Below are 72,089 nucleotides of genomic sequence, written 5' to 3' on the forward strand. Positions count from 1 at the left end.
AGTTTTCTCTCTCCTTCTCTTTGTTAGTGTGGCTAATGGTTTATCAATTTTGTTTATTTTTTTCAAAGAACCAACTTTTTATTTTGTCATTTTTTTGATCGTTTCTTTTGTTTCAATTTCATTGATTTCGGTTCTGATTTTAACTTTACTACTTTTGATGTTGATCTGTTCTTTTTCTAGGGCTTTGAGCTGAAACGTTAGGTTGTTTATTTGTTGACTTTTTCTTCTTTTATTGAATGTGCTCCATGCAATAAATTTTCCTCTTAGTACTGCTTTCATAGTGTCCCAGAGATTTTGAATATGTTGTATCTTTGTTCTCATTTACCTCTAAGAATTTTTTTATTTCCCCTTTGATTCTGTTATCCATGCATCATTCAATAGCATATTTTTTAATCTCTAGGTGTTAGAGTAGTTTCTGTTTTTTATTTTGTCATTGATTTCTAATTTCATTCCATTATGATCTGATAGAATACAAGGTAGTATCTCTATCTTTTTGTTTTTGCTAAGAGTAACTTTGTGGCATAACATATGATCTATTTTAGAGAAGGATCCATGTGCTGCTGAGAAGAAAGTGTATTCGCTCATTGATGGATGGAATATTCTATATATATCTGTTATGTCTAAGTTATTGATTGTGTTATTGAGATCCATGGTTTCTTTGTTCAATTTTTGTTTGGAAGATCTGTCCAGTGATGAGAGAAGTATGTTAAAGTCACCTAGTATTATTGTGTTGTGGTCTATTTGGTTTCTGGAATTGAGAAGGATTTGTTTAATGTACATGGATGAGCCATTGTTTGGGGCATAAATATTTATGATTGTTATGTCTTGATGATTTATGCTTCCCTTAAGCAGTATGAAATGTTCTTCTTTATCCCTTCTATCAAATTTTGGCTTGAAGTCTGCTTCATCTGATATGAGGATGGATACCTCCACTTTCTTACTGAGTCCATGTGCATGGTATGTTTTTTCCCATCCTTGCACCTTTAGTGTGTGGGTATCTTTTTCTATGAGATGAGTCTCTTGAAGGTTCTTTCTTTTTAATGCAATATGCCAGTCTATGTATTTTGATTGATGATTTCAGATAATTAACATTCAGGGTTATTATTGAGATATGATTTGTATTCCTGGTCATTTTGGCTTATTTTTGGTTTTCATCTTGACTTGGTTTTTCCTTTATTCGGCTATTCCTTTATGGTAGTTCCTCCCTATGCTGATTTACATCATTGTTTTTCATTTCTTCCTCATGGAATAGTTTGCTGAGAAAGTTCTATAGTGCTGGCTTTCTGTTTGTAATTCTTTTAGCTTTTGTTTATCATGGAAGGATTTTATTTCATTGTCAAATCTGAAGGTAAGTTTTGCTGGGTATACAATTCTTGATTGGCATTCATTTACTTTCAGAGCTTAAAAAATGTTATTCCAGTATCTTCTTGCTTTTAGGGTCTGGGTTGAGAAATCTGCTGATATCCTTATTGGGTGCCTCCTGAATGTAATTTAATTTTTTTTCTCTTACAGCCTTTAAAATTCTACTTATGTATGTTAGGTATTTTCATTATAACATGCCTTGGTGTAGATCTATTGTCTTTTGTACATATGGTATTCCGTATTTGATTTTCCATTTCATTCTTCACATTTGGGAAATTTTCTGACATTATTTCATTTAATAGATTGTTCATTCCTTTGGTTTGTTTCTCTGTGCCTTCCTCAATCCCAATAATTCTTAAATTTCATCTTTTCATGATATCCAATAATTCTTGGAGGTTCCATTTATGATTTCTTACCATCTTCTCTATTTGGTCAACTTTGTTTTCAAGTTTAAATATTTTTTCTTCAATGTCTGAGGTTCTGTCTTCTAGGTGTTCTAGTCTATTGGTTATGCTTTCCATTCAGTTTTTAATTTGGTTTATTGTTTCCTTCATTTCAAGGATTTCTGTTTTTTTTTTTTTCAGAATCTCTAACTCTTCATTGAAATGATCTTTTGCTTCCTGCCTTTGCTCTTTTAACTGTTGATTGGTGTGATCATTCAGTGCCTGCATTTGCTCTCTTATCTCATCTTTTGCTTCTCTGATCATTTTGATTATGTATATTCTGAACTCCTTTTCTGACATTTCTTCTGCCATGCTGTCATTGGATTTTATTGATGTTGCATCTCGGTTTGTTTGGGACACTTTCTTCCTTTTTTTTCTCATATTGTTCATGTATCTTCCCCTCTAAGAGTGCAAATCTGAGTTATTGCAGTTTCCCCCCTATAGACTTAGAGTGCCCTGCAGGTTTCCAATACCTCACCTTGAAGTGAGAGATCAATATTAGCAGCACACCATACAAACAATATGTATCCTTAACTCAAATAGTCCCTTTTAAGATATTAACCATATTGTCTTAATAAACAGAGATTATGAGTTCAATTATTATCTACAGTTTATCTAATAGATTTAGAATAAGGTCCACGGTTTGTAATAGTGGACAAAGAGGATGGGGAAGGGTGTAGGATATAACATCAATGAGATAAGAAGTGTGTCTATAGAGGTACTATGTCATAGGACTAATGAAAGTGGAATTAAAAGAAATTGGTTGTTAGCACAAGAAAAGGGAGAGAAAGTTTCCAATGATACAGATAGATAAGAGGAAAATAGAGAGGATGAGAAAAATAATAAATAAAAGTAGAAATAATAGTAGATATAATAGGAGTAATCATAATATTAATACTAATTTTAAAAATCTACAATAAAACTCTACAGTACTGTTCAAACCTCCTAGTCTTCAGTAGCCTGATATCTGTGAGGAACTTGATAATGCAGTGACCCTAGAAGTGTGCTGTCTCTCTAAGGATGGTGGCCTCCAGGTGGGATATAATCCCTGCAAGTGGGCAGAGGAGCCTCCATGTGTTAACAGATGGTCAACTGCAGCTCAGGTGCTAGACCGCCGGCTGGGTTGGGCTGGTCTGGTCCTGGTTCTCTAGGCTGGAACTCCCGGCTGCGGAAATCTTGCTCAGTGGTGTTTGGCTGGGCCTGAGTCACTCTTTATGATATATTTTGAAATCAGATAGTGTTATGACTTGAAAAAGAATGCAATTCTGTTATTTGTGACAACATGCATGAATCTTGAGGACATTATGTTTTATGAAATTAGACAGGCACAGAAACACAAATAATGCATGAGCTTATTCATTTAGGGAACCTAAAAGGTAGATCTATGGAAGCACAGAGTAGAATTGTGGTTACCAGATGCTGGGAAGGGTGTAGGGATGAAGGGATAAGAGAGAGTGGTCAGTGGACCAAAATTGCAGTTGTGTTTTACTGCACATCAGGATGACTACAGTTAACAGTATTATATTGCAAGGTAATTAGAAGAGAGGTTTTTGAATGTCCTCACCACAAAGAAATGATAAATGTTTGAGATGATGGAGATGTTACATACCATGATTTGATTATTACGCAATATATATCTATATAGGAACAGCATATGGTATCCCATATATATGTATGATTGTTAAAGAGTTGGTTAAAAATGAAATAAAACCAGCATTGGGGAATAGCTCAGTGGAGGAGCAGTGCTTAGCAGCCATGAGGCACTGGGTTCTATCCCTAGCCCCATAAAATAAAACAAAACCAACAAACTAGAAGCAACAAAAAATAAAGGGTGCCTTATGGTGCAAAAGTAAAAATAGAAGTAATTACTTCTATTTATTTAAATCCATGGAAATGTTGTCCTGGGTTAATGGAAGTTTTTTTTTTTTTTTAACTAAAACCACATTTTGTTTTCTGAAAATCCTAAGAGTGGCAAAGGTACTGAAGGAAGACGCACAAGTCATACCATCTTTGCAGGAAGTCAGCTCTCAGAGAGGAAGTACAGAGTCAGAAAAATCCCCAACTTTCTACACAAAGCAAAGGATCAAGCACAGAAAGAACAGTCCCAGGAGGAAAGTTGGAAGAGAATGGTAAGAAGTGAAGACTGAATTCATAGAGATCAGACTTTTAAAATGAAAACACCAATGACAGCAATGAAGGCTAATTTTGGGGATAAAAGACTGAAAATAGACATGTATCCTTGGAGAACAGAATGGAGAAACTTAGGAAAAATTTAGAAGTCAGATAGGTTTGAAGTAGTCACAAGTCATGTCATGTCTCTCCTGGATATTAGTAAACAGTGTATTCTCCTTCCCCCAACCCCCCGCCGACCTATCTGGCAAGAGTTTTATCAATTTTATTGATTTTCTCAATGAACCAACTTTTGAATTTGATTTTATCTATTTTTTTCCAGTTCCTTGATTACTATTCTGATCTTTACTACTTTTTTTTCTCTTGCTTATTTTAGGATTTGTTTTGTCCTTTTACTTAAAATTACTTAAACTGAAAGTTGAAGTTTAGATGTGAAAATTTTATTTATTTATTTATGTATTTATTTGGTCTAATTTGGGCATTGAGTGCTGTCAATTTCCCTCAAATGCCACTTCAGGTGAAATATACAGTTTGAATTCCTATCTTAGAAAATAAGCCCAAATCCACAAATTTTGATATTTTAGCCTTTTACACTTATTTATATTTAGTTAATTCAAAATGCTTTTCAGATTTCCTTTTTGATATCTTCCTTTATCCATGGATTTTTTTTTATGAATACACTACTTCATTTCCAAATATTTAGGAATTTTCCAGATATTTATGTTATTTATTTTTAGTTTGATTATAGTTTGAGAACATAGATTCAAGTCATCTATTGTTTGAGACCTGATTTCAAATATGATCTGTCTTGATAAATGTTATGATGTTCTTAAATACAATGTGTTATTATATAATGCTCTATAAATGTCAGGTCAAGTCAGCTTTACTGTTTTTCTAATTGTTCCACAATTATTGAAAGAGGAATGTTTAGATCTCTGAGTATAGGCACATTTCTTCTGTTGCAAAGTTCATTTTTAGCGGAAAAACATGATTGAAAGGCAAGATCAATTTGACATTAGAAATGTTAATAAACTATCTATTTTAATTTTTTCATTTTACATCTACCCTGATATATATACACACTCATGAGTGTACATGTGTATGCGTGTGTGTGTGTGTGTGTGTGTGTGTGTGTGTGTGTGTTTGCATGTGTGTTTACCTTTACTTTTACTTTTATCCTTGTGGCTTTCAGATAATATTTCACAGAAATGTGTCAGTGCCTATTTTCACACTGAGATAAAAATGCATGTAATTGGATTGGCTAAAATTGTCCAATAGTTTATGAATCCATATCAATTATTTTTGGCAAACTGGATGTCATGCAAACCATTTGCTTTATCTGGTCAAGGGGTAGTTTGAAAGCTGGCTGACATGGTGATAAAATTTCTGTTATGCAATTGACATATCATCTAAAAATGTAATTGCATTGAATAATGCTGTTTAAAATAATCTTTCTAATGTTCTTTTCACTTTAAAATCATCTTTCTAAAGTTCTTTTTACTGAAAAATCATGAATACATTTGCATTTACCTAGTTCCCATTATATATAAGTATATAGAAGAAATTCATGGAATGTTTTGTCTCAGATTAAAATGTACTATTTATAATATCACCTCTCTAGCTATTGAGGTATTGGTTATGGTGATGAAAAAGAGAATGCTCCCCTCACCTTTTAATTAAAGGAATGTAGGAGTTGGGGAGAGAGAGAGAGAGAGAGAGAGGAGCGGGGAGGGAGAGATCTCTACCTCTCTAGTTTTTAGTGAGTTCTTTGACTGGATCTAGGAATGAATTAATATAAGAGCTATTTAACAAGACAAAAACACAGGTTTTACTGATTTTACATATAGGAGACTCTTCAAGAGAGAGTGAAGTCTGCAGTAATAACCAAAGCAAAATACTTTTATACTTTTTTAGACAAAGAATAATAAACTATGAAGAGGTGACAAAACAGGCAGATATCTGGACTAGGAGAGTAAATTCTTTTGATCTTACCAGGAGCTATATGAAGAGGGGATGTAGAAGCTAGTGGAAGGATTACTTCCCAGAGTTTGTTTATTCAGGTTCATTGTGGCCCCATTACTGGTCTTCAGTGACACAGCTGTATTCTAGCCTTGGAAATGTGAAAAGTAGCCCTCTCAGGAGAATCTTTATGACTTGCTTCATTTAAGGGAAGACAGGCCAAATGGCCCTTTCTGAAGTCAGTTTCTCAAGTGATTTTAGCTTCAAATAATTCATATACCAATTTATCATATTATGATGTGGCATGTTTTATCTCCTTCAGAAACATGTTTTTTCTAAATAACTTACACAGAAACATGCAGGCATCTGGAGAGCATTGTGTTCAGTGAAATCAACCAGGTACAGAAAGGTAAATATCACATGATCTCACTCATATGGAAAGTTGTTCTCATAGATGGTCGGAGTAAAATCATGGTTATGAGAGGTTGAGAGGAAAAGGGAGAGGTTGACCAATGGGTACAATGTAGTTAGATGAAATAAATTCTGGCATTTTATGGCACAGTAGGGTAAAAATAATTAATAATAATGTATCATATGTCTCAAGGTAGCTAGAAGAGAGGATTTTGAATGTCCTTACCGTAAAGAAATGATAAAAGTTTAAGATGATGGACTTGCAAATTACCCCAATTTCTTCATTACCCAATGTATATATGAATCAAAGTATCACATCAACTCCCCTAAATATTTTCAATTATAATGTGTCAATAAGAAATAGGGATAACTCCCAAAAGAAACCTTGTACACTTCAGCTATCACTTCTCTTTCCCCTTGGTCCCTATTCAGTGATGTTTTTAAGAGTCAAAAATCAAAAACAATTTATGTACCTATTAAGTTAAAGTCTGGTTAAAAAATATGAAAACAGAGTTTTTCAAGATGGCGGACTAGACGGCGGCTGCATTTCATGTTGCTCCAGGACGCAGGATTCAAAAGAGGAGATAGTGAGAGACTTGGGACCAACTCAAAGCCACTGGGTGAGTCTCTCCTGTTGGGGAGGCGTCCCAGATGGGGCGGTAGCCCCGGAACCCAGGGAAATTTGTGAAGTAGAGTTGCTCGGCGAGACGCCCGTCCCCCGCTGAAGCGGTAAACACGGACAACTGGGATCATCATAGAGGAGGTGGCTCAGCACAGCGCTTGGACTTGGAGCAACCACTGGGCCTCTGGGCGGCTGCCTGAGGAGGAGCTGTGTGGCAAGCTGTTTAGACTCAGAACGACCGCTTCTGAACACAGGGGGATTGCCCGGATGAAGAGGAGGAGCGTGGCGGGTCACTTGGTCTAGGAGTGACTGCATCAGAGCTACAGGCGGTTGCCAGAGAAGGAGCTGCGTGGCGAGGTGTTTGGACTCAGAGTAACTGCTTCTGAACACCGGGGGGTTGCCCGGAGGAAGAGGAGAAGCGCAGCGGGTCGCTTGGTCTAGGAGTGACTGCATCAGAGCCACAGGCGGTTGCCAGAGGAGGAGGCGAGTGGTGAGTTGTTTGGACTCAAAGTGACTGCTCCTGAACACCGGTGGCCTGCCTGGAGGAGGAGCGCGGTGGGCCAGTTGGTCTCCGAGCAACTGCTCCTGAACACCTGGGGGGCTACCCCGAGGAGGAGGAGGAACAGGGCGGGTCACTTGGACTCGGAGTGACTGCCTAGGGCTACAGGCGGTTGGCGGGAGGAGGACACTCGAAGTGAGTTGCTTGGACTCCTAGTGACTGCGTCAGAACACTGGGCGGCTGTCCGGAGGAAGAGGTTTGTGGTGGGTCTCTGGGTCTTGGAGCTATTGTATGGGGCTCCAGGTGGCAGCTCAGAGGAGGGGCCCCATAGCCAGGCGATTAGGTGCAGAGCAGGGTCCCAGGACCGGCTTCTTGGTGGAAGAGCCCCACAGAGACACGCCTAGGGGCGGAGCGAAGTTTCCAGGACTGCGGGCAGATTCTCTGAGGAGAGGCAGCCTAAGGAGACTCGTCTGCGAAGGGTGAGGCTCCCAGGCCCAGGAGGTAGGTCCGGGCCCCTGGGAATGTTGCAGAGGAAGACAGCCCAGCCCAGATGGTAGTTGTAGATTGAGGAGAACCTCTAGGAGGGGAACTGACCAGGGAGACCTCCCCACCGGGTGAGTCTTCCCTGCCGGGTGAGGTTTTCCCACAAGGATGGTAAAACCACAGACACAGGCTCAAACAGGCCTTACCTCAGCCTGCAGCCTAGTTCCCCTTTGGATGACCATTGGTCAACAAGTGGAAGCACCTCTGCCCACTATCAGGTAATATACCCCACCTGAGGGTCACCAACCCTAGAGAGGCAGCTTCCTTGTGGAGCACTGCATTATCAACTTCCTCCAAGACTGCAGGCTACCGAAGGATAAGAAGGGATATACTAGCAATCTTCAGGGACATTATAAGTCAATAGAGAAAATCTGCAATATCTTAATGACCCACTGATTCCTGAACCATATGAGAAAACAAGGGAAGAAAATGCCCCAAACAAATCTAGATGTTACATCAATAAAATTCAATGACAGCATGGCAGAAGAAATGACAGAAAGGGAGTTCAGAATGTACATAATTAAAATGATCAGGGAAGCAAACAATAAGATGAAAGAGCAAATGCAGGCATTGAATGATGAGATGAAAGAGCAAATGCAGGCATTGAATGATAGCACCAATCAACAGTTAAAAGAGCAAATACAGGAAGCAAAAGATCATTTCAATAAAGAGTTAGAGATATTGAAAAAAAACCAAACAGAAATCCTTGAAATGAAGGAAACAATGAACCAAATTAAGAACTCCATAGAAAGCATAACCAATAGGATAGAACACCTGGAAGACAGAACCTCAGATATTGAAGAAAAAATATTTAACCTTGAAAACAAAGTTGAACAAACAGAGAAGATGGTAAGAAATCATGAACAGAATCTCCAAGAACTATGGGATATCATGAAAAGGCCAAATTTAAGAATTATTGGGATTGAGGAAGGCTTAGAGAAACAAACCAAAGGAATGAACAACCTATTCACTGAGATAATTTCAGAAAATTTCCCAAATCTGAAGAATGAAATGGAAAATCAAGTTCAAGAGGCTTATAGGACTCCAGATACACAAAATTACAACAGACCCACACCAAGGCACATTATAATGAAAATACCTAACATACAAAATAAAGACAGAATTTTAAAGGCCGCGAGGGAAAAGAATCAAATTACATTCAGGGGGAAAACAATAAGAATATCAGAAGATTTTTCAATCAAGACCCTAAAAGCTAAAAGGGCCTGGAACAACATTTTTCAAGCTCTGAAAGAAAATGGATGCCAACCAAGAATCTTATACCCAGCAAAACTTACCTTCAAATTTAACGATGAAATAAAATCATTCCATGATAAACAAAAGCTAAAAGAATTTACAAAAAGAAAGCCAGCATTACAGAACATTCTCAGCAAAATATTCCATGAGGAAGAGATAAAAAATAAAGAAGCAAATCAACAAAGGGAGGAATTATCCTAAAGGAACTGTCAAATAAAGGAGGAACCAAGGTGTGTCAAAAATGAATAAATAAATAAAATTTAAAAATGAACCAAATGACCGGTAATACAAATCATATCTCAATAATAACCCTGAATGTTAACGGCCTGAATTCATCAATCAAAAGACATAGACTGGCAGATTGGATTAAAAAGAAAGATCCAACAATATGTTGCCTGCAAGAGACACACCTCATAGAAAGAGATACCCATAGACTAAAGGTGAAAGGATGGGGGAAAACATACCATGCACATGGACTCAGCAAAGAAGCTGGAGTATCCATCCTCATTTCAGATAATGTGGACTTCAAGCCAAAGTTAGTCAGAAGGGATAAAGAAGGACATTTCATACTGCTTAAGGGAAGCATAAATCAGCAAGATATAACAATCATAAACATTTATGCCCCAAACAGTGGCTCATCCATGTATGTCAAACAAATCCTTCTCAATTTTAGAAACCAAATAGACCATAACACAATAATACTAGGTGATTTTAACACACCTCTCACACCACTGGACAGATCTTCCAAACAAAAATTGAACAAAGAAATCTTAGATCTCAATAACACAATCAATAATTTGAACTTAACAGACATTTATAGAATATACCATCCAACCAAGAGCGAATATACTTTCTTCTCAGCAGCACATGGATCCTTCTCTAAAATAGACCATATATTATGCCACAAAAATAATGTTAGCAAATACAAGAAGATAGAGACAGTACCTTGTATTCTATCAGATCATAATGGATTGAAGTTAGAAATAAATGAAAGAGTAAAAAAACAGAAACTACTCCAACACCTGGAGATTAAACAATATGGTATTATATGATGAATGGATAACAGAAGATATTAGGAAGGAAATTAAAAAATTCTTAGAGGTAAATGAGAACAAAAAACATCATATCAAAATCTCTGGGACACTATAAAAGCAGTACTTAGAGGAAAATTTATTTCATGGAGCGCATTTAATAAAAGAAGTAAAACTCAAAAAATAAATGACCTAACACTACAGCTCAAAGCCCTAGAAAAAGAAGAACAGAGCAACACCAAAAGTAGAAGACAGGAAATAGTTAAATTCAGAGCTGAAATCAACGAAATTGAAACAAAAGAAATAATACAAAAAATTGACAAAATAAATAGTTGGTTCTTTGAAAAAATAAACAAAATTGATAAACCTTTAGCCACACTAACAAAGAGAAGATGAGAGAAAACCCAAATCACTGAAATTCGGAATGAACAAGGAAATATCACAACAGACACGACTGAAATACAAAACATAATTAGAAGCTATTTTGAAAATCTATACTCCAACAAAATAGAAAATTTCGAAGACATCAACAGGTTTCTAGAGACATATGAATTGCCTAAACTGAACCAGGAGGACATACACAATTTAAATAGACCAATTTCAAGTAATGAAATAGAAGAAGTCATCAAAGCCTACCAACAAAGAAAAGTCCAGGACCAGATGGGTTCTCAGCCGAGTTCTACAAAACCTTTAAGGAAGAGCTCATTCCAATACTTCTCAAAGTATTCCATAAAATAGAAGAGGAGGGAACCCTCCCAACGTCATTCTATGAAGCCAATATGATACCTAAACCAGACAGAGACACATTGAGGAAAGAAAATTTCAGACCAATATCCTTAATGAACATCGACGCAAAAATTCTAAACAAAATATTAGCAAATCGCATACAAAAACATATTAAAAAGATAGTGCACCATGATCAAGTGGGTTTCATCCCAGGGATGCAAGGTTGGTTCAACATCAGGAAATCAATAAATGTAATTCACCATATCAATAGACTTAAAGTCAAGAATCACATGATTATTTCAATAGATGCAGAAAAAGCATTTGATAAAATACAGCATCCCTTCATGCTCAAAACACTAGAAAAAATAGTGATAGTGGGAATATTCCTTAACATTGTAAAGGCCATCTATGCTAAGCCCATGGCTAATATCATTCTAAATGGTGAAAAACTGAAAGCATTCCCCCTAAAAACTGGAACAAGGCAAGGATGCCCTCTTTCACCACTTCTTTTCAATATCGTCCTTGAAACTCTAGCCAGAGCAATTAGACAGACCAAAGAAATTAAAGGGATACGAATAGGAAAAGAAGAACTCAAACTATTCCTATTTGCTGATGATATGATTATATACTTAGAGGAACCCAGAAATTCCACCAGAAAACTTTTAGATCTCATAAGTGAATTCAGTAAAGTAGCGGGATATAAGATCAATGCACATAAATCTTAGGCATTTTTATACATAAGTGATGAATCTTCAGAAAGAGAAATTAGGAAAACTACCCCATTCACAATAGCATCGAAAAAAATAAAATTCTTCAAATCAATCTCACAAAAGAGGTGAAAGACCTCTACAATGAGAACTACAGAACACTAAAGAAAGAAATTCAAGAAAACCTTAGAAGATGGAAAGATCTCCCATGTTCTTGGATAGGCAGAATTAATATTGTCAAAATGGCCATACTACCTAAAGTGCTATACAGATTCAATGCAATTCCAATTAAAATCCCAATGATGTACCTTACAGAAATAGAGCAAGCAATTATGAAATTCATCTGGAAGAATAAAAAAACCCAGAATAGCTAAAGCAATCCTTGGCAGAAAGAGTGAAGCAGGGGGTATCACAATACCTGATCTTCAACTCTACTACAAAGCAATAGTAACAAAAAAGGCATGGTATTGGTACCAAAATAGATAGGTGGATCAATGGTACAGAATAGAGGACACGGACACAAACCCAAATAAATACAATTTTCTCGTACTAGACAAAGGGGCCAAAAATATGCAATGGAAATAAGATAGCCTCTTCCACAAATGGTGCTGGGAGAATTGGAAATCCATATGCAACAGAATGAAACTAAAACCATATCTCTCACCATGCACGAAACTAAACTCAAAATGGATTAAGGATCTCGGAATCAGACCAGAGACCCTGCATCTTATAGAAGAAAAAGTAGGTCCAGAGCTTCAACATGTCGGCTTAGGACCAGACTTCCTCAACAGGACTCCCATAGCACAAGAAATAAAAGCAAGAATTAATAACAATTATATATGAGCAATAAAACGATAGACTATTTAATAGTATTTAGTAAAAAAGATCTTGTCTTTTTATTCTCATATAATTAAACACATCAGTATTTGAGGGAATAACTCTGAAAGAAATATCTATAATCTGAAAGAAAAGCAAAGCATGAGAAATTAAGTCTTCTATGATGCTAAATATATCTTAATTCATTTTATGAGATGATAGAGACTTTGCTGGCTAAAGTGTTCTTAGATCATTTAGAAGTACAGAATGCTTGAAATACCTTATCTGGACAGTGTATTTTATGCATACAGTGTCCCTACATTTCCATCATCCTCCGTAATTCCAGCTGAAAGGCAGGAAGGCAATGCTAGTTTCCTGAGCTCATTGTTGTCATTGAAAAGTTCATTCTGAATATACAACTTTGTTTTAATGAAATCTCTGTGGTGAATTCAGCAAGTAAATCTGATAGAAGAAAACCAAAGGTATGAAACATATTTTCAATAAATGTAGTTAAAAGTCAAATAATTTCTTCTTACCTATAAACTTATGAGTGACAGTATTTATCAGTTATATATAGATAATGAAATGATAGTCTTTTGTTTTAAAGACTTGTCTGTTCATTTTCATGTAATTAAATCAAACATATCAGTATTTGTGGGAATAACTCTAAAAGAAATATTGTGTGTAACATACCTCATTTTGCCAAATAGTAACTTAAAGGTACTACCCCGAACTTCAAAGTTTATATTTCAGTTAGACTTGTTAACAGTGTGTTTATTGCTTAAATGATATAATTAATAATAATTTCCATATGCTTATAAAATAAATTTTGAGGGGCTGGGGTTGTGTCTCAGTGGTAGTGTTCTCACCTAGCAAGTGTGATGCATTGGGTTTGATCCTCAGCACCACATAAAAATAAATAAATAAAATAAAGGTGTTGTGTCCATCTACAACTAAATATAAACAAATAAATGAATAAACAAATAAATACACATTTTGACATAATGTGAATAAATATTTGGGAATCTCAAAGCATCCCTTTCCCCTGTAGAGTCCTGAATGATTTGAGCAAGGAAGCAATGGGTCACCATGTGGAGCCAAGATACCGCTGTCACAGAGAGAGCTCAACTAGATAGCCACGTGGGCCTGTTGACCCTGTCCATCAGAATTAGCTGGTCTAATCCACATTGTCTGTAAAGCTGGTCAAGACAGCACCCCCACAATCCACTGCCCATCTGTCAGGAATTCAGATGAAGCAGGAACTTGGATTTGTGTTGGTAACTTACTTTAAAGAGAAAGAAGGGCAGTTGAGCCCACCATGTCCAATTTTTCTCCCCCAATTCAATACTGAGGTAAATTATCCACCCCTAAAGAGGAATTATGCTGAGAGGAAGTCATTCTGGGTGGAAATTAGAATATAATTTCTAAACTTCCTAAATGGCACTAGCATGGAAAAGTAGCATGTACAAAAGAGATGTCTAAAAGGACAGATAAAGGTTAAATCTAGATTAATTTACAGATTAAATGGCCCTGGTTCTTGGATAATTAAATTACTAAAACAAAACACTGAATTGTGAGACTACACAGCAAAAGAAACTTCCTTAAAAGTTACTTCAATTAAAAAAGGGATGAAATCATAGTGCTTACAAGTGTATGCACACGTGGGTGACACAATCACTGGGAAAGGGGAAGAACAGAAGTCCTAATTAGAATAAGATATATTTCATGTTCATTATAATATTGATATTATATCATAATGGATTCCATTGTCAGGTATACTAAAAGGAACAAGAACAATAAACATACAATTATTATAATGGTTTGAAAAGTGAATTTAGTTTTGTTATGAAAGGATTATGATTGGATGGTGTGCTGGGGTAGCTGTTGGAGGTCTTTTCTTCAATTCTCACAAAGCGGGTCCTTATTAACTAACCAGTCTTACCTTCCTATCTAAAACAGGAATTATTTATTACTTATTTCTACCTCAGCCCTTTCTTTTCTTTAGAATACCCATGACAGATCCTTAATCCATTTTGAGTTGAGTTTTGTGCAGGGTGAGAGATAGGGGTTTAATTTCATTTTAATTTCATTTCATATGGATTTCCAGTTTTCCCAGCAACATTTGTTGAAGAGGTTATCTTTTCTCCATTGTATGTTTTTGGTACCGTTGTCTAGTTCTGAGACCCTTCACCAAATAGAAGGAAAAGTTGGCCCAAATCTTCATCACGTTGGTTTAGGACCAGACTTCCTTACCAAGACCCCCATAGCACAAGAAATAAAAGCAATAACCAATAAATGAGATAGATTCAAACTAAAAAAAACTTTTTCTCAGCAAAGGAAAGAATCAATAATGTGAAAAGGGAACCTACAGAGTGGGAGAAAATCTGTTCCACACACACCTCAGACAGAGCACTAGTCTCCAAAATTTATGAAGAACTTAAAAAAACTTTACACCAAAAATACAAAGAACCTAATCAATAAATGGGCTAAGGAACTGGGCAGACACTTCACAGAAGAAGATATACAGGTGATCAATAGATATATGAAAAAGTGCTCATCATTCCTAGTAATTAGAGAAATGCAAATTAAAACCGCTCTCAGATTTCATCTAACTCCTATTAGAATGGCTATTATAAAGAACACAAGCAATAATAAATATTGGCATGGATATGGGGAAAAAGGCACACTCATTCATTGCTGCAAATTGGTGCAGCCACTCTGCGAAGTAGTATGGAGTTTCCTCAGAAAACTTGAAATGGACCCACCATTTGACCCAGCTATCCCACTCCTTAGTTTATACCCAAAGGACTTAAAATCAGCATACTACAGTGATGCAGCCACATCAATGTTCATAGCAGCTCAATTCACAATAGCTAGATTGTAGAACCAAGTTAGATGCCCTTCAGTTGATGAATCGATAAAGATACACAATGGAATATTACTCAGTCATAAAGAAGAATAAAATTATGATATTTGCAGGTAAATGGATGAAGTTGGAAAATATGATGCTAAGTGAATAGACCAAGCTCAAAACACCAAAGGCCAAATATTTTCTCTGATAAGTGGATGATGATGTATAACAAGGCGGGGGCAGGTGCCAGGGGAAGAGAAGAATGAAGGAACTTTGGATGGTGTAGAGGAAAATGGGGTGGAAAGGGGTAGAGAAGGAAAGATAGTGGACTGGGACAGACATTATTACCCTATGTACATGTACAATTACATGAATGGTATGAAGCTACATTGTGTACAACCACAGAAATGAAAAGTTGTACCCCATTTGTGTACAATGAATCAAAATGCAGTCTGTACAAATAAAAAAAAGAATACCCATTATAAATTTTAATTCTATTTTAGATGTCTGTTTTGCTTTTTGTCACTCTTGTTCTATAGAATATATACACCATAAAGACAGATTGCAACTGTGTCACTAATGTCTGTCACAGAGTCAGACACAATTGAGTCAACAAGTGACTGACACTCAGAACCTTCAGAACTCATGACTGCAAAGTCCTTGTCTCTAACTACTATATGAGCTGCTCTCTGTAGCTCCATCTATGGTCACCCCTTGCACCACTGCTTGGACTCATAATTCTAACATAGGCAACTTGCTATTTTTATTGGTCAATTGGCCTTTTCTTTTAATGTCCTCTACTTTTCTTTCATCTGGGTATTGCTACTATTGATGAATATTTGGTGTAGGCACCACTTTTTCCAGAACTTTTTCTAGATGTTTCTCTTTCTCCAGGTTAGATTAGGAATTACCTGTCTTTCATGTTTCCAGAATATCTTAAAGATAGTCTTACACTGTACTTGCCATGATTTTATGTGTCCACTTCTCTCTTTGCACTGAATAAATGTTTGTTGAAAGCAAATAAAGAGGTCAATTGCTCAGGACCAACCAATTGATAGAATTGTTTAAAACTATTGATAAAATTGTTTAATACTTGAAAATCTTTCAGAGAGAAAACTAGATTCATAGAAAGAGTAAACTATAGAGGGATCCCTATCATCAGGACTACTGTCATTTATCTGACCTAAAATGGATTCAGTTTTTTATGATTGGGCTCATTAGTCATTTTAGTCCTTATAGATAAGTGTGTTCCAGATGAGTCTCTTTACATCAAAGAAGAATAAGAAAATAAGAAAAACAATCTCTGTTTAACTTTTGATGATGACTGATAGCAGCAGTTAGGATACTTTTGACTGAAAAACATAGAAAGAGAACTGCAACTCAGCCCAGGTTAAAATAGAGTTATTTGTATTTAAATAAAAGTGACTCAGGGAGGATCCAAGATGGCAGACTAGAGGGTGACTGCATCTCCAGGGTCCAGAACCCAGGATTCAAGAAGGGGAGGCAATGAGGGATTTGGACTAACATAGAGCCCCGGGGTGAGTCTCTTCCACTGGGTGAAGCTCGGCCTGGGCAGCAGACCTGGACACGGGCAGCTTCTTGGAACAGGGCAAGGCACCTAGAGTCTTCCCCAGGCAGACCTGCTCCCTCCAGCGGTGGGCTCCTTACACAGCCAGCTTCTCGAAGCAGGCTGCCCAGTGGGAAACTTTCTGTGCAGAGCCAGCTCCGGGCCCAGGACCCAGTGGCAGGCCCTGGCCCACAGGTGGCTTCTGGGACCAGGGCAGGGAAGCCAGAGACTTCCCCAAGCAGCCCTGCTCCCTCCTGTGGCAGGCTCCTTTCACAGCCAGCTTCTTGGAGCAGGCCCCCCAGTGAGAGCCTTTGTGCAGAGAGCCAGCCCCTAGCCCTGGAACCAGTAGCGGGCTAGGAGCAGCTTTCTTCAGAAGCACTGCATTATCAAGTTGCTCCAAGACTTCAGGCTACTGAAGGCTGGGAGATGATATATTGGAAATCTGCAGGGACACTATAAGCCAAAGAGGAAATCTGCAATATCTCAGAGTCACACTGACATCTGAGCAATATGAGAAAAAAGGGAAGAATATGTCCCAAACAAACCTAGATACTATATCAATAAAACCCAATGACAGCACAGCAGAAGAAATGTCAGAAAGGGAGTTCAGAATGTATGTAATTAAAACAATCAGGGAAGCAAACAAGGAGATGAAAGAGCAAATGCAGGCATTAAAAGATCACACCAATCAACAATTAAAAGAGCAAATATGGAAAGCAAGAGATCATTTCAATAAAGAGTTAGAGATACTGAAAAAAAAAAAAAAAAAGAAATCCTTGAAATGAAGGAAACAATAAACCAAGTTAAAAACTCCACAGAAAGCATAACCAATAGGATAGAACACCTGGAAGACAGAACCTCAGACATTGAGGAAAAAATATTTAATCTTGAAAACAAAGTTGACCAAACAGAGAAGATGCTAAGAAATCATGAACAGAATCTACAAGAATTATGGGATATGATGAAAAGGCCAAATTTGAGAATTATCGAGATAGAGGAAGGCACAGAAAAACAAACCAAAGGAATGAACAATCTAGTCAATGAAATAACATCAGAATATTTCCCAAATCTGAAGAATGAAATGGAAAACCAGATACAAGAGGCTTATAGGACTCCAAATATACAAAATTACAACAGACCCACACCAAGGCATATTATTATGAAAATATCTAACATACAAAATAAAGACAGAATTTTAAAGGCCGCGAGAGAAAAGAATCAAATTACATTCAGGGGGAAACCAATAAGAATATCAGCAGATTTTGAAATACACACCCTAAAAGCTAGAAGGGCCTGGAACAACATTTACCAAACCGTGAAAGAAAACAGATGCCAACCAAGAATCTTATACCCAGCAAAACTTACTTCAGATTTGACTACGAAATAAAATCATTCCATGATAAACAAAAGCTAAAAGATTTACAAAAAGAAAGCTGGCATTACAGAACATTCTCAGCAAAATATTCCATGAGGAAGAGATGAAAAACAATGATGCAAATCAGCAACGGGAAGAACTAGCCTAAAGGAATAGTCAAATAAAGGAGAAACCAAATCATGTCAAAAAACAAAAATGAGTCAAATGACTGGGAATACAAATCATATCACAATAATAACCCTGAATGTTAATGGCCTGAACTCATCAATCAAAAGACATAGACTGACAGATTGGATTAAAAAGAAAAATCCAACGATATGCTGCCTGCAAGAGACACACCTCATAGAAAGAGATACCCATAGACTACAGGATTAGAAAAAACATACCATGCACATGGACACAGCAAAAAAGCTGGAGTATCCATCCTCATTTCAGATAATGTGGATTTCAAGCCAAACTAGTCAGGATGGATAAAGAAGGACATTATATATTCCTTAAGGAAAGCATAAATCAGCAAGACATAACAATCATAAATATCTATGCCCCAAACAGTGGCTCATCCATGTACGTCAAACAAATCCTTCTCAATTCCAGAAATCAAATAGACCACAACACAAAAATACTAGGCGAATTTAATGTACCTCTCTCACCACTGGATAGATCTTCTAAACAAAAATTGAATAAAGAAAACAATAACAATAACACAATCAGCAATTTAGACTTCACGTACATATATAGAATATACCATCCAACAAAGAACAAATACACTTTCTTCTCAGCAGCACATGGATCCTTCTCTAAAATAGACCATATTTTATGCACAAAGCTACTGTTAGCAAATACAAGAAGATAGAGATACTGCCTTGTACTCTATCAGATCATAATGGATTGAAATTAGAAATAAATGACAGAATAAAAAACAGAAACTTCTCCAACACCTGGAGATTAAATAATATGCTATTATATGATGATGGATAACAGAAGACATCAGGAGGGAAATAAAAAAATTCTTAGAAGTAAACGAGAACAAAGACACATCATATCAAAATCTCTGGGACACTATGAAAACAGTACTTAGAGGAAGATATATTTCATGCAGTGCATTCAACAAAAGAAGAAAAAATCAGCAAATAAACGACTAACTCTACAGCTCAAAGTCCTAGAAAAAGAAGAACAGACCAATACCAAAAGTAGTAGAAGACAGGACATAGTTAAAATCAGAGCCAAAATCAACGAAATCGAAACAAAAGAAATAATCGAAAAAATTAACAAAATAAATAGTTGGTTCTTTGAAAAAATAAACAAAATTGATAAACCCTTAACCACACTAACAAAGAGAAAGAGAGTGAAAATTCAAATTACTAAAATTCGAAATGAACAAGGAAATATCACAACAGACAAGTGTGAAATACAAAACATAATTAGAAACTATTTTGAAAATCTATATTCCAACAAAACAGGAAACCTCGAAGACATCAACAAGTTTCCAGAGACATATGAATTACCTAAACTGAACAAGGAGGACATACACAACTTAAATAAATCAATTTCAAGCAATGAAATAGAAGAGGTCATCAAAAGCCTACCAATAAAGAAAAGTCTGGGACCAGATGGGTTCTTAGCTGAGTTCTACAAAACTTTAAAGAAGAGCTCATTCCAATACTCCTCAAAGTAGTCCATGAAATAGAAGAGGAGGGAACCCTCTCAAACTCATTCTATGAAGCCAATATCACCCTGACACCTAAACTATACAGAGACACATCAAAGAAAGAAAATTTCAGACCAATATCTTTAATGAACATTGATGCAAACATTCTCAACAAAATTTTAACAAATCGCATCCAAAAATATATTAAAAAGATAGTGCACCACGATCAAGTGGGTTTTATCCCAGGGATGCAAGGTTGGTTCAACATCTGGAAATCAATAAATGTCATTCACCATATCAACAGACTTAAACTTAAGAATCACATGATTATTTCAATAGATGCAGAAAAAGCATTCGATAAAATACAGCATCCCTTCATGCTCAAAACACTAGAAAAAATAGTGATAGTGGGAATATTCCTTAACATTGTAAAGGCCATCTATGCTAAGCCCATGGCCAGTATCATTCTAAATGGTTAAAAACTGAAAGCATTCCCCCTAATAACTGGAACAAGGCAGGGATGCCCTCTTTCACCACCTTCTATTCAATATCGTCCTTGAAACTCTAGTGAGAGCAATTAGACAAACCAAATTAATTAAAGGGATATGAATAGGAAAAGAAGAACTCAAACTATCCCTGTTCACTGATGACATGATTATATATTTAGAGGAACCCAGAAATTCCACCAGGAAACTTTTGGTACTCATAAGTGAATTCAGTAAAGTAGCAGGTTACAAGATCAATGCTCAAAAATCCAATGCATTTTTATACATAAGTGATGAATCTTCAAAAAGAGAAGTTAGGAAAACTACCCCATTCACAATAGCATCAAAAAAAATGAAATTCTTGGGAATCAATCTCACAAAAGAGGTAAAAGACCTCTACAATGAGAACTACAGAACACTAAAGAAAGAAATTAAAGAAAACCTTAGAAGATGGAAAGATCTCCCATGTTCTTGGATAGGCAGATTTAATATTGTCAAAATGGTCATACTACCAAAAGTCCTATACAGATTCAATGCAATTCCAATTAAAATCCCAATGACGTATCTTACAGAAATAGAGCAAGCAATTATGAAATTCATCTGGAAGAATAAGAAACCCAGAATAGCTAAAGCAATCCTCAGCAGAAAGAGCAAAGCAGGGGGTATCACAATACCAGATCTTCAACTCTACTACAAAGCAATAGTAACAAAAACGGCATGGTATTGGTACCAAAATAGACAGGTAGATCAATGGTACAGAATAGAGGACACGGACACAAACCCAAATAAATACAATTTTCTCATACTAGACAAAGGGGTCAAAAATATGCAATGGACAAAAGATAGCCTCTTCAACAAATGGTGCTGGGAAAACTGGAAATCCATATGCAACAGAATGAAATTAAACCTCTATCTCTCACCCTGCACAAAACTCAACTCAAAATGCATCAAGGACCTTGGAATCAGACCAGAGACCCTGCATCTTATAGAAGAAAAAGTAGGTCCAATTCTTCAACATGTCAGCTTAGGATCAGACTTCCTTAACAGGACTCCCATAGCACAAGAAATAAAAGCAAGAATCAAAAACTGGGATAGATCCAAACTAAAAAACTTTCTCTCAGCAAAGGAAACTATCAGTAATGTGAAGTGAGAGCCTACAGAGTGGGAGAAAATCTTTGCCACTCATACTACAGATAGAGCGCTAATTTCCAGGATATATAAAGAACTCAAAAAGCTCTACACCAAGAATACAAATAATGCAATCAACAAAAGGGCTAAGGAAATGAACAGACACTTCACAGAAGAAAATCTACAAGCAATCAACAGATATATGAAAAAATGTTCAACATTTCTAGTAATAAGAGAAATGCAAATCAAAACTACCCTAAGATTCCATCTCACCCCAATTAGAATGGCGATTATCAAGAACACAAGCAACAATAGGTGTTGGCGAGGATGTGGGGAAAAAGGTACACTCATACATTGCTGGTGGGGTTGCAAATTAGTACAGCCACTCTGGAAAGCAGTATGAAAATTCCTCAGAAAGCTTGGAATGGAACACCATTTGACCCAGCTATCCCACTCCTTGGCCTATACCCAAAGGACTTAAGATCAGCAGACTACAGAGATTCAGCCACATCAATGTTCATAGCTGCTCAATTCACCATAGCCAGATTGTGGAACCAACCTAGATGTCCTTCAATTGATGAATGGATAAAGAAACTGTGGCATATATATACAGTGGAATATTACTCAGCCATAAGGAATGATAAAATTATGGCATTTGCAGGCAAGTGGTTGAAATTTGAGAATATCATGCTAAGTGATATAAGACAATCTCAAAAAACCAATGGACGAATGAATTCGCTGATAAGAGAGGGGTTAGCATTAAGGTTAGGGTTAGGTTTAGGGTTAGAGTTAGGGAGGGGGGCAAGAATGGAGGAAGGAAGGACTGTATAGAGGAAAAACAGGAGTGGGTGTGGTGGGGGAGAAGGGGGAAACTGGCAAAATTAATCATACAACACTGCCCTGTGTAAATTTATGATTACACTAATGGTATGCCTTTATTCCATGTACAGAGAACCAAAATGTATCCCATTTGTTTACAATAAAAATAAAAAAAAAATTAAAAAAAATTTTTTAAAAAGTGAGTCAAAGGTAAGGTAATCTGCAGGCTTTTCTGAAGACGTTATCATAAAGGAATCAGGTTCTTGCATTTCCCAGCATCTCTTCTTTTTTCTTTCTTTCTTTCTTTTTTTGCAAGGGTGGGGCATGCTGGGGATCAAGTCAAGGGCCTCGAGTGTGCCTGGGGGTGATCCACCATGGGACACATCCTAGTCTGGTCTACACCTTTTCTAAGTCAGGTAGACCAACTTCCCTCAGGGCTGCAGGATGACTTCCTGAATCGCTGGAAAAATTTTAAAGCATGTCATCATTTCTTCTGAACCTTCTTTTTTTAAGGTGAAAGGATTCATTCCTGAAGCCCCTCACAGACTTCCCCACATGTCCTTAGTCAGCATTGGGTGACTTGTTTATTTCTAAACCACTCAGGGGCAAGGAGAATGGAGTTCCACCATTAGATCTATCCTCATCATTGTGGATGAAAAGGATCAGAGGAATTGAATACTGAGATGAGTGCATAAATAAAAGCCATTGCATTAAAATACAAAAATACATACAAAACAGTAAACTAATAAATCAAAATGAAGTTGCTGGCTAGTTTACAATATAAAAGAAACCCAGACAAGCCAATGTGGGACAGTGTGACGATTACCTGAATCACGGCAGTTACTGTATTTTCCCCCAACTCTAACACACCTACAGAAGAAGGTGGGGATTCACAAAAGGTAAACCATATTCAGCTACCTGGCCCTGAGTCATTGCGCATTCCCAAATTAGGATGAATTCACTTTGGCCAGTTTTTATATAGTTTTTCTTTAAACACCAGTTCTAGACTAAGACTGAAAGATAAATAAAAAGTCTATGCTTAGAAGGGTTTTCATTTAAGACTGTGGGTGAAAGATACATTATGAATAGTATTGATTTTTTTGCCCTGTCAAGTGACATGAAAGTGTAACCTAGATTCATCTTCTCCTCTCATTTGTCATAAATCTCTGACATGCCGATACTTTGTATTTGAATGCTTTGTGCACATTAGCAATATTGTAAAATCATACTGTATTGTGACAAGGCACTAAATTTATTTCAGAGAGGGTCCATTTTCGAACCATATGCCCTATGAATAATAAAGAAGATATCGATTCCAATGACATTATTACAACATTTATAATTTAGTTGAAGCATGACTTTTTTCATTTGAAATTGGAGAAAGCATTGTTAAAGAAAAAAGCAGCACTTTAGTTAGCTTTCTTTGTATTGTGATGATGTTCTCTGTAATAATGTGGAATTGTGTGTGTGTGTGTGTGTGTGTGTGTGTGTATCATACTGAGTTCAGAAATAGGGATATACTCTACAGCATGTCTTTTGACTATTTAATTCTCAGTAACAAAATTAGGTGCAAAGCATATATATTAAAACTCAGATAAAAATGATTATGTATTACTTTTCACCCTTGGAAAGACATACTATCACAAAGGACAGCGAAGGATCACAGTACAAATAAAATCAGGAGACTTGTTTAAAGAATCTGATCTATTTAAATGAAATGGAAAAGTGGTTTAAGGCAGCTGCTTATACCTAATTGAATTTATTTGAAGCTCTAAGTCGCTGTGATAGTTTGACCACAGGACCGCATGTATGAATAGCTAGCTGAGTCACTAAATTATCTTTGAAAATCTTTATAATGTATGATGTACCTTATATTTTCAATTGTACTGAAATTGCTCATACAAATACAAGTCTGTTTTCCATGTTGAACTATTTGCTATTATTTCATCAAATTGGACCAAGATGGTCTTCAAACTCAAACATGCCATGCCCTGTTTTCATTAACTATATATCTACATCTATCTATACCTATATCTTTCTATATATATTCAAAGGAAAAATATTCTCATTGCATGGTTTTTCCAATAGATGGGTGTCTATTATAATGGTTTAGATATGAGGTGTTCCCCAAAAGCCTATATACAAGATGATACAAGAACATTCAGAGGCAAGATGATTAGATTATGAGTTCTGTAACTTAACATCCATTTGAGTTAACTGGGTGGTAACTGTAGGCAGTTAAGGTGTGGCTGGAGGAGGTACCTTTGGGGAATATATTTTGTCTCTGGTGAGTGGGACTCTCTCTGCTTCCTGGTTGCCATGTCCTGAGCTGCTTTCCTCTGCCACGCCCTTCCACCTGGATGGTTTCTCTCATCTTGGACCCAGAGCAATGGAGTTGACCAATCTTGGATCGAACCTGTGAAACCATGAGCCAAAATAGACTTTTCCTTTTCTCAGCTGTTCTTGTCAAGTATTTTGGTCACAGTGATGCAAAGCTGACTCAGCAGTGTCTGTTCCCTAATCATTCTTTCTTCCATCCTGCTGCCTACTGCACAGATGAGAAACTGGAGTGTGAGCTATTGTATTGGTCCAGGAGAACAAGAGCCACACCAGGGAAGGGCAAAATTAGGGGCTGGAGTTAGGACCCCCACAAACCCCAGACTGCATTCCTTAGGCTATATTTAAGTAAGAAAACAGTAGATATTGTTTTGAGACTGTTTATACCTTGAAAATCTGCATGACTGTATCTTATTTAAGGTAATATTTGCATATTTTGGCATATACAAGGAACAATTTAAATTGATTTTACAAATGAATGAATATTTTGCTTGTATTGTGAGAACAAAATTGATTTAGAGGATTAAGTGGCTCATTCTTCAGGTACAGTAGACATGAAAATCTCAAACTTACCAATCACCATATTAAACTAAAACTGCTAAGAAGTTAACCTATCATAAGATTTTTGTGATAGTTTACATTATAATTTTCCATTATTCTTTATCTCCTTCTCCACTCTTGTTGACAGAGGTTTGGCAATGTGACTTATTCAGGTCCAAGAAATCAGAGTAGGAGTGAAATACATCTTTTTGAATAGAAGCTTTAAGAGCCATAGTGTAACATTGCTTTTTTCTTTTCCTATGCTATGAATATTTGACAATCCGGATCTAGGGATACAGAAGAGTTCTATAGAGAATCCAATGACCCATAGCCAACATGAATTGTGAGCAAGAAATAAGACTGTTTTTTGGTGAGCCACTGGTAATTTCAGGTATTCTGTTATTGCAGAAATAACCTAGTGCAGTAATTCTCAAAATGTGGTCCCAAGACCAGTGACATCACTGATAGAAATAAACATTCTTGAATGTTGGACAGACTTTCTGAACAAGAAACTATTTAGGAATAGTAATAGTTTCTGTAAGTGATGCTGAGGCATGTCAAAGTTTGAAAACTGTTAATCTAGTGGAAATGAATTTGTGTGGTTTCCAGGTGAATGATATAACAGCTTTAATGTGCTGATAACTCCAAAACTACTAACCAGTTCTGGATAATTGATGGGGATTCAAGTTTTAATTATTTAGGAAATGAAGCTCCATTTCTTAAATAAAATATTATATTATTAAATAGGAAAAGGAGAGAGGTAAAGAAAATTCCATACTGATTAAATAAAGCATGAATAAATAGAATTCAGCTGGACATTGCCTAGGCACAATGGAGGCAGTACCAGAAGGAAAAACATGGCTGGACATCCCAAATTATATTTCATAGATCATCATGTTAATAATAAAATAAGAAACCTGTATGATTCTCTCCATAGATGCAGACAAAAAATGATCAAAAGTAAAAATTTCCTTATTTCACAAAAGAAACTTAAAAAAACAGGACCAGGTAAATACTTTAAAAATAAGACAAAAACAAGGTCTCTCAAGTTCAAACCCAGCATAATGCACATATTTCAGAGAATTTATTTCCCTACTCAAATCAGTAAGCAAAAGTTACACTTTTTATAGATACAGATTTTTGAAACATTTTGGTCAAAAATATGAAATTATAAAAACCTGACTTCTTTACTTTCTCAGTAGTTTAAAATAAATTCCAGATATACTGAAGATTTAAACATCAAAAATTAACCATAGAAAAAAACAGGCATGATTTTTGAATCAGAGTACATGTCAAAACTGGGAATTGGGGCTGATAGCTCAATGGTGAACTATTTGCCTAGTATTTATGAAGCCCTGAATTCAATCACCAGTGACAAACAAACAAATAAACATTTGGAAATCATAAAGGAAAAGTTAGCAAATTTGAATATATAACATAACAAATGAAAACTTTTGCACTAATTTTAATAAAATCAAAAAGAACAATAAATAATTTGATTTTAATAAAATCAAATGACACATTAGAATAATAATTTTGTATTCCAGGTGACATTGTAAGTGCTAATTGTCGGGGTTCCCGGGACCCCCAGCCTTGGGCACGGTCATGATGGCGCCTGGCACTGAGCCAAAAGCGGCCAGCTATACAGTAAACAACCAGCGAATTCCAATGATTGGCTAGTTAACGATGTGATTAGAGCATGCCCCCCTCGTGTACCTATTCTATGCCTGCAGCTGTCCGCGCGTTTACCTCGTGTGCTCTCCCCTGGTTGGTTGAAGTGTATATAAGTCTGGTGGGTGGGGAGTAAGGGCGGAAGCTGGGAGTAAGAAGAAGCTGAGAGAAGAAGAAGCTGAGAGTAGGAGAAGAAGCGAGGAAGAAGAGTGCGAGCGAGGACGTGAGCCGAGCGGGAGAAGCGGAGCGGCCGAAGTAGGCGTGAGCCGAGCGGGAGGAGCGGAGCGACCGGAGCAGGCGAGAGTTAAGCAGAGGGAAAGAGAGCGAGAGAAAGAAAAGAGAGAAAGGGATAGAAAAGAGGGAAAGAAAGGAAGACTGTGCACAATAAACTTCCAAAGCTTCAGACGTTTGTCGTGTCTCTCTCTGCGGTCAGAGGGAACGCGATAAGGTGACATTGTAAGTGCTAATTTTCTTCAATATAAGAATAATAATCAATAGTAGAAGGTATCACAATACCAGAATTTCAACAATACTACAGAGCAATAGTAAAAAAGTTGGCATGGTACTGGCACCAAATTAGACAGATAGACCAATGGTACAGAATAGAAGACACAAAGACAAGCGCTGGGAAATCTGGAAATCCATATGCAGCAAAATTAAATTAAATCCCTATCTCTCACCCTGCACAAAAATCAACTCAAAATGGATCAAGGAACTAGGAATTAGACCAGAGACCCTGCACCAAACAGAAGAAAAAGTGGCCCAAATCTTCATGTTGACGTAGGACCCGACTTCCTTAACAAGACTCCCAGAGTGTAAGAAATGAAAGCAAGAATCAATAAATGGGATGGATTCAAACTAAAAAGCTTTTTCTCAGCAAAGGAAACAACAATGTGAAGAGCCTACAGAGTGGAAGAAAATCTTTACCACCTGCACTTTAGATAGAGCGCTAATCTCCAGAATTTACAAAGAACTCAAAAAACTTCACACCCAAAATACAAAGAACCCAATCAATAAATGGGCTAAGGAACTGGGCGGACACTTCACAGAAGAAGATATACAAGTGATCAACAGATATATGAAAAAATGTTCAACATTTCTAGTAATAAGAGAAATGCAAATCAAAACTACCCAAAGATTCCATCTTACCCCAATTAGAATGGCAATTATCAAGAACACAAGCAATAAGTGTTGGCATGGATGTGGGGAAAAAGGCACACTCATAAATTAGGTGCAGCCACTCTGGAAAGCAGTGTGGAGGATGCTCAGAAAATTTGGAATGAAACCACCATTTGACCCAGTTATTCCACTGCTTGGTCTGTACTCAAAGGACTCAAAATGAGCATACTACAGTAATACAGTCACATCAGTGTTTATAGCAGCACAATTCACAATAGCTAGATTGTGAAACCAAGCTAGATACCTGTCAATAGATGAATGGATAAAGGAACTGTGTTGTATATACATATACAATGTAATATTACTCAGTCATAAAGAAGAATAAAATTATGGCATTTGCAGGTAAATGGATGGAGTTGGATAATATCATGCTAATAACCTAATCCCCAAAAACCAAAGGCCATGTTTTCCCCGATAAGTGAGTACTGATACATAATGGGGCAGGGGGAGGAGGCAAGGAAAGAATGAAGGAGCATTGAATTGTGTAGAGGGAAATGAGGGGAGGTGACAGGGAGAAGGAAAGATAGTGGGATGAGACAATATCATTACCCTATGTACATGAGTATGCGAATAGTGTGTACCTACATCGTGCACAACCATATAAATGAAAAGTTGTAACCCATTTGCCTACAATGAATCAAAATGCTGTAAAAATTACAAAAAATAAAAATAAATAAAAAGAATCAGTAAACCATTTAAAATTTGGCAGAGGACATGAAGAGGCAATGGACCAAAAATGAAATGTAAATTATTTTTAAACGTGAAAAATAATCACTTTTCCTCAAAATTAAATAAAAAAACAAAATAAGGTATTTTCTTTTTAGTTGCCAAAATTGAAATGCCTGATGATGGTTGACTCTTGCTTTGGAAAAAAAAAAAAATATGTCAGCACTTCTCGTAGCCTACAAAATCCCATCTGATTGGTTACTAACTGCCTCTGGGAAACCCTCTCCCCTGCCTCCTACCCACTGTATCTTCTCTGCTCTAGCCAAGCATGCCTTCTTGTTTCCCCTTGAACACATCTTGTAAGGAAGTTCCAGACTTTTTTACTTATATTTTTCTCTACCACAATGACCCTGTTCTCAGACTAGTATTTCCTCATTTCATTCTGTTCCTGCTCCAGTATCAAGTTTAGGAAGGCTTTCCCTGACCAGGATCTCCTCCCACCCACTCTCTATCCATTAGCAGGCTTTCTTCTGTCAATGTAATCGTCAACTATATATGTATATATATATAAACATATATATATATATATATACACACACACACACACACACACATACATATGTGCAAGAATATATATATATATATATATACATGTATATTCTTCATATATGTAATATAAAGAAATTATAGATGCCATGGTGTCAGGGACATTCACTATCTTGCTCATTTCCTTAATAATGCCAGCATCTAACCAGAGACCTGGCATAGATAAGGTACTTTATATTCCTCAGTAAATGCATAATATCTGCACAGGATTGATGAGGACAGGACACACTAGCTGTGTCATTCACTGCTGGAAGGATCAGAAATTACTCAAACCTAACCAAATGGTACATTTTTAAGACTTACCAAAAATTCCCTTGTCAAAGGGGAAATTATAAATTCAATTTTCACAAAAATAATGTCCATAAGTTTTGATTCTGCAGTTCCACATCTAAGATTTTATAAAGTAAACTTGTTTCTATATGTGAGTTGGACGGAGTTTACAAGGATTTATGACCATGCTCTTTGTAAGACCAATAATGTTGGGAAACCAACTTGAGTGTCTGTCAGTAGAAGATTGACTAAGTAGCAATACAGTCACAGAGGAGATATTTTGCAATTATTAAAAATCAAGAACTCTCTGTGGGTCTCTGTGTATGCATATATGCACACATGTACTGCTCTAGAAGAAACTCCAAGGAATATTATTTGGTAATAAAACCAAAGTGAAAACAACTGTAAAATAGTCTTTAATATTTGTGTATGCACACACTATAATTTTGCAAACATAAAAACAACTAGTGAGACTAATTGACTAAAGTGAAAGGAACTGAATACCTGGGGGACAGGTGAGAAAGAATTGCCTCTAACTATAAGCCCTTTTGAATGACAACATTTTTTCAACTCTGTTGATATTATCTACCTAAGAAAAATTTAAAACTACCTCCATAAAATAAATCAATTTGCCTCATTTCTTACATATGTTCTTTTTCGTTTATGATTTTCTTATTTTTTCTATATGCACAAATACAATGTTGGATTCTGTAGTTATAGTTTTTCCTATGATTAAAGTAGAACAGTATTATTTCATCCACATGATTCATTAGGGGTAAATTTAAAAAATACTACAATTTGTAAATTTTTCACAAAGACTATGCTGGAAAAAAATCCATCTACCTTGACATAGCATAATGTATTTCCCTTTCTATACTATAAAAGCATGTAGAAACAATGTAAAATGACTTTACACTTATTGCATTGATGATAATGGAAACGGATGCTTTTTAAACCATGAAACTGTCTCTGCACTGCTTTGAAATAGCCAATTAACTTGCACTCCATTTTGGTGTAAGTGATTTGATAAAACGCAGAATCACTCCATCAATCCTTCATCATGAACCTCTCCTCTCTAAAGGTTAATGCTCCATCCTACTTCATTGAATTGAATGGTTTTGTCTGTTTATATATTAAAGCAAAATATATATTTTAAATAGCATTTTATTTAGTTCCCATTTATATAAAAGGTAATGAGAACAAGGATGTTATGAAAATAGAATGTTGTAATAAATAGTTTCATTATGGGATTATTTTGCCCTTTCTCCCTAAAATGATAAGACAGTAGTCTATGAAAGAAAATTATAGATATAAAATACAGCATTTGCTTTCCATTACTTTATTCTTAATGATCAGCAAGACTTAATATGCAATATTTTTAAACTCTCAGCCCAAGCTCTGTAAGTCATAGAACACCACAGGGAAGAGATGGCAAGAACATTAATTTCTTTTTCCTTTAGCTATCATAATGGAACCTTTTGTGACTATAGAAGCTATTTCTTATTTTCTAATCTTATTTCAATACAGACTGGAGTTTTCCCCTCCAGTATGTTTAGCATGAGTATATTTCAGTGAGTGGAAATAATAGACTTGTATTTTATGCACATGAATTTCATCTCCAAAGTCACTGCCCTCCTCAGCCATTGTTGACTGCAGGGAGATTGGACAAGTGCCCAAGGGCATAGGTGCCAGGCAGGAAAGCTTCAACCATGACAGTTTGCACAACACAGCCACTGCCATCTTGTTAGCAGGCATATGCATTTTTGTCACATGCTGATTAATTTGGTCACACCTGCTCTCACTGTGTCATCCTAAGGATGGGAGTTATACTTCTTTTGTATTCCCCTAGGCTGCTGGCCATTTAATTTCCTCATATTCTAGGATAACGAAGTCAGTTCAAGAGGTCACCTGGTCTGGTCTCCTGCTTTTAAGCATACCAATAATTAATTGTTGAAGACCAACGGATTTCTGTTATTTTTTAAAAAGTATCTAGTTGGATGGTGATTGCACAATTTGTAGCCAATGTCAGTGTTTAATCAGCCTTGTAATTGTTGTGGAGTGGGATGCTTGATAAAGAAGTAATCATTTTTCTTCCTTCCTTCCTTCCTTCCTTCCTTCCTTCCTTCCTTCCTTCCTTTTCGTTGAAAGGCAGAAAAGCTGTCTTTCAAGTTTCTAGTCTTGTCTACCCCTATCCTTAGAGACATGTACACACAGCTTTGGACAATTTCCTTATACCTGAAAGAATAACTCGAATGCTTCCTTTCCTAAATGTAAATCAGCAGTTAGCAGGAGTCCTCACACCTACTTCCCAGGTTATTAGAAAGATAACCAAAAAATGCACATAGGGAGCCCCAGTGTCACCCATTGAAAAAAGAAACAGAGGTGGGGGTGGGGGGAGGTGCTCTCAATCTCTCTCTGTCTAGTTCTCTTGGGATTAGAACATTCTTGATTAAGTCAGATCTTTCCAAATGAGGGCAGATGGCAGAAATAAATAGCTCTCCAACTTCACCTCAAAAATTACCACACGTTACCACACAAAAGTGGGCTGGGGTGATGGGGAGAAGGTACTGCAGTAGCCTGAGGTTAAAAAAAGATTTTTTAGTAAACACAAATAGAGAAAGAGCCTGTTATGAGTTGAGTTGTGTTCCCTCCCAAGTCATTTGTGGATGTTGAAGGCTCCAGTGCTTCAGAATATGACCATATTTGGAAACAGGTTCTTTAAGGGGATAACCAACATAAAATGAGGGCACTAGGGTGGTACTCAACCCCAAAAGACTGTTATATATGTAAGAAGAGGACCTCTGGACACAAGGTTATGGAGAGAAGGTCATGTGAAGACAGGCAGAATCAGCATCAACCAGCCAGGGAGTGGGGACTCAGGAGAAACCAACCCTGCTGTGGCCTCCATCCAGCCTCCAGAATCGGGAAACCATAAATCCCTGCCAACATTTTGGTATGGCAGCGTCACCAAGCTAAAAATCAACCTGAATGATGTTCTGGGGCCAATGCAACTAACTAGCTAGGTGTGACACTGGGTTGTTTAAAGACTCGTCACACAGCTGAAAACCTCCAGGGACTCGGTTTCTGTCCCACTAGGCTGGTGGGTATCTTTGGAAGGAGTCACTGCCTGAGAGAGAAAACAGGCCCACATCAGCCTTAGGCAGCCATCATTTAGCATACCCTGGGGATAGGACTTCTCTTCCAACCCACTATATCAAGAGAAACTGTTTCAGACTATCAATCAAGCAGTGGTTCTGCCTCTGAAGGAAGGAATCAGCCTGGACAGAATTTCCTGTGAATAGCCCACAGCAAGATGAAGATGGAAGAGGAAGATTCTTCAGACTTACTCCTCAGCAATCACTAGCACTCCAAGCATTTACTTCCCTCCCAAGATTGTTCTAAGTACGATACATGATGTCCATGGCATAGCAAACCTAACTTTTCATATGAGAAATTAAACACTGTGTACTTGAAATAGGATAATTTTGATCACCTCCCTCATTTCCTCCCTTCCTTTCTGTAAAACACTTCAGTTAGCACAAAAGGATGCTGTCAGATGGAGAAAGGGTAGTGCAGTAGCCTGAGGTTAAAAAAGGAGTTGTTAGTAAACAGAGAGAGGCCAACATCAAGAAGAAGCCTTGAAGCTTCCCGGAGAGTGACTGTCACAGAAAAGTGACCAGATAAAGAGCCCCATTGGAGTGAAGCAGAAAAAAAGAGTAAATATCCTGCTCTTCCTCCCTTGCCACCTCTGCAGCCCTGCCAAGGCTCCCTAATGGCCTGCTCAACAGGAGTATCTACCTTGCATCCCAGGTCAGAGCATGAGAGGAGAATGCAACTGGAGGAGCAGATTAAAGGTGAAGACAGTGCCAGGCTCACAGCTAGGAAGAGGAAGAAATGGCATTTAAACCCAGCAGTTAGGCTGCAAAGTGGATGTTCTGATTTCATCACAAGTGAAGTTGCTTAGGAGCAGGAGTAACTGTCCTATAGACAATGTGGTGTTCTGGCCCCAAAGCAATAAGCTCTCCATGTCTGTGTATGACCCTGATTTTTATGCTGTTGGCTGGAATTCCAGTTCTAATTAAGTCTTAAAAGTACAGTAGACACTGGGAGTTTTGAATTGAAGAATGGGAGCTCATGGGAGAGAAAATCGCATTAGGCCTGATAGGTATAACCTGGTTTATATGTACTAAAGATAAAAATGACACTTTACATGTACATAATATATAATTCAATTTTATGATGTTTAAGCACAGGCAAAACTATTCTATGGCATTAGAAATTATTAGCTTTGGGGGACTGACTGTCAAAAGTTATGAGGGAAATTTCTGAGGTGCTAGATAGTTCACATCTTGAACTGGGTGTTTCAAGTACAAAAATTCATGGGGTGATATACTTAAGGTTACTACATTTCATGAATCCTATTACAGGCAGCCAAGCCAAGGCAAGCTGCTTCTCTCCCCTCCAGTTAGCTTCTCTCCAGTTGTATCAAACTGCATAAAATTCATTTCTCCTTTTCCCATGAACTACCTATTTCTTCCCCAGGTGGTCATCTAAATCCGGACAGCTCGGGACCCAGAAAGTTCCTTTAACTCAGCTGCTGGTAACACTACCAAAGGTCTATTACATCTCAATTAAAAGAACAAAAAACTGGGTCTCAGGCTAATAAAGTCATATGAATTAATTGGTTAAAAAGTTTTAGCTTACGTTGGCCGTCAAAACTTTATTGCCAATTTAGATGTGGTAGAACTACTCTTTTTAAAATTATTTTTTAAAATAACATAATTGGCAACCCAAGAGGAATGATACGGTAGACCTTGGACATTACAAAGACTATCAAATAAGAGTAAGCCTAAGGATCAATGGGTGGGTGAGAAAGCATCTGAATGTAGTCAAACGAAACACTCATTACCATTCCTCTTCTCTGTCCTGCAGCATAGCATGATTTTAAGAAGCATTAAATCTTTTGGCAAAACAACACTGTAAATAACGTTTTGACTGCGCTGGATGAGTTAATTATTAGGAGGGTATGACGCAGGACATTCTGTCAGAAACATGGTAGGAAGACTTGCTTTGGAGACCCTTGCGAGTGCTGGCTGGGTCGGAACCTTTCTTCACTGTGGAGAGAGCAGCAAGGATGATGTGAGAGGCAACAGAAAGTGCAAATTCACGTGGGCAGTGGAAATTGCATCCCAGAAGCAGTACCCAGGCCCTGGCCCAAATCAGAACTTGTAATCATAGGCTAAGAAACTCCTAGAATGTAGAATGATTTGAAATAGTAGGAAACTTGGGAAGAGTAGATTTGTCTTTGAATTCTTCCAGGGAATGATGGATGCCTGGGAGACTGGGGTACCCTTGCTCATGAAAGCCAGAAGCAATTCCAGATCCCTGTGGTTTACTTTTCCCCAGCTTGGGGAAGACGGTGGTTATGTCATTAACCAGCTGGGCACTTGCTGCTATTCCAGGCTGCTTTGCCTTGATGGGTGTGCTGAAGAGATAAATGCCAGCATCTTAAAAAAGGTTTCTATACTTGAAGTCATTAAGACATTGGACAGCCAGCTTCCCTTCCTCTGAAGAGCTTTTTCCATTTTTATCACCTCTAGTTTCCTTCTCTGAACACTCCAGTTTTTCCAAATCCTTTTAGGTATAGATAAATTAAATCCGGATATAGATAAATTAATCCCAATCTACAAATTAGGGCAAATTGCTACTTCCCAATCCTTAAATTTTCATTTCTGTCAGCATTGCCCCAAGTCATTAAATACAGTAAGTAACTTGTCTTGCTTACCCTTACTTTTCACATGACTCCAAATACCAGGGACTCTCTTGTCACACTTGTCCAATAATTAATTTTCCTTTGCCTGCAACTCTAATATTTACTACTACTTTACAATTTACTTAGTCCATGAACTGTAAGACGAAAGGTATTTGTGCTGTAGTATAATTCTTAATTACTTTCTTATCAGGAACTTATGATTGAGGACTGTACTAGGTACTTGAGAAACAACTAAATAGGAATAGCAGTTGTAAACATACATAATTAATATGAACACTAAAATGATAAAAACAGTAATCATTTTCTAGCAAACCATTCATTATTTTCTATTTCACATGTGTGGCATTTCCTAGGAGAGGGATATAGCCCTGGACCTCTCTGATTTATTCCCATGTTTATTAAAGGGCAGACTTCAGTGAAAAGAAGACTAGTTTTACCTCCACTACTCCAGGGAGGCTGTGTGGTAGAGGAGACAGGATTAAGATAGATCCGTTTTCAAATCCTGGCTGAATAACTTGTAACAGTACAACCTCAGGCAGGTTCCTCTGCTTCTCTGACGCTCTATATCTTCAATAGTAAAATGTTAATACTTCCTATTTGCAGGACTGCTCAGAGAATTGTAAAAATATTCACTAAGTGCTCACATGGGTGTGTCCCCAGATTGGCAGACACTGTCTAAAGATTCTATCTCTGGACAAAAGTTAGTTTTACACATTTTAAAAGATTCTAAATCAAAGCTAGCATTTGAATTCTTTACTTAAAAATATTACCTTATTGACTTTTTATACCATAGGTTACTATCCCCTCAGCGTCCTTTGCAGTTCTTTTATACCCAATCTTAAAAAAAAAAAAAAAAAATACAGGGGTTGGGATATAGCTCAGTTGGTAGAGTGCTTGCTTTATATTCACAAGGCCTTGGGTTCTAATCCCCAGCACCACAAAAAATAATAATATCACCTGTCATCAGATAATATGCAATAGTGTCTCAAAGGTTTCCATACTGGCGACAAGAAAATACAAAATAAATATCCTTCTCAGATAGACACATATCAGTAATTCTGTCTAAGGAGACCATATGTTTCAAAATATTATTTTAATGAACAACAAAAAGGCTTAGCTGGTGGGACTGCAAATTAGTGCAGCCACTCTGGAAAGCAGTGTGGAGATTCCTTAGAAAACTTGGAATGGACCTACCATTTGACCCAGCTATCCCACTCCTTGGCCTATACCCAAAGGTCTTAAAATCAGCATACTACAGAGATGCAGCCACATCAATGTTCATAGCTGCTCAATTCACAATAGCCAGACTATGGAACCAACCTAGATGCCCTTCAATTGATGAATGGATAAAGAAACTGTGGTATATATACACAATGGAATATTACTCAGCTATAAAGAATAATAAAATTATGGCATTTGCAGGCAAATGGATGGAATTGGAGAATATCATGTTACGTGAGATAAGCCATTCTCAAAAATCCAAAAGACAAATGATCTCACTGATAATCGAATGATGACATGTAACGGGGGGGTAGGAGGGGGGCAAGAATGGAGGAAAGAAGAACTGTATAGAGGGAAAAGAGAGGTGGGAGGGGTGGGGGGGGGAAGGAAAAAAATAACGGAATGAATCAAACATCACTACTCTATGTAAATGTATGAATATGCAAATGGTATGCTGTTACTCCATGTACAAACAGAAACAACATGTATCCCATTTGTTTACAATAAAAATAATTAAAAAAAAAAAGGCTTAGCTGAAGATAATTTTACTTAACTCTATGAACACCTGAAGCAATTAAAGATCTATGTAGAGGGTAAAGAGTACACAATCAGAACTCTTTAGATCTTGTCCTTCTTGTTAAATGGGAAACTGAAATCCAGATAAAGCATTCGTTCAATAAATATTGAATGACTAGATTATGCCAGTGTGACTACTTGGTAAGTAAAAAATAAAGGCAATTTAAATAGTGCCCTCATGTATTTGTCGTTAGTAACCTAAGTTTTGTTTCATGAGACCTTTGTATGACTCAGAACTCTTAACTGTAGGCAACAGGATCCAATGTAAATGAACAGAAAAGGAACTTTCTTACAGGATATCATGGAGTTCATAGAAATCTTGGTGGGACTGAAGAACCAGGATGGAGGTGAAATGTGTGGGACAAAGCCCTGAAATATAGTAGTTCGGTGCTCTACCTACTGCCCTAATGTTAGACTATATGCTTCACTTACTACCTAACCTGCACGTTTGAACCTGCTGCAAGCACTACCCTCAGAGAAAAGTTGTCCCTGTGTGAGCTTCCAGATCAGTCAAAGCATGTGCCTTCTGTGATGAACACATGCTTGGTCTCTTGCCAGCACTGCAAAGGAGTTTGGGAATTTAGATTTCTAACCTTTCCAGGTTCTACAATGGGCAGCAGTCACCACCATGTTTTTTTGTTTTGTTTTTTGTTTATTTTATATTTTTACAAGGAAGAGCTCCTCAAACTTTGAAATGAGAAGATGAGCTCATAATCCAAGCTTTCTTAATAATGACACATATCCAATACACTAAGTAGGTGACACAAAGTAAAAAGTAAAAAGTAAAAGTTCTGTGACACATGGGGGCACCATTAGCCTGAGAGGGTTTTGATTCAACTCCCCGAAATTTCTAGGAGAGAAGTTAAGGCAGATGTTTGTGGGCACACAACCAAGGGAGCAGTGACTTCTGGGTAGAAGGAAACCCAGAAGGGGGTCATCTTTGTGCCTGGCATGCAGGGTGGGTTAGATTTAGCTACACAAAGATGATGGATGTATTTAGGAATTGACTGTGAGAAGAGAGATGAGGAAGCAATCAGGAGGCAGCAGCGATAGTTCTGTAGATGGTGATCATTTGTGAATGAGAGGATCATCAGAGGATGGAAGGAGAAAGATGATCTGGGAGAGCCTCTGCCATAGAGATGGACAGGGCGCTGACTGGTGAAACTGAGAACCGAAAGGGCGAATGTGGGGAGACTTTGGGAGGGAACAGTCTCCTGTTAGAATTCTTCCTACCCACCCTCAAACATGATGATGCTATTAACAGCTTCACTCTTTTAGAGCACTGTAGGAAGACCAGTTATTAGTATGAATTATTATATAGGCAAAGGAGATAAGGCAGGAAACTCATTCTAGTGCTCAGAACACTTGTAGATAAGAAAGGAATTTATCCTTGAAATATTGAGTGGCATAGCTAGGACATTAACTAGATGCAGTAGAGACTGAGAGGTGCCCAGAAAAAACCCATAGTGCATGTAAAAAGTACCTTTTAAGGCACATAGTCAAAGAAAAGAGACAAGGAGTGGGAGGGAGCTCAGCAGATGTATGTGGAATAAGATCCACCACCCTGGGCAGAGAATCTGATATCTGAGACCAATTGTCCAAGCTTCTGACTCTTCATCAGTGTCTTAGTCCATTTTCCGCTGTTATGAAACACATCCCACATACTGGGTAAATTATATATAGGAGAAGTTTATTTGGCCCATGGTTGTGGAGGCTGGAAGTCCAAGATGAAGGGGTTGCATCTGAGGGCCTATCTGCTGCATCATAACAGGGCAAAGGAGTAAAGGGGCACACACTGGACAGAAACAGGGCTGAGTTCACTTTCATAACAAATCCAGTCTTGTGGTAACTATCCCACTCTGACAGCAGCATTGATCCATTCATGACCCGAACATCTCCTCTTAGGCCCCACCTCCCAACACTGCTGCATTAGGTGCTAAAATACAAAATGAGTTTGGAAGAGGAAAAACATTCAAATCATAGTGATGAGACTTTTCATTAAATGGATAGATGCTTTGAATTGTGAGCAAGAGTTCCTTCTGAAAGGAACTCCTTCCTCAAGGGGCACCAAGCAGGCCAGGACAGAACCAGAGAATATCATATTGTTTCTCTCCAGGCCTGAGGAGAGGAAAGCAACGGAGAAGCAGTAATGCCTCTGGGACAGCCTCAGAACAGCCTTTACTTGCTTTCTGTTTCACGCATATCTGACCTTTAGGCTAAAAATAAGTTACAGCTCAGAAATGTTAGGAAACTGATTAGTGGATTGAAGTTCAGGATTAAGGCCTGAGCATCTGGGAGAATAATTTTAATGCTATGAAAAAAAGTGTGGATATTTGATTTCATATGGAAGAACGATTGAATCCAGAGTGTGGGATCATGATTGTATCATGTCTGCCACTTACTGTACCAGGAATTTGTTACTACCCAACTTCAAGGGTTGGTTTATGCATCTTTGCATCTGTATCATGACTAGTATCTGTATCATGATACGTTTCTTTAAACAAGCAAAATTATCAAAGAGTCCTACACAAATTCCAATTTTATAAAAAACCACTTCCAGCTGGTCATGGTGGAGCACACCTATAATCCCATACTCAGGAGGTTGAGGCATGAGGATTGCAAAGTCAAAGTCAGCATCAGCAATTTAGCAAGCCCTAAGCAACTTGGTGAGACCCGATCTCAAAATAAAAAGGGCTGGGGATGTGGCTCAGTGAGTAAGTGCCCCTGGGTTCAATCCCTGGTACCAAAAAAAAAAAAAAAAAAAAACACACAAACAAACAAAAAAAATCACTTCCATGTTTAAGTGGCCTAGGAAGTTAAGCATTTCCAAGACCCCCGATTTGGATTTCTTATTCCCCAAGGCAACATCTCATGTGTTTTCTTGGAATCCAGCTTGATCAGCTCTAGTGTGCTGTTGGGTTCTGTCCTTGTTTGATGACCCTAGTAGGGTTTGTTGAACAAGTAGTTCTCTATGGAAAACAGTCTGAGACTTTTGGTGGTAGTGGTGATAGTAATGGAAATACTTGTTGTAATGTGTGATTCGTGAGTCAAATGCAATGTACATATTTGTGTACATAACACCAGCAAATCTTGCCTAGGACTCATAATGACCTAAAGCCCCAACAGCTCCAATTTTTTGCCCTTTCTTGCTCTAAGAAAAGAAACAGTATGGCTCTTACTTTCCTAGCCAGGTCTCCTCATGAAGAATTTCTGCTGAATGACAGTCATCCCCTTTGAACAGTTCACTTTTGACTAGTCTCCCTTAGGATTAATACATGATTTTACTCAACCTGTCACTGCCTTTAATAAAGTTACACTCAACTCTATCTTTAGGATGACTCTCCCTCCTCTCTGATATAGTCTGTGATGGATTATAGCATGAACAGAGGGCAGACTTAATTAATACCAAATAATATTTCCCAAAATATTTGGTGATAGACACATTGTACATGCCATTTAAATTTCCTATAGCCAGGTGGCAAATACAGATGTGTATCTTAATTTTCCCTAGGTATGAAGAAATCATTCTGGAAGGTTATAACCTGCTCAAGATGTCAAAGCTAGAAAGGGGCAGGGATTGGACTGGGGTTGTGGCTCAGTTGTAGATGCTTGCCTAGCAGGTGTGAGGCACTGGGTTTGATCCCCAGCACCACATATAAATACATGAATAAAATAAAGGTTCATCAACAAGAAGATATATATATATATATATATATATATATATCTTAAAGGAGGGGGCAGTATTCTTCCACATCTGGATTCTCTCTATTCCTGGGGCCAGGGGTGAGTGGACCTGGCATAGGAATGGACCCCTGTCCATGTTTCTTCTTGCTGTCATCCAAGGTATTATTTAAATGCCAAGCATATTGTATGCCAGTTCTTACCAAATTCACTATTTCTCTCTTCATAGAAAATAGATTTTAGTTCTGTGAAGAGGACTAAACAAGGTGACAGATTATTTTTCATTTCATGTTTTTACCATCTTTTGGCTGAAACTGTTAATAAGAAGCAGATAGTATGTAGCTATCACTTGTAAGTAGAGTTGATTATTTACTACTTGTACCTCCAGGCTGCTTCTCAGGGATCTAGATTGCTTAGACTGAGAGAACAAGGAAGGCAAGACAGAGATGTTGGTTTCAGGAGAAAAAAAATACCAGACAACATCTTCATTTACCTGAAAGGTGTGTTCTTACTGCCACTTGGATGCATAATTTTAAACCGAAGTTGTAGATGTATACAACACCGTTGTTTATTTTAATGCAGTGCTGAGAGTTGAACTCAGGGCCTCACGCATAGTGAGGCAAGTGTTCCACCAGTGAGCTGCAACCCCAGCAGAGTACCTTGAGAGAGCAGCTTTTTACATACTTGACTCAGCAATTTTTCAAATCCTGTGACATGCATTATTTCTTTGTATGTACTTACTAGAATACAAAATAGTACAGATATACCCATATGTTGAGTTCAGACAAATGATTTTGTTCTCTTTCCTTGAAAGAAGATGCTTATAATTAAATATTGAAGGAGATTCTTTTTTAACCTGAAGTTCCAATCACCTTCTAACATTAAAACAAATGGTTTTAAAGGTATCCTAAATCTTCCTGCATGTCAAGATTTTTGTTGACAAAGCATGACCTAATGAGGTTAATATTAATGAATATGGAACAAAGGGACTGAATAGTCTTGAAATACACAACTTAAAAATGTCGTGGAAAAAAATCTTTGGTAAAAACATGTTTTAGATTTTCTTGAACTCCAAATATTTGGATAATATTCTAACTGTGACTGCTCAACCCCAAATCCAGTCTCACACCTACTCTTTAGTGCTAAGTCAAAAATCACTGATAAAACATATAATAAATGTGCTTTTGGTGTTTCTAAAGTATATTATATCCTATGGCCAACTGATCCTTAAAGAAAAAATGATTCAAATAAATAAAATGTATGTTAATTCCCTCAGCATGTACAATGTGAACCTCATTGTTCCAGCGAGAACCCACACTATTTATAGTTAGCTTGATGCTTGGGTTTGACAGGCAGCCATCTGGGGCACCGCAAGAGGCCATTTTGAAAACGCAAACCTTCAATAAGATCAAAGTGTGTGCAGAAGTATTAAATTATATCCAGATAGAAAAAACCGTGTCCTCGGTTTTATGTGAAATTTAACATTGAGAAATGCTCCATGAGTTTTCAGTTCCTTGCGTACATGTAAAAAAATTCCTGCCCCTGAAATGCTTACAGATGACTGGTGAGGGGAAAAAAAAAAAGAAAGAAAGAAAGAATCTAAACCAGGATCACATGTCCTTTCAGGCCTCTAACTGTGGCATTCATCTGACATAATAGAGACTCAGAAACACAGTGTGCCTTCACTCTGCGGGAGTTACAAAGCTGCTCAGTGTAGGAAATCAGCACGTGAACATCTCTTCCCCCAGCTAGAAAATGAAAAACACCTGACACTTGAGAACTGTTAGTACATGATTTGAATGCCATTAGGGGCTGCTCCTACACATTCTGTATTACAGCTGTGGAGTGTGTAACCCATGAATAGCACTTGTGTTATGTTTGCTTTAGAAAACTGTGTTGATCCCTCCAGGCGCTCTATTTGCAAGTACTCCCACGTGAGGCATAGAGCAGGGGGAAACCGAAGCAAACAGATCTGTCTTACAGAGAGATTATTCTATAAGGAAATATTTTCAGAGGCTGGAGAAACGGATAGCACACCTCCCACTCTGGTTGTAACTTTTTAAAAGACGGTGGCCTAGGAGATCTTTTATTGACATACCCAAAACTATTCATATAATGTGTAGGGCTTAAGTTCTAGGCAACCCGCTCCATGTGGCTGAGATTTTTTAATAATGTTTGACCCAGCCTCTTTGGAATTAGTTTGTGGAAGGAGGCTTGTAATGTGAGTGTTTTTCTTTGGAAAAACTTGCTCTTCAGGGTTTTTTGAACTACTTCTCTACTTGTGAAAACCAGATCAGGGATAATCTTTCAATATGTTATGTTTCTCTTGGATTTCTTTCAAGTGGCCTCTTCAGCTTTTCAGATTTGGAATAAAATCTCTTAATTTTGGGGGAGTAAAATTTCTCAATTTCTTTTCTCTATGTACAATTCAGCCTAGACCAAAGTGGTATATTTTAGGAATATGTGAGCTGATGTCTAAACTTGCTTTTGAATAAATGAGTGCCTCACGAAAATGGTGCCTTGATTTTGGCTATAATTTTCTGTACCAATCACAATTTTTTTCTTCTCAGTTCTGTTGATGTGCTCCTTTGCTTATTTTAGGATTGTTTTGTTTTCAGGTGGCTGCCAGGGTTGCATAGTTATTTCTGTAAAGGAACTGGGCTTGGAGCATGCAAAAGAAATCTCTTAATTACTCAACAATGGCTATAAGGTAGGTCATTTATATCTAAGTTCACTTAACACCCATACATAACCTCACAGATAGTCCCCAAGGTAGATGTTATCATGACCATTTTCACAGATGATAATATTTTCCCAAGTTGCAAAGTCAATAAATAGCAGAGATAAAACTCAAACTTAAGTCACACTAACTCCAAAGTCAGTACTCTTAAACTTTATCTTCTATTAATTTCTACAAATCACTGTGAAGCTCTCTCAGAATTCCTCTGTTCAATTCGTTTTTTCAGATCTTGACATGACTCTTGCTTACGGAATAGCTTTGTCTTTTCCTTTGTCTTTTAAGCCAATGCTTAAAGAATTGTCTAATAAACATCATAGAATCCCATTCCTATATACAGTGGTTTGGAACCTTGAATGTCATTAGAATTACCTGGAAAACTTTTCTAAAATACCAGCGCCCTGACCTTAATTAGACCATTTACATCAGACTCCCTGAATGTTGAGCCAGAACTTGGGTTGTTTTCTTTTCCTTTTTATAAGTTTGTTTACAGTGCTAGGGATTGAATCCAGGGCCACATGCATGTTAGAAAAGGACTATACCACTGACATACATCCCCAGCCCAAGAACATGGACATTTAAAAAGTCTCTCCTGGTGATTTTAATATACAGTCAAGGTCCAAAAACTATGTTATATATTGACATAAAATGCATAGATTAATTATGTTAAAATATTTAAACTCAATTTTATAGTAGTCATTAGTTTTTATTGCTATTTAATTCATCACTTTTCAAGCACATAATAAGATTATACTCCTGTCTCATGGGGTTGTTTGGGATTATGTGACAATTTCTGATCGAGAGTTTGTGAAAGGAAGTGATACATGTGTGTGTCAGTTTGGGTTTGGGAGCTAGATCATTTAATACTGATGCAGGACTCTCTTGAGCTCTCTTTAATTTGACAACAATGATCAGAAATATTTCAGATAGTGAGTACCCCATCAACTCCAGATCCAGAATAAGGATTACTGGAATGGAACTTTCAAAAGCTCCACTGAGTGAGAAATCTTCGGTTTTAGATTTATTCTACTACTATATATTATTACATACCTTGTTATACAAATTACTTACCCCTAGTAGTAGAATGGTAAATTATTTTCATATACTTTATTAACTAGAAGAAAAACAATAAAGTTATGACTGGTGAGATAAAGGAATTACAGTTTAGAAATGTTGCAAAAATAGATGACAAACTGGTGGCAGAAAAAAGTTACAGAGAATTACATTTAGAAAATGAGAATTCTTTGTGCCTGAGCCCATACTAAGTTCTGGTATTGGGACAGCAGAGTTGTGAGCCTAATATAAGTTGAATTGTTTCAGGCATTTTAATACTATTTAATGATCACAAAAGTCCTGCAAAATAGCTACTCTACAAATATCTATTAAGCACCTTCAGTGAGCTAGGTATTGTGTTAGATATTGGGGATAGAACAGAAAACAAAATAAACAAAGCCCTCATAACTCACCTGGAAGGAGCACACAGGACAAGCAACAGACACCCTAAAAAACAAACAAAAAAAACTTTAAAAAAGTGGTACCAAGGAAAAAGAAGCAGCTGGTAAAAGGGCGTCTACTCCTGATAGGTGGCACCAGAGACAGACTTCCGGGAAAGGGAATGTCTAGGATGAACACAGAGTATGAATAGGAATAAGTCAAGCAAAACGAAGGATCAATTTTCTAGACATAAGGAGAAACATATGATGATCCATAAATGTGAGAGAGCCTGACTCTTCTGAGGAACTAAAAAAAAAAAAAAAAACATATAACATGGTTGTTTTAGCTATATTACAGGATGCAAATTCTTGTTCTTCTGGAGACTTTCTGGGGGAATTGTGTGACCAACTCAGAAGTTTAGAGGAATTAATTCACTGGAGGCACAAACTTTATCCAATGGGAGACAGGAAAGGGAAGGAAGGACAATGAACCAATAAATTTCCTCACTAAATAATAATAATAGACATGCTAACATTTATTGAGAGCTTAGTATATATCAGGTACCATCCAAAGCACCTTAAACTTATTACCACCTTTAATCCTCAAAGCACCTTAAAATTCTAACACGTGCAAAGAAAATTTGAGTAGCTTGACCAACATGGCACTTTTCTTATGTGACAGGACCAGGCTTTGAACTGAATCTGCTGGAGGCAGAGCTATCTCTCACTGTCCAGTCAGGTGGAGGCTGAGCTGACTGCTAAAAAGAGTTAGCCTGACTGGTTGGAAATTACCTGTTAAAAATAGTACTTAGGAAAAGCAGATGGAAATTGCCAAGCACTATTACAATTTGTAACTAGGTGATAGATATGGTCTTGTGAAATTTCTCCCCCTACATTCTTGAGTATAGGGTTGCAGTTTCAATGGTGCCTTAAAGTGTGTGCAGTAAAACACAGCTGGTAACTGACTTTAACTATAATTATTGGCCTCTTACCAGTATTTAAAGATGCATTGCATGGATCAGTGCTTTGAACTTTGCTTTTTTGGTTTTTATCAACAGTGTACCATTACTTTCCTAAAGACCTTTTCTTCACCTTTATTTAGATCTTGCAGTGGTCTATAATTACATGAAACTAAAAATTCTCTATGGATTGATTTCCATAAATTACAAATATGTCATGCGTTATGTTACTAGACAAAAGGTCAGCAAACCAATTTGTTACACCAGTAGCGCATTTACTAGAGCTTGGACAATGATCCATTTGTTGAGAGCCTTCTGGTTTAACTCTTTAGTCCAGATTTCAACTGAAATACAAATTGTATATAAATGGAATTTAAATCACTTGTTACTCATAATAGTTAGAAAATAGCATAGTTTTGGATAGGCAGTTGTGAACTGGTAATTGCCTGCAATGGATCTACTTTTAATTTAATTTTCCATTCTAGAGAATAAATAGGTAGTATTTTGCAACATCCTAAATATATCAATTCCAAATTAATTCTACTGTCAATATAAAAACTAATTCTACCATATTAAATTATAGGTTTAATAAAAGGAATAATAATAGCTTAGCTTTATCTTAAAAATAATGAAATATTACACATTATGCAACTTGCAAATTAAGTCAGATTCTCTCAGTGCCTTGAGTGGTCCTTAGTAATCAATTAAAAATGAATCCAATAAATGGGATTTAAGTAGCAAGAATGAAGTAATTAAGTTTCAAAGGGGAACCTAGATCCTGCCTAGCAGCAGCTTGGTTAAAACAATATTCTCACATGGTTCTAAAATTACTCCATTCTGCAACTGTGAACTCACAGACTTTTGGTCCTTCCTTAAAAATTTCCTTTTCTGTTGTGAAAACTGTATTAATTCTTGTGTCTACAAATAGCATCACATTTGTCAGTTCTCCTAGTCTTGAAAAGTTGTGGTTACCACTGACTTCCTTTTCCCCTGCAGATCCCCAGTGTGAGGTTGCCTTGTTTTTCTAGTCTGGCTTTCCCACCCCATCCTTCTTTATGTGCAGGTTACCCACAGTAGAACTCCCTTTCCTCTTGATTTGATTACTACCTGGTTTTTCCTGTTTTCCTCCCATAGTACACTCTGATGTCAGAAAATATTTCTGAGACACAAGATTATTCATATCATGCCCTCCTCACAAATCATTCTATTGCCCAAAGGCAAAAGTCCCAAGCACCCTAGCCCGGAAGATGTCAAATTATCCTCCCAATTGACTACCAAATATATCTTCCAACTCTTGGTTCTCATAATCTGTTTTTAAAATTACTCACAATCCTCAAAATTATGCCCTGCTTTTTGATGGTTTTGCTTATTTCTAAATTGACCAACTCCCACTTTTGCTAATCAAAATCTTTACTAAGTATTCTTCACAGCTCCATTTAAATTTATACCCTTATGTTTTACATTGCAATTGCATTACCTATAATCTATTGACAATTATTTGTGTACACTTAATATAGTTACAACAGTATATCTACTGTTTTAGTTACTCTCTGTATCTCCCTTGCATGTATCTTAGTTTCCCTATTTTTAATAGATGATAAGCTGAGGTGCAGAGAGTTTTAAAATCTTCCTAAGGTTGCACATCCAGCACTGACAGAGCCAGGATCAAACCTAGACAAGTGACCCTGAAGCCACAGGACCCTGATATTATATGGCCTTCCAAAGCCACTTCCAAAGCATTGGGAAACACATAAACATTTGGTAGTATGTGTGCATGCATGCAGGTACACACACACACACACACACACACACACACACACACACACACACGATACTACTGCAATACAATAGATGAGCTAAAAAATGTTATAAATAAATTTAGACTATTTGGGTTTGTCTTAGATTTTTCAGAAATATTCTGACTCCTAGCCAGTCAATTAATAGTATATTTAACAACTAATACATTTTTCATATTTCTTGAATGTCTCCTTAAAAGATACCTGCTGTCTCATTGCAAATTAAGGGAATGTCTTTGACACTTGAGGGTGTCATCTCCAACCTAAGGGTATTTATTTGTTTGAATACTGGGTTGATTCTTTTGTGGTTAGACTTATGGTACACAACAGATCATGGAGAAGAGATTAAAGAGGTTGATATGGGCATTGGAATAGAGCTGCTCAGAGCCTGGGTGCTTTAAGGAACTTGCTTCACTTTGAGTGACAAGAGGGAATTGTGTTCCATGGGGCCTTTGCCCTCAGGTGCTGGTGTGAGGCTAAAGGATAGTAGTGTGCTGAAGTATCAGGAATCAGTCCAAGGGGAGTCCTGGTGAAAGAGCCACCCCATGAGGCAGCCTTGGTCGCCCCTTTATTTCTCCTCCAAATGAGGATCTTTTATATGCTTTTTTTTTTCCAGTCATTTTCCTCCCTGCACTCTACTTTGCTAATTAAAATTCTAATCACTCTGACAGCTAGAGGTAGGAAAAAAAAATCATTCTTCCATGTGGGAGAAGGTAATTTCAAGGTGTTTCAACTGCCAAAGAAACAAACGGAAATTAGACAAAGAATCTGGTTTTCATAGCAGGACAAATGAATTTTGTTTTCCCATTCTGTCTAAAAATATGAAACTTAGAAATACAACACATTCCCATTTGGCATTATAATAATTATAAACACATGTAGGTTAAAACATATGCTTTACTTTCCTAGAGGTTAAAATTTTGTGATAAAAAATAACCTTTTTACATATTTGTCTATGACAAAAATAATTAACTGTTCTTGGAGTTAAAGGAAGTATAACATCAAAAGTTGAACTTTGTCTTTCAATATGTTGTTTCTGAGTGTTTCCTTTTAATCTTTAATTTTCATACCCTCATTAAACATTGAAGTGAATAGAAATTCATATTTTAAGACAAAAGAAATTTGTGGTATGATTTCTTTAATAAAATTTAGATGTTGAATGTTTAATACCAGTAATCTAGAAGTATTAAATACAGTTGTGTCCAAGATGTATTTGAAAATTTTGTAGAAAAGAAGGTTTCCTAAGAAGACTTCCAACTAGATTAATAATTGAATTGAGTTTTGGTTGTGTCTATCAGAAATCCAGAAATAGAAGAGGGTTGGGAGTATATCTATACCAGATAAACTGTTGTCTGAATTGACTGGCATTTCACTGATGGCTTAATTTTACTAAATTGACTGGATAAGCATTAAAATACATTGAAGTGGTTGTCTGATCCAATGTTATTTAAATTTAATTGAATGTGTGTTTAAAAATTGGTGCTAATTAACAAAGGACATTGACTGATACATGCTAGATATCCAGGATACAAATACAGGTCTACAAACGCAACACAAGTTCTCTAGGATTTTGTAATGCAATAAGTTAATTTATATCATGTGATACTAATTTTCAGAAGGAAGGTTCTGAGAACAACATATTTTTCAAATATATGTGTATATATATATAGGCCTTTAATTTCTTGAGAAAGTTAAAGTAATAAGGGTAAAATTCTACTGATTAAATGAAATTCATGTTCAATGATGGTTACAATATACAAGTTAATTATTTTAATTTTACTTGTATGTTTTAGATTCAAATATCTAGAATAATTATTTGTAAAAGCAAGCCTTCAAGGGGTTACTTATTAGCAAGATACACTATGAGTTTTTTGTTGTTTTGTTGTTGTTGAGTGATTGGTTCACTAAGTATTTAGATTTTGGCATAACTCAGTGTATAAGGTTTTAACAACATATAAATATCAAAGAACCCAAAATAATTCAGTGGTAAGAACTTCCAAATGTTGCCCTCTGTTATGGCTTGAATGTGAGGTATCCTCCCAAAAGCTCATGTGTGAGACAATGCAAGTAGGACTAATGATTTGAGTTATGAGAGCCTTAACCCAATCAGTGAATTAATCACCTGATAGGATTAACTGAGTGGTAAACTGAAGGCAGGTAGAGTGTCACTGGAGGAGGTGGGTTACTGGGGGCATACCTTTGGGGCATATATTTTGTATCTGTTGAGTGGAGTCTCTTTCTGCTTTCTGATCATCCTGTGTGCTGCTTCCCTCCACCACACTCTTCCACCATGATGTTCAGCCTCACCTTGAGCCCTGAGGAATGGAGGCAGCCTTCTATGGACTGAGACCTCTGAAACTATGAGCCCTCAAATGAACTTTTCTTCCTTAAAATTGTTCTTGTCAGATCTTTTAGTCATAGCAGCAAAACAACTGACTAAAACAATCCTCATTGCAATGTCTGGGTACAGTCCTGTAATAATGGTAGAAAACAGTTAAATTAACTGATGTTCTTTGTTAACTTACAAAATATCATAGGGTCATTATTGCTGTGCTCATTATGTTCTTTGAAGATGCAGTGATTTAAAGAAGATACCCTTTCACAGGTATGAACCAAATGGATACTGAAACTAGCAGATTGAAAAAAGTATGAAATTTGCCATCAAGTTTCCCCAGACAGAAAAAAATTATGTCTGTGAATATCCCAATATTTATTGGTAGTGCATTAGATAAATGTTTAACTTTACAACAGAGTATTTAGAGTTCCTGTCTCATATTGGTTAGCAAATACTTGGTTTATCATGAACAAAATCAGACAAAATCTCTGAGCCTCAGTTTCCTCATCTGTAAAATGAAATCAATGATGCAACCTCCCAAAGAACAGCTGTGAATGATTTATCTTTCTATCACTGTTAGGTGTAATGTAAAGGAAATAGGACAAACACTAACAATTTGGCCTAAAAACATGTACAGTTCTGAAGACTTTCTTCATCCTGAAAATGTGTGACAAAGTTTTAGAATTGTTACTAAGTATTCTACAATGTTTAAAGTTTTATGCTAGAAATTGAGAGACATGAAGGTGAACAAGCCAGTCACTGATCTCAAATATCATGCATTTTAGTAGTACAAAAACTACACACACAAATAATTTAATAGATGGGAGAGGTTCTGAGTACTATCTGAGTATAGAACAACTGAACTTCTATAATATAAAAGCAGACATTTGTGTAATTGTTGGTTTGCTTTTTCACTCGTATCGTAGGAGTCAATTTTAAACCAACTGAGAGTTCAACACTGTAATGTACCTTAAGTCATGCTGATAGACTTGCCTGCTCAGCCTGTAACTCCAAACAGTTGGAATATTTGCAGAAGTTCCAACATGGTTTCTGGTCATCAGCAAGGGATAACTTGAACACGTTATGTGTCCCCAAATTAGACCACTAAAGTTCCCCTGATCTAGTACACTTTTGAGAGTGAAAGGGGCAGGATTAATAACCATAATGGAACAACAGATAATATGGTATAATTAGAATCTGCAAAGCAGTACCTAACCCTAAGTTGTTCTTTGGAGTAAAAACAATCTGACTTTCCATGTAGTTTTTGCCCATCTCCTAGCTCAGAAATAACTCCTATCCAGTTTTGCTTCTATCTTTTGTATTTGGAATCTGTATTTGGTTAAACTCTTCTCTGCCTCAAAAAACTTGCCTCTCAATTTTGAGGAGATATTGAACTTCATTCTGCCTTATTGGCACTGAGCTAAGCACCAAGGTACTTGACCACAAAAACTTCTTGGATCCACATTGTTATCCAGTGAAATATCATTTGGGTATCAGATCTAGAGCTTCAGAAGAGGGTGCAGGAGAGCTCTACAATTCATTAAGTGTGGGATGCTAGCCCACTTTTAAGCAGCTAAAAAACTGATGATAAAGATTTGTGTATGTGGAGACCAAACATCCACTTTTGTCTATTGCCAATAGGCAAATATTATTATTGTTCACAGATATATTTCTATTGATGAATTTTGTTAAGAACAAAATGTGCTTAGATATTTATTAAAAACATTATCAGTACCTGAAATACTTGCCCTTAGCTATTTTTACCTATACACTTTCAACTGACAGGTGTATTTTTGCATGTATGAATGTTTTGAAAGACTAAGTTTAATCCGCCTCCTTTTTCTCCTTTCCCACCTCTTCCCTTTGCCATTTGTATTTGCCTGGCTATATTTCTATCTTTATCTATCTATGCTCTATCAATTAATCTATCTTTGAAGGGGAAGCATTCACTGGAAAGTTACACAAGTGGCTGGCTAATGTTCAGATTATAGATTTTTTTGGCATACATTCTCCCCCAACGGTCAGTGGCACCTTGCCCTATACATTGTTCTTGGAAGAAGGAGTAGCACAGTTTAAATCAGATCAGTTGATGCTCTTACTTGAGCTTTGAATTTCAGGAGTGCGTGCATATGTGTACACATGTACCATGATTGAACAAGCAAACAAATATAGTCTTCATATCCACCCTTCTTAGTCATAAGAGTCAGAAGCTTGAGAGAGACTCTCTTGTTTCCAAACTGAAACATAAATATCATCTTTAATGGAAAGAACTGATGTCTGGTATACTGAGAACAAGGAGTTTATGGAGACTGAAGGCCATTTTCCTCAGCCTCAGACCTGACATCCAAATGATGTCTTTGTGGTACCATTATGAATTCAGGAGGTCTTCACAGTCAGGCACCCTGGTGCTGAGGGCCAGGGCAAGGATGAAATATATGGCATAAGAGCAGATCTTTCCTTCTCCCACAATAAGGTACGGATGAGAGAGATGTAAGGAGGAATAGCGAGAGTGGAGAGCCCCAGGATTTGATACTCTGAGAGCATTTGACATGTTCCAACTCTTTCTTTGCATTTGAAATTCTCATAGGCAGAGGGGAAGAGGATGAATTGAGAAAAAGGTGTTAACTGCATGACTTTTGAAACCCAGACAGAAATGGACTCAAGGTAAGCCTTGTGACCATAACCTTGGGATGACAGAAACTTGCACAGCACCCAGGAGCACTATGGGGGCTTCTGTAGAGAACAAATGACCTTTAGACTCAGAGGACTTGAGCTGAATGCATATCTTCCTTTGTTTCAGCAGGAGTAAAGGTAACTAGGAAAAGCTACTTGTGCCTCCCAGAGAGGAGGGAGGAAGAAATCCCTAACTGGTTCTTACGATCCGAAGCAAAGATTTTCTAGAGCAGAGGTTATGAAGCCACGGTGGGCCTGGCCAAATCTCAGATGATTGGCAATGAAGGTGGGAGCTGATGTTGGAGCCTGTCATGAAGTGTGGTCTGTGCTGAAGGTAGAGGGATAAGCTGCCTCCCTAGAGGCCAGGAAGGACAGGAGAGCCAGGAATGAGACACTTCTCCCCATCAACCCCATGATACTGTCAGCTCTCTGTGCTTTCATCCCTACTGGTCTCTCAAACCTCACATGCTACTTATCTCCTGAGTCTACTCCAGCCCATGGTTTTCTGGTTCTTCTTCAAAGGTAAGAAGGTCATTCCCCCTGGGGCCTTTGCAAGTTATTCCTGCTGGTGAAAATGATTTTCTTTCCTTCAGATCTTCACAGGTATATCCTCTCACTTCATTCAAATCTCTGCTCAAAAGTTCCCTTCTTAGAGATTTTCCCCAGGTCACTGTTCTAAAATAGCCTCCTGTACCATCCTCACTATACTCTGCTTTATTTTCTTCCTAGTGCTACTGCTATCTAAAATTATAATGTGCATTTATGTCAAGGCAGAAGCACTGTCAGTCTCCTTCACACATATCTTTCTAGCATATATGTTATACCTCTAGCATATATGAAACTTGCAATTAATATTAGCTGAATGAATAAATGAATTCCCTCCCCTGTGGAAAGATTCTGCACCAGAAGAAAAGAATCAGAATGGGCAGAATTTTTGAAAGGTTAGGTCTTTACTAATGAGTTAAATGACCAATCTGAAGGAGCATGTTGCTTTTAATGGGTAAGATGAATGTTCCACCCACCCGCGACACATAGACATATCTCTGCCTTCCTTCTGTGGACCAGATCTTGGAACTTACATGCAAAAGGTATTATAGCAAAATTCTAAAGGGTTTACTTTCTGCATGTCTGAATTGTGTGACTATAAATTTTAAGTCACTTGCATTTGTTTTAGTAGTGCCAATAAATTATTAATTTGGTCTAAGCTCTTCTGTTTCCATTGATATCTTACTGGAAATTTATAGTTTAATAGAAGAAATTGGAAACATTTACTAGTGGTAAAGAAAACAATTTTTGATATTTATTTAGATCATGGTCACACACCAATGCCATACAAAGTACTCTGCTTTGATAAGGTTTAAAAGAGATGGGCAGATACATTTGGAACTAACTATGAGTTTAAATAGATCCATTTTTCTCTCTGAATTCATAACAACTTCTAAACAACAAGTTTTCCAGACTTATCCAGGATTTGAACTATCATCCATTAATTACCACTGTCACCCTCCAAATCCCTGAAAAAGGTACATAATTAAACATCAAATTCTCTTTAGTAAACTTATTTTCCAACACCATTGGTGGACTACTCTCATTAAACAAATGAGATCAGAATGATAAAGGAGCTACAGGTAAAAATATCCTCAGAAGTAAACTATGGGAGAGATTTAGAGAATGGCCAAGGTCAAAAGTAGAAAGTTGAGATAGCCGAAAATGCCTCTAGAACAATTTTAGAAAAATAATCACTTAAATGTCTTCAAGAATTGGGGAAAATTGTATCTGATCTTTACATCCAATCTACACTGAACATTTGACTCTAAGTTGAAATGTGAGTGCTATATTCTATAAACTAGGTTTTCCCACTAACAAGGTTCTCATTAGTTTAGCAGTTATGTGGGAAAAAACTACTTGCTACTTTAAAGAAGATCCTAGCAATTGGTAAGTCAGACCAATTTGAAATCATTTGCAGAAAGGCATACTAATCCTAGCAGGCATTTGGGGAGATAAGACAAACCACCACAGATAACATCCATACCAGCTATGCACATAGATCACCCTCAAATTTCTTTCACACATATGAATAAATAATTAAGCTTCTTGAGAAAAGTCAAGGGCATGGAAGATAAGCATCAAGATAAACAATGATATAAAATTACTTCACATCATAGAAATATAATTCAAAGAAAATCTTTTCAAAAATTCTAATAAATACATTCAGAAAAATAATGCCATTTTAAAGTAAGAACAAAAGTTGCAGATAGAAAATAAAATCAATCCACAGGAAGAGTTCTTGGAAAGCAAGCATGATTGGAAATACAATTCAACAGGACTGAATACAATTTGAATATTGCTAAAGATTGTATTAGTAATACAGAGGGTGATATTAAGGAAATTTCCCAAAATATACAGCAATGCAATGTGATGAAAAGATGGGAGTCATGAGGGCTGGCATCCCTGTAATATTAGTTCTAAAGGGAGAAAACAGTAAACTGTGGAGGAGACATAATTAAAGTGAAAAGGAACCTGTGATTAAAAGGGCAAAATTCATAATACAATAAAAGCTGAACATGTCCTGAGGGCTTCAGAACTCTGTGGATAAACAAAAAATCTTAAATGCTTTTATAAAAATGAGAAAGAGAAGTACCATTTATCCTCGAAGAAAAAGGATTTCACATGATATCAGATACTTTTTATGCAATCCTATATTTAGAAAATCAAGAGAAATATTATAGATTAAGTTTAAGAAAGGCAGTTTTATTCTGTCTGTAATTTCATCTCTATTATTTACTCTCTTCTTCTGGGTTTGAGTTTAGTTTCTTTATTTTAAATTTGTATTTAGATTCTAAATTTCTAGTTCCTTAAGATATCAAGCTTCATTGTTAATTTTATAACGTAAGCATTTACAATGCAAATTTCCCTCTTAGCACTGTTTTCATCACATCTCATAAATTTTGATATGTTGTGTTTTCATTTTGTCTCAAGATATTTTATAATTTTCTTATAATTTATTTTTTCAATCATAATTTAAGAATGTATTATCTAATTTATATTTTTGGATCTTCCAGATTTCATTCTGCCATAGAGTTCCAATTTTATTTCACTGTGGTCAGAAAAGGTACTTTGTATGATTTCAAATTTTTAAAATTTATTAACGTTTTTCTTATCATGATATATAGTCTCTGCTGGAGAATGTTCCATGTGCACTTAAGATAAATGTGCACTCTGCTCTTGATGAATGGAGTGTTCTCTATGTCTGTTAGGTCCAATTATTTTTCAGTGTTGTTTAAATTCTCTATTTCTATATTTGCCTTTTGTCTGGTTTCAATAGTGGTTACTAATTCATTATTGAAAGTGGAGTACTAAAGCCTTGTCCTATTTTTGTAGTCTTTTTAATTCTCCCTTCAATTCTATCAGAGTTTACTTTTCATGAATTTCTATTTTTTGTACATTTGTTTGTAATTATTGTATCTTTTTGGCAAATTGACCCTTTTATCATTATACAATGTTGGCTTTTGTAACAATTTTTGAGCTAAAGTCTATTTTGATTGATATTACAAGAGTCAGTCTATTTTAGTTACTATTTGGATAGAAGCCTTTCACTGATTTCAGTTTGGATCCTTAGATTGATTATGAGTCATTCCTATACAGCAAATAGTTTGATCCTAGTATTTTCTTTAATCCATTCAGCCAATCTATGTCTTTTGTTTGGGGAATTTCATCCATTTATGTTAAACGTAGTTACAGATAGGAAAAGATTTATTATTGCTGCTTCATTATTTTCTGTATTTTTTTAGGGTTTCCTTTCCCCCTTCTGCCCTGTGTTCCTTCATATTTAATTGGTTTTCTTTAGTGACACTCTAAGAATCCCTTATTTTCTTTCACGTAGTTTTCATAGTTTTTTGTGATGGGAAAATGGGAATTACATAAAACTGCGTGAAGTTCAATAAAACTATTTTAAAGAGATACCAGCTTCAATTTCATACAAAAATTCTACTCCTTTATTGCTCTGCCTCCCCTTGTTTAACATATTACTGATGTCACAAATCTTTAAATCTTTAAATACTATGTACCCATTAAAATAAATGTGTAGTTATTTTATGTTTTCTGTATTAACTCCTATAAAAATTTGAAAAAATAACTATGAACCCAAATTATACTAATATATATTTCCATGTGTTTACTTTTACTGGAAAATTCTGCATTTTCAAATGACTTCCAGTACTGTCTAGAATACTTTCATTTCAACTTGAAGTATTTCCATCTAGGGCAGGTCTTGTGGTAATGAACTCCTTTAGCTTTTGTATCTGGAAATGTATTAAAATTTCCTTCATTTTTGAAGGACAATTTTATCAGATACAGTATTCTAATTCAAAGTTTTTCTTTCCACACTTTAAATATATTATTCCCCTGTCTTCTGAACTGCAAGGTTTCTCTGACAGATCAATCTTGTTGATTATCAAGACAAGATTCTCTCTTTATGTTTGACTTTCGACAATTTGATTTTAAAGTGTTTCAGTATAGGTCCCTTTAGATTTACCCTACTTGAAGATTTTTGAGCTTCTTGTATTTTCATATCCAACACTTTCCTCAAATTTGAGAAGTTTTCACACATTCTAGCTTCAAAAAGATTCTGTTTTTGTCCCCTTCTCTTCTCCTCCTGCAACTCCCAAGTGTCCTTGGTTTGCCTGATGATGTCCCCTAAGTCTCCTAGGTTCTGTTCATGTTCTCTTCTCCTTTTGCTTCTTGGATTGGTTAATTTCATATGACCTGTCTTCAAGTTTACTGTTTCTTCTGCCTGATCAAGTCACTTTTTAAACTCTCAAGTGAATTTTTTTAATGTGGTTGTAACTTTTTAAACTCTAGAATTTCTGTGCATTTATTTTCACAATTTCTGTATCTTCCTTGATATTCTAATTTGTTCATAATTTGTTTTCTAATTTTTTTATTTGTCCATATTTGTTTTAATTCAACAAGTATATTTTGAGGCAGAGATTTTAAATTCTTTGTCAACTAAGTCAGAAGCCTATGTTTTCTTAGGGTAGTTTCTGGAGATTTATTTTGTTTCTTTTAATGGGCTAAGTTTTTCAGTTTCTCTGTATTTTGTAATCTTTTGTTGACATTTGAACTCTTAGTGGGGGAAAATACCCATCTTCTGGATATTTTCAGACTGGTCCTATATGAGGAAAGATTTAAACTAGTCAGCCTGGCATGAAGGTTTAAGGTCTTCTTGGGCCTTTTACAAGTATGCATCTTTCTCAGGTCACTGTATGATATTTTACCAGTTTTTTCATATGCAGGGCTGTCTTTGAATGTCTTCATTTCCTGAAGAGTCCTACTTCTGCTTCTTGAAGCTTCAGATATTCTATTGTATTTTTATGCCTATAGCCTCTGATCCCACAGTGTCTGTGGTTCTGGAATCTCCTTTCATTTTTCATGTGCCAGAGCACATGCCACAGTTTTCTGTGGATTTCAATAGGAGATTATAGGTATGCCACCATCTTGATAAACAAAAATCAGTCTCTCAGGCAACCCACTGAAAGACCAAAATGTTGCAAACAAGTTTCAGTCCAATCCTTTTATAGAGGAGTGGAAAATGGTCAATTTCTTTTTGACTGTATTATACTGTTCCAGGGAAGTAAGTATCAACAAAACCAACACAAAATTTCCTACCATTTTGAGTGTGGATTTTTCTTGATTGTTTGCTTAGTTGCAGCAGATCTTTGGCTAATTTCTCAAGTTTTCGCAAAACTATTTAGCCTGTATTTACTTACCTTTATTTCTAAGGAAAAATGGGAAGTTGGAGTTTTCATGTCTACCATCTTGCTGACATCAGGTCAAGAAAGGTACTTTTGGTCTATATTCTATACCTCATCTAATTAGCACTCAATTCTGCAATTAAAATCCCTTTTAAGCATTCAAAGACTAGTGAATTTACCACACATAATCTCACCAATAAAATTTTAATAGTTATTGAGGTAAGATAAATAAAAGAACAATGGTGAATTTAAACATAGAAGACATGATTACATCTTAAAAATATTTAAAAACAATGAAAAACAACCTTTTGCTCTAAAAATCCAAGATGATTTGAGTTCAGTGGTTGATACAGAGAAAACTGAAGAATCCCAGAGAAGTGATGGCTTGTTCTATTCTTGTGTTGGATAGAGGGTGAAAATGTGATTTATTCTAGGTATTGATAGAAAGATACAAGTTTATATATCTGGAAAAGATTACATAGCTAAGCTTATTTTATATGAGCAAGAATTAAATAGGAGGGAGTAAGTAAATCCTACAAACCAAAACCAGTAGAATCTAGAATGAAATATATATTCAGGATTAAAGAAGATATGGATAAATGAGTGAACTTTGCCCTATTAGTGGGAGAGGAATTATTAAAAACCTTTCTAGAGAATAATTTTGCTTTTGCAGTATTTATCAAATTTTAACATAGGTCAACATCTGCCTAACAATTCCATTTTGTGAAAAAATACTTGGTATTTTATGTAAAAAGACATGTTTTTTTGAATGGTTCTTTGTAATATGAAAAATAACAGGAAAGTTACATGTCCACTGAGCAAATTCTTATGAATTTTAGTAAACAATATTGTGGAATACCATTAAACATTCAACAAATAAGATCAGGCTACCTGGTAACAGCCCCAGGATACATTATTAAGTAAAAAAGCAAGTAGAAGCAAAAGGCATAAAATATAATTATGTAAGTAATAAGACAATGTCAAGCATTTGTACTTGTATGTTTAATAAACACATGACCTTAATTTATGGCAAAATTATGGAAAAGTAAAAATTAATGATGCCAGGAAGCTATCCCTCTTTCTATATGCAATCTGTATTGTTGAATGTATTACCATATTTTTAGTGCAAAACAAATAAGTGCACATTTAATCAAAGGACCAATTTGGAATAATCTGACTACTAGACATGGGGGTAATATCTGTCACCAACATGTGTCCAAAGACCTAGCAACCTATTAGGTCTAAATATTTTTAGAGGCCTAAATATTTATTAGGCCTAAATATTTCTTCATAGAATAGACTTGTGCTAATACATGAAGCAAACGGGGCCTTGGGATTATTCTTAAGATTTAGTAGGAATGGGAAAATATGGAAAATTAATTTGTCTCCTTTGTGGGGAGAAAAACAATGCAAACTCTCAGTGCTAGCCTGATTAACATACAAAATGTGTATGTGATTAAAAATTCCCTATTCAATAAATTCCAAAGTAAGACTAAACCATAAAAAATAGTATGCCATGACTATCTACCTACCTACAGATGTGTCTACCTAACTCTTTCACTAATATCACTATTTGACTTTGATAGTGTTATCTCTACTGTTTTTGTTAGTCTGCAATTATAACATATGGAAGTTCACACAAAAAACCTCTGTGATTCTATCCATAGTCTGGCTGGACAGGAGCAGGCTATGTCATCACCGCCTCTCAGCTTCAGAACACGCCTCCCTCCATCTCTCTTTGCAGTCAGCAGAGTAGGCTGAGGAGAGGGAATGCCTGCCAGGGAAGGAGTAGGAGGCAGTTTTTAATTAACAGAGGCCAAAGAAGGTGATAACCCCAAGGGGTAGTGAAGGGAAATTAACATAGAAAAGCAGTTCCACGCATCTCTGGGTCCCAAAAGGCCAACCGTATTAGTGGTGTCTGTTCTGATTGAACTTTTGCTGTGTCTTTTTATTGATTCAGTTGTCAGAATCTGACAAAAGGACCCATGCCCGTCCGTTGTTTGCTCGCAGTGGTGGGTTATGGCTAGAAACTGCTTCCTTGTATGACTGGCTGCAGAGTGAGAACTGTCATTTTGGTTATCACTCTACAGAATGATTAATGTTGGGTTTTTATGTGAGAATTAGGTGTGTGTACACACATATGGCCAGACAGGCTGGCTTACCCTGGATTTTTGAGCTTCTTTATTCTCTTAGTCCTTTACCTGGGTTTGTAGAATACTCCTTTAATTATTTAAATGTTTTAAAATGCAACTTCAGGGGAAATAATTACACTGACTATTGCAGACACTTTCTTCTGCCATTTACCAAATCCTTGGCTTAGGAAGCATTTGAAAAGAATAATATCCCGTCGTGCATCAATATTTCAAGTTTCTCTCCAAAGGATGAAAATGAATAGTAAATAAAGCATGTAAAGAGCTTGTGAAATCTGCTCATGTAGTGAGGAGGAAAAGATGATGGGATTTTCTTTCTTTCTTTCTCTTTCTTCTTTCTTTCTTCCTTTTTCTTCTTTCTTCCTTCCTTTTTTTCATTCTCTCTCTCTCTCTCTCTCTCTCTCTCTCTCCCCCACCTGTTCTCCCTCCCTCCCTCCCTTTCCTTCCTTCCTCTCTCTCTCTCTGTCTCTCTCTCTTTCTTTTCTTTCTTCTGCCTAAAAGTACATTGAGCTGGCAAACCCAGGGTGTACCCCAGGAGAGCTTTTCACTTTAGCATAGTGAGAACAGGTATGTATTTTCTTAAAAGTATTTTAAGAACATTCTGAACACCGTGTGGTAATTTTTTATTCCATGAGCACCGGGATTACTCCAAGAATTCCATATATCTTTACTAATTTCAAAGTATGTTTTCCCCAAAATAATTACAGACTTCATATTTTAAAAAATGTGATTATGTTTTTCTAAATTCAAATAATATTCTCCTTATTATTCTCTTACTTGAAACACAGTATTTTCTAAGGCTTCCTAGTGAGAAAATAGTAAGATCATCAGGATCCCAGTATTGATACATGCCCTAGAGCTTTCTTTTTCTTCCTTTTCTTTTTATCTTTGAAGTTTTCTAGCTATTTATAAAGAAATGACTAACTCAGAGTTACATGTCCCTCATGTCTAAACTTAAGAGGCATCTAGATCTATGTGTTTTAAATCAGTAGCCATTAGTCACATATAACTGTAGAGCACTTAAAATGTGGCCATTCTGAATTAGGATGTGCTATGAGTATAAAATACACCCTAAATTTTATAGGTTTAGTATATAACATAACTCATTAATAACTTTTTATTTACTACAATTGCAATAATAGTATTTTAACATATTGGGTTAAATGTATTATCAAAATTAAATTACCTAATTTCATTATTTTTAATCATTTGCTTTCATTTTAAACATAGTTTCTAGAAATTTTAAAATTCCTTACATGGCTCATGTCATCTTTGTGTCAAACAATACCCATCTAGGTAAAAGTAACAGTTAATATTTATTAAACATTTACTATGTGACATCTGCTACACTAAAAAATTTATATGCATCTTTTAATTTCATTTCACTGTTAGCATTGAGATAGGGTTTTTGATACTTCTGTTTTGTGGACAAGGAAATTTAGGCCAGAAGGGTAAGCAAACGAAGATGATGCAACTACCTCATATTACACACTTCTTTCAGTAATTATTTATGAGTATCTACATAATACTCTGTGAGACATGGTACCATGCATGGGCAATGAACTGTAATTAATTACTCTATGATATGTTATAGTGCAGCTCTGGATGGATTTGAGAGGATTGAAGATTGCCAAATTAGTTTTTACAAACTCCATTTAATTAGGCACATTGGATTTAGTAGAGAAAGCATTAAAGTGTTCACAGAAATTCCTTATTATGTTGTATGGTAGGACATGGCTTAAATGCATCTTTATTTGTGAAAAGATTAAAGAGGAGATATTCCACGTGAGCAACTAACAAGTAGTATTTAATACAGAATGAACTGGGATTTAAGGCTTAGACATATTCGGTATAGGAGAGAATTAGTCAGCGGTTGTAGCCCTGGACACTTCTCACATTTTCTACAAAGCTGGAAGGATTTCGTCAAGTATAGAACACTTTTTCTCAGTCAAGTTAGAAGAAAAAAATGGAATCAGGAAAGGAAGAAATAGCGAGTGAAGAAAAGTTGATAAATATCTGTTTTCTTATATTGCCTGTAGGAACTGACAACCCCTCTTTTAACAATAAGTAATATTAAAAAAACTGCTTACTCATGGTCAAAGAAGTTTTTTGGTCATAGATATAAAAGTAGAGGAAGTGGAAAGAGATAGAAAAATCTTTTTTTTTTAATTTGATTTTCTGCAAAATATAAGGCATGACAAGTAATGAGGAAGATAACGTAAGAAACTACTCAGCGGTATCTGAATATTTCTGAAATTTAGGGCCTTGATGAACCTCTCCACAATTTATTTCAAGAACATCAAAATAGTGAAAAGGAATTTAAAGCAAAATTCTAATAAACCTAACACTCCCTTCCTTCAAAGATAATCAATGTATAGTTAGTATTATTACAATGATTATCCTTGTTGTGTCTTAAACCTACTAGAGACCTCCGCATCTAACGAGACTCACAAAGAAAACACCAATGTTATTTTCAGTTCCTTCCTTTCTGACCTACATGGATTCTTTCTAGGTTTTTCTTCTTCCACATCCCCAACCTCACCTTCTCTGCCTCATAAGCAACTGCCTTTGTTTAAAATCCTAACTCTGTAAATTACTGTAGACTCCATAATTCCTGTTTTCAGAATTTTCCCTCTATAATCCATCATCCATATTGCTACCATGGCTCCTTTTCTGAAATACAAATTTGATTGTGCCACTTCCTTATTTAAAAATCTTAAGAAACTCTTCTTTGTCACCTTCGAGTTTAAGTTTAGACTCCTTGGGAAGGTATTTATGCCTCAATCTATCATTGTAGCCTCAGCTCTCACCTTCCCGGGATTAAGCTGCCTATTTTCCTGTCACTCTGAAAATACTCAATGGTTTCTCCAAGAACCATCAGGAATTAAATGTCTGGATCCTTCCAGTGGAGTACCATTTCACCACATGTGTGTGGTCACAGCCAGAGATGAATTCCTACCTTCCTACTGGATTCCTGAAGACTGCAGGCCTTGTGCACTCTGGTTGTTATTTCATGATTCAGATCCACACTGCAAAGCCTTTGTTAGCTTGGATTTTTATCTGATAGTTTCCAGAAAAATGCCTAAAGGAACTTTGGCCTTTTCCATCTCCAAATAAAATCCAAAACGACTTCCCCTTGAAAATATACATCTGGTTCTGATGATTTTTATTTCTGTATATTCATCATTTAGGTCAAGACAATAGATTTGAGAAAACATTTATTATTCCTGAAAACGGATCCTAGAGAAAGTATTGACAGATGATATTTTAATTGGTTTGGCCTCTCAAGTGATTAAATAATCATGAAAGCTCTTCTGTTTAACAACTGCTTGAGGGACTTTGTATTCTTGCCTCGAAGTGGAGCAGTTTCTAGCTGGTAATGCTGTGATTGATTTTTCCATATCAAATACAATGTTACGGTCTATTGTTTCCATAGCAAACATATAGCATCTGTCTTCGAATTCAGGCTGTGATCCTGTGCTATCCAGTAATACTTTATATGACCACATCCTTCCATTACAAGTATGAGTGGATTAATATTGATTTTTTTCCCTTTTGTCCAAGACTGAAGGTCTGTCTTAACAGCAATAATTTACACAGCTGGTATATAAGGATACGCTTAGTCTTCCTTACTTTCATGGTAAGGATTATTGCTTTGTCTGAAGATCAGTTTTTGCTATATTTAACCCATAAATAGGTTAAAAAGGGAAACATACTTTTCAACCACAGTCACTCATATTGCCACATGTTTCCAATAACTTCTTAGAATTATCAGAAAACTTGAGCTTTTATAGTCTGTACAAAACTTTAGAAAAACCACAAGGACTTGGCAAAAGCATTTATCAACATAACTTGAATGCAATATGAGTTAGGTAAACAGTAAGACTTCTAAAGCAAGTGTGTGTGTGTGTGTGTGTGTGTGTGTGTGTGTATGTGAGAGAGAGAGAGAGAGAGAGAGAGAGAGAGAGAGAGAGAGAGAGAGAGAGAACGGGAGAGATTGACAGATTGATTTTATGATTTTAAATTATGGAACCTTTAAGTCAAAAATTTCCAACGACTCTCTCTGCTTTATTCAATTACGATCCCTCATTTCCCTCCTTCATAGCCCAAAGCACATCCATTTTCATCTCTGCAGTGTTACTCAAGAATATTCTCCTGCCTAGAATGCCCTCATTCTCCTCTGTTACTGCATTAAACTCACCTACTCTTAAAAACTCACATCAAATTTAACTGTCTCTGTTAGGTTTATTGCAATTATTTTGGTTTATGGTGATTTTTCCTTTTACAGTAGCAGATTAACAACTGCAAATGTGAATCTTTAATTATTTTATCCCTGGTGTTGACAAAATTTCACCCTGTCACTCAGAATGTAGTGAGTGCATAGATAAAAACATGTGTGGACCAGTCAAACCACAGTGTCTGGCAAACATCTGAATGTGTGCTATACTTTATAATCTATAATTAATGCTAGCACTGAAGCTCGCATTAATTGATTGAAAATGTTCAACATTCCTTGTACCAATACTAGCAAAATTGAAAGAGGACTGATTAAGGAATTAGAATCTGAGTCCCTTCTCAAGATCAACCAGTATCAAATTGTACACCTTAATTTTATAATTTGAGAAAGTTAAGTGACATTTTAAGATTCAAATACTCATCTCAAAATGATATGGCCTTGCCTGGTCAAACTACAAAGAACTCTTTTTCTTCTTCACCTTCAGTCCAGAATCACAAGAGAGATCTAGCAGAGAGTTGGACACCATAACTCTGTCTCCCATTTACATGGGTGATTGGATTAGTACATTCCTGACCCAAGCTCAGCCAAATTCTTGCTCCAGGGGAGGCTGGGAGAAGGAATCCATAGGGAACACTTCATAAACTGTGAAATATTAAATTATGTGATTGGTATTGGAAAACAGAGAAATTTTATCAGCAGACTTAAAAATAAAATGCACAAAGAGGAGGCATGAGAAACAGGACGTGCCACCAGGGTTCTGTGTCTTTTTTTTTTTTTTTTTTTTTTCCTTTCAATGTGGGAGATTGAAACTAGGGCCTCCCAGGTGCTAAGCATGCCCTCTACCACTGAACTATACCCCAGCTCTTGGGTGCCCTTTATGCCGGTTCTGATCCCTTGCTGAGGCCTACCTATACCCTGACCTTGATTTCTTTTGAGACTGGACTTTGTATTACCTTAACATATAGAGTGTCTGTTTTGTTACTGTGGTATTCTTGGTATTCTCAGTCCTTATATAATACTTAGCCTACAGAGATGCTCAGTGGATGTTTATTGAATAAATGATACATACTTTCTTCTCTCTCTTTTCTATACAGCTTGTTTAAACCAGTTTTGTTGCAATGACTAGAGTCCTGACTAATAAGCATGGAACTAAGCATTATCTAAGTCCCACTAGAATGCTATAACTTGGTGTTTTCAATTTGATTAAATTGGCTTCTTTGTACATGTTTTTATTTTGCATTAGAAACTACTAAAGGAAATTAGCTAGCATTTATTTTGTATCTATTATGTTCCAGGCACTTTACACTTCTTATTTATACTGTCCAGCAAAATGGTGACAATACCACTTATTACCAAGTTTTCAGATGTGAAAGCTAAGAATGGTTTTCACAAGTGGGTGATGAAATAATATTTGAACTCACATGTTTGCTTATGAGACTTTTATTCTGTTCCTACTTCATCATGTAGCCTGGAAGAAATGATGATACAATCTGTTTACTGATATTTTGCAAACTTTCTTAAGGATGCCTTTTGTGATTCAAATAAATCTAATGATTTTTGAGTATAGATTAATATAAAAGAGAACACAATCACTTCATATTTACATTGGTAAAGTTTTCCATGGGTACATATAAAAATGTTCTTGTGTATACTTGATAATTCTAAGAAATATGGGCACAAATAATCACCCCATAAAGTACATATGAGTTGTTCCTTATCGGCCCTATATAAAATAGTTGTGAATGTCCAAGGAAGAAGAGAGAAATTCAGGAAGAGCCTGTTGAGAAATGAGCATTTTCATTAATTCTTCTTTTTTTGGTGGTGGGGGGGGTACTGGGGATTGAATTTAGGGGCACTTAACCACTGAGCCACATCCCCAATGCTATTTTGTATTTTATTTAGAGATAGGGTCTCACTGAGTTATTTAGCGCCTCGTCGTTGCTGAGGATGGCTTTGAACTTACAATCCTCCTGTCTCAGCCTCCTGAGCAGCTGAGTTCATACATTCTTGAAGGAAGGTTGAACATGGAGATGTGGATCTTTGAAAGACAATGATATGTCCATTCTGGGGGATGGCACAGGGGAAGGAAAGGTCTGGGAAGGTAAATAACTGTTACACCATTTGGTTATTTTTGATCTTCCATGAATCTGTGATGTGACAAACATAGAATAACAATTTATGTTGGCATTTCCTGGCTTGACTTGTAGTTTACAAGGAATTGTCAGTCAGAGTACTGGGCCACAACAGAAAATGACTATCAAAGTGAAATTAGAATTTTGAGTTGAATATCAATGAACTTAAAGAATTATTAGAAAACCTGGAGATTCAGGCACAAAATTAGGACAGAAGCCAGGTACTGGGACTTACTCTACATCTAGTGGGGAAGCCAGTGCTTGTCAAAGCTTTTCTGCATGTGTGAAGATGCATTTATTGATCTCATACTGTTTGTGGGTGTTATTGACCAAATACTTGTCCTTTCCCCATTCGTATGCTGTGGTCCCAAACCCCCATGTGGGACCTTTGGGAGGTAATTAGAATTAGATGAGGTTGTGAGAGTGGGGTCCTCATGATGGATTAGTGATCTTATAGCAGACATGTCAGAGAGCTCATTTCCTGTCTCTGTTTCTCCATTTCTGTCAGTCTGTCTCCCTCCTCACACTGTCTATCTCTCTTTTTCTCTTTGGCATGTCAGGACAAGTGATAATAAATGGGAAGAGTCTCATTAGAATCCAGTAATGCTGGCATCCTAATCTTAATTTAAAGTCTCTAGAACTGTATGAAAATAAATTTTTCTTGTTTAAGTCACCCACTTTGGAGTATTTTTCTGTGGCTGTACAAGCCAAGACAATTAGACACTGCTAATATAAGCTCTGAAGGATACAAAAAAGTAGTCCTGGCCCTCAATATATAAGATCTTAAATAGTGTATCACTTTCACACCTATACGCACAGTTAATTTTTACCTAAAATTGTCAGTATATATGGTTTAAATATCAAATTTTATATTATTCTATTGAAAAACAGAAAATCCAAGTGCCATTCTTCTCCAGCTCCCAGGGGAAGCTAATTTTTATTTGTTTTAGTTGTTTTTCCTTGTTTTGTCTCTATACTTCAAAGTAATCTAATTTTATATTGATATTTGTTAATCTATCAGGTTTATACATTATCTATTGAGTCCCTGCTTAGGTTGCAGTTCTATCTTTTTTACAGTTACAGTTCTATCTTTTCGTTCCACACAACCTCATTTACCCTCCTCAACTTCTACTCTTGTTCCCTAAGAAAATTTAATTTATAACTATATTTTATTATTACACAAATATTGAGCCAAGTAGCATACTAAGCATGTATTCCCTCTTTGTCTACTAATTTTCTTTATGGTTCATAGGTGGACTTTCAGTTTGCTTAGCTTACAGGGAGCTGTCTCTCATACTTTAAAAATTCTTCTTTCAAAATTGTCAACTACTAGAAAAAACTTCCCAATTTTTCAGGAAATTTGGGAACTTCATTGTTTATCTCTGGAGACCTGCCACCCACAGCACCCTTTCTTCCTGCTCCAGTCTGGACATGAAGTCAATGAAAGGTGTTCTAAAACACCTTTCCTGCGTATTTTCTTGTGGTGCTTACTTAGAGACTTGGCTACTGGAATTCCTCTTTCTTGGTTTGTAGGCTCATTTAACTGAAGCATATTTGCAGTAACAAAATTTTTTTGTGAAAGAATTCCTTGAGTGTTTAAATGCATCTTTATTCTACTTCATACTTGATTAAAATTTTGATTAGGCACAGAATTCTAGAATCAAAGGGATTTTCTCTCATTGTTTGGAAAGCACAATTCTATCTTTTAGCTTCTGTGATGTCATTGAAACATGATTTGCTTTATTTTGTATTTTATATTGTCTCTTTGCTGTTATTGTTTCAAGAATGCAATATCCTCCTATCATTTCAAGGATATTAATTTTAACTTCTTTACACAAATAAAAAAGTTTTCAGCATCTCTTGCATTGTCTCTCTTTTCTCTGGGTTTCTTGTTCCTGCTTGTTTTGATTTGCTTGTTCTGTTGAATTCTTACTTAGAATGTTTGGAGATACTTGGCAATCTGTATAATCAGAGAAGGAGTGGAAGATGTTTTTGTACAGATAGGATCATGAATTAGTGCGCTTACCTGTGTTCTCAAAGAGCAATCATTTATAATATGGTACTTGAGTGTCAGAACAAAAATGAGACCTTTTGATTTTTCTATAGGAAATATCTCAATATCCTGATTTGAAGAAGGTAAAGGCAGGCAGCTGGGGTGTGCCTTGATTCAGGTATTCTTAGAAGAGGGTGATGGAAACTGGTTAAGGACTTCATAACATGATATATATGTCTGCTAGATTTAGTTGGTTAATTGTGTTTCCTTATTTTCTGTCTGGTTGTTATCTCTACTGCTGAGAAGAGGGTATTGAAGTCTTCAACTATTATTATGAACTATTTCTCTTTTCAATTTTGTCAGTTTTTGTTTTGTGTATTTTGATGGTCCTTTATTAGGTACATAATGGTTTATAATTGTTATTTTTGTTTCATTGAACCTACTCTTAATATATAATGCCTTTTTTTGTTTCTCATAAGCTTTTTCAATGTAAAGTTTATTTTGTCTGATAATAAGATAGCCAACATGCTCCCTTTTGTACATTTCACATGGAATATCTGTTTTCATTCTTTAACCTATTTGTGTTTTGGATTTAAAGTGAATCTCTTATAGATAGCATATAGTTGGATTGTTTGGTCCCTTTTTATTCATTCTATCTCTCTTTTGATTGGCCCCATTGGATGTCATTGATGTCAAAGGCCATGACATTGTACTCATAGCCATCTGCCTGATTATATGATCTTTTTTTTTTTCCTGGTAATACTCAGAATCTTGATATAGAAGCAGATGATGTGACCAGAAGGATTTGTCCCAGTTGGGATTTTGTTAGGTGGGTATAATTAAGGGACAGAGTTCAGGGGTAGAACCAGGTCAGAAAAGAAGGAAGACTCCCAGGGGAGCTCATAGTTTAGAGGAATTAGCACACTAACTAGTTGGCAGTGTTACAACTGTATCTATTTATACTAGTTTCAATGGTAATGTCTTTATTATATTTTTATTTACTCTAATTTACAGACCTGTCTACTTATAAGGCTGTGCTTTTAAATATCCATACTGAATTGCAAATAATCAATTAATTGACATATTAGGACTAGCACTGTCCTTCTGTCCATGTGTGTTTCCATTTCCAGATTTTTAACCACAATATACAAGTATATGGATCTGTAGAGGTAGATACAACAATATGGAGGTTGAAGGTTGGCAAATCTGCAAGAAAAATGCTTGTTATAGCCATACCACTAAAGCAATTACTTTTATTATAGAATTTAAAAGAATCAAGATTATATTACACTAATAAATTTATATGATCAGATTTTCATAAATTTCCTTCAGGGTCATCTGGAAGCACACTCTTTAAAAATTATCATAACTGAACTTTTTTGTGATCAAATAGAATTCATAATATTCAGTGTCTCATGAAGTCCTTGAATATCTGTGTGTAGCAAAAGTCTCAAATTACACATCATTTTGTTTAATATGGACTACAATTCATATGAGCTATTTTCATCCAAATTCTCCTTGATGGTTTCTAAAATTATAACTATTAAAATCTCACAATGTGATCTATTATGACAAACCTAAGCTTAACTACTACCTCAAAGTTAGTATCAACTTATATTTTATCAATTATCTAGCTGAGAACTATGTAATCAAGAAGGTGAGTTTAAGGCCTATTTTGTTGTTTCTTTTCAGAGAAATAAATTATTTCACAATTGCTTTCATCTCCATTTATATTAAAACCCTGTTGCTATAACACATATTATTGTTTTAGTAAACTCACTAAAATTTTCATTTTACTCATTCTTGGAAAAAAATATTTAAAATATTTGATGGGTTTGGCACTCAAGGGGAGGTATAATTTTTTCATCAGGAATTCTGGGCATGAAACATACTTTAAAAAATACTTTATAGATTTGTTTTCAGGACACCTTCCTTTTTTCTTTTACTAAAATGTCAATATCTGCAGAGTACCTAGCATTTTGCAAGACCTGGGAGCAGAATGGTATCAATAGCAGACCTGATTTCTTTCTTTCCTGTGTTTATATTCTGGAAGACCTTGGTGGTTTTAGATGAAATTCTATGTTAAATCAAACATTCTATGAGCCCTTGAATAGTTCTGTTGTCTGAGTCACTGTGGGCAAAGAAAGAAAATTCATACCTGAGGTCTGAATTAGTCCTTGGCCTCTTCTGGCTGAAGGGTGTTTTTTCCAAGCAACTTGCCATCAAGTGGCTCTTTGGTCTCCTCAAGTGATGAACCCATACCAAAGGCCCAGTATTGGTTTCTACTGCTCACATGCTAGGCATTCAGCTGTGACAATAGCTAGATCGGCATCCTTGAGAGATGCCTGTGATTCTGAGCAAGTGAATACCCTCATTCCTCCTCTTTACTTTAAAGGACTTTTTATGAAAACACCAGAGTGGTAAAACTCAGAGAGTGACTGACATCCACTGGGTGAGCATCTATTGTGCAGACCTTCCTCTGGTTGATGTTCCCTGGTGGCAATTGACATGACCGCCACGCCCCCCCCCCCCAAAAAAAAAGCAACAAACATGCTTCCTTCCTGTACTCCTTGCCTTCAGTTCTCTAATCTTGTTTCTTTTAAGACCCTAACCAAGCTATGTGCCATTGCTAATTAATTGCTGTGTATGTTCACCTTAGATCATTTCTCCATTTACACCAAGTCAATAAACAGGTACATAGCTTAAATTTTGTCTACAGGGAAGAGTTGCCTTCTCCATTTTCACAAACTGTTCTAAATGGGGTTGTGATGTGGCGGTTGTCCATTTTCAGGTTGCATAAAGATCATCTTGTTGACCAAAGCATAAGTGAGGCAAGATTTCTCTTTTTTCCCCCTTTAGGAGTCATAGAAATCCCTTATTAGTCCATATTATGAGTTGAGGTAGAAACATTAGTACAACAGGGGCAGGTAGCACAGGGTATGGATTCTCTGTTCATGTAACTTACCTGTGCTCTCTGGACCTGCTCTGTACCAGT

The sequence above is a fragment of the Sciurus carolinensis genome, chromosome 6, assembly GCF_902686445.1.
Source record: "Sciurus carolinensis chromosome 6, mSciCar1.2, whole genome shotgun sequence".
In the NCBI taxonomy this organism is placed as follows: domain Eukaryota; kingdom Metazoa; phylum Chordata; class Mammalia; order Rodentia; family Sciuridae; genus Sciurus; species Sciurus carolinensis.